At 46.4% G+C, this 71,939-nt stretch overlaps 4 protein-coding genes across 4 annotated transcripts; 2 read left to right on the top strand and 2 right to left on the bottom strand.

The window, feature by feature from the left end:
- The first annotated feature begins 50,835 nt into the window (after positions 1 to 50,835).
- LOC125543402 (triose phosphate/phosphate translocator TPT, chloroplastic-like) lies at positions 50,836 to 54,938 on the top strand. The gene is made up of 12 exons (XM_048706731.1): positions 50,836 to 51,213; positions 51,517 to 51,585; positions 51,702 to 51,767; positions 51,879 to 51,957; positions 52,509 to 52,629; positions 52,724 to 52,819; positions 53,087 to 53,199; positions 53,306 to 53,383; positions 53,468 to 53,584; positions 53,820 to 53,919; positions 54,035 to 54,135; positions 54,596 to 54,938. Exons 1-12 carry the CDS (start codon positions 50,960 to 50,962, stop codon positions 54,608 to 54,610), a joined length of 1,209 nt encoding a protein of 402 aa, XP_048562688.1. The 5' UTR covers positions 50,836 to 50,959; the 3' UTR covers positions 54,611 to 54,938.
- Positions 54,939 to 56,243: 1,305 nt separating this feature from the next.
- LOC125543403 (dnaJ homolog subfamily B member 4-like) lies at positions 56,244 to 60,055 on the bottom strand. Its single transcript, XM_048706733.1, has 3 exons — positions 59,637 to 60,055; positions 58,559 to 58,992; positions 56,244 to 57,019 (listed from the first exon to the last, which is right to left on the bottom strand). The coding sequence occupies exons 1-3, from the start codon at positions 59,799 to 59,801 to the stop codon at positions 56,581 to 56,583; spliced, it is 1,038 nt and encodes a 345-aa protein (XP_048562690.1). The 5' UTR covers positions 59,802 to 60,055; the 3' UTR covers positions 56,244 to 56,580.
- Positions 60,056 to 62,668: 2,613 nt separating this feature from the next.
- On the bottom strand, positions 62,669 to 63,542 carry LOC125548219 (signaling peptide TAXIMIN 2-like). The gene is made up of 2 exons (XM_048711881.1): positions 63,301 to 63,542; positions 62,669 to 63,146 (listed from the first exon to the last, which is right to left on the bottom strand). The coding sequence occupies exons 1-2, from the start codon at positions 63,429 to 63,431 to the stop codon at positions 63,023 to 63,025; spliced, it is 255 nt and encodes an 84-aa protein (XP_048567838.1). The 5' UTR covers positions 63,432 to 63,542; the 3' UTR covers positions 62,669 to 63,022.
- Positions 63,543 to 63,695: 153 nt separating this feature from the next.
- Positions 63,696 to 65,919, top strand: LOC125548218 (ERI1 exoribonuclease 2-like). The gene has a single exon (XM_048711880.1). The coding sequence runs from the start codon at positions 63,958 to 63,960 to the stop codon at positions 64,888 to 64,890; it is 933 nt and encodes a 310-aa protein (XP_048567837.1). The 5' UTR covers positions 63,696 to 63,957; the 3' UTR covers positions 64,891 to 65,919.
- Positions 65,920 to 71,939: the final 6,020 nt, after the last annotated feature.

Below are 71,939 nucleotides of genomic sequence, written 5' to 3'. Positions count from 1 at the left end.
GTTCGCCGGTGTTTGGCGCGGCCAGGACTGGGTTTGTTGCCAGTATGGCTTTTATTTCGTCGAGTCCGGCCGTGGCTGCGTCCGTCCATTTGAAGTGTTCGGTGCGCCGAAGGAGGCAGTAAAGGGGAAGGGCCTTTTCTCCCAAGCGGGAGATAAAGCGGCTTAGAGCCGCCACACACCCGGTTAACTTTTGTATTTGTTTGAGGTCCTTTGGGATATCCAGTTGCGACAGAGCTCGGATCTTGGCTGGATTTGCTTCAATTCCTCTACTAGATACAATGAAGCCTAAGAGCTTTCTGGCTGGAATGCCGAAGACGCATTTTTCCGGGTTGAGCTTGATGTCGTATGTTCAGAGATTATCAAATGTGAGCCTCAAGTCATCTACTAGAGATTCAACATGTCTTGTTTTGACGACCACATCATCTACGTATGCCTCCACTGTTTTACCGATCTGGTTTGCCAGACATGTCTGAATCATGCGCTGATATGTTGCGCCGGCGTTCTTGAGCCCGAAGGGCATCGTGTTGAAGCAGAATGGCCCGTATGGTGTGATAAATGCCATCGCGGCTTGGTCTGGTTCTGCCATCTTGATTTGATGGTAGCCCGAATATGCGTCGAGGAAACACAACGAATCGTGTCCTGCGGTGGCATTGATAATTTGATCGATGCGTGGGAAGGGGAAGGGATCCTTTGGGCAAGCCTTGTTAAGGTCTTTAAAATCAACACACAGGCGCCAGGATTTGTCCTTCTTTGGTACCATCACCAGGTTTGCTAGCCAGTCCGGATGTTTTATATCTCTGATGAATCCAGCCTCTAATAGCTTTGCTAGCTCCTCTCCCATAGCATGTCTCTTAGGTTCGGAAAAACGCCGAAGAGCCTGTTTGACAGGTTTGAATCCTGTTTGGATATTTAAGCTGTGCTCAGCCAGCCTGCGTGGGATTCCTGGCATGTCTGAAGGGTGCCAGGCGAAAATGTCCCAGTTCTCTAGTAGGAACTTTCGCAATGCACCGTCGACATCAGGGTTTAACTATGCCCCGACGGAAGCTGTTTTATTAGGGTCCGTTGGATGGACTTGGAATTTGACTATTTCGTCCGCTGGTTTAAAGGAGGTAGATTTGGATCTTTTGTCGAGTACCACATCGTCCCTATTCATGGTAGAGCGCAGCGCAGTCAGCTTCTCAGCCGCTAGGGCTTCGGATAGTGTCTCGATGGCCAGTGCGGCTGTCTTGTTTTTGGCGTGGAGTGCTATGTCCGGATCACTGGTGAGAGTGATGATCCCGTTAGGCCCGGGCATTTTGAGCTTCATGTACCCGTAATGGGGTATTGCTTGAAAGATTGTGAATGCTTCCCGCCCTAGCAAAGCGTGATAACCGCTGCTGAACGGGGCCACATGGAACGTGACCTCTTCGGACCTGTAATTGTCCGGCGTGCCGAACACCACATCTAGTGTGATTTTTCCTGTACAGCGTGCTTCCCGACTGGGGATTATTCCTCTAAAGGTTGTGCTGCTTCGCATGATGCGGTTCCAGTCTATATCCATTTTTTGAAGAGTTTCCTCATAGATGAGGTTCAAGCCGCTGCCGCCGTCCATGAGTACCTTGGTGAGACGAAAGCCGTCCACTATTGGACTAAGGACCAATGCAGCTGGTGCTCGGGCTGTTCGGAATTTAGGTTTGTCACTTGCGTTAAAGGTAATGGCCGTGTCACTCCATGGGTTTATTGCTGCTACTTGGTAGACTTCGGCGAGGCTGTGGAGTGTCCTTTTTCGCATATTATTTGATGCGAAGGTCTCGAAGACTGTTAATACCGCACTGGTGTCTCTGGGGTGGCTTTCTGTGGCCTCCGGGATTAGGAGGTTTTCGCCAATTTTGGCCACCTGCCGTAGTATCCAACATGCTCTAAGGTTGTGAGTTGGTGTGGCGTCCTCTGTACTATGAATTTTACAGGGTCCATTAAGCCATCCTTCCAGTACGGTTCCATGCCCTGTAGAGGGTTTTTGCCTTTTGGTGTTTGACCCGAGTGTCTGGCGATGATGCACCCTTTTATTTCGGACTGGGCTTGCCTTAAGGGCCGGATTGTCCCAAAATTTTGTTTCGGTTTTCCGGGTGCTTTCCATCGCACAGTACTTTCGTACTATGGACGCTAAGTCAGCGAAGCGTGTAATATCACGGTGACTTATGGCGTTGAGTATTCCCTTGTTTGTGCAATTATTGCAGAAGAATGCAATTGCGTCTTCCTCGCGGCAGCCCTTTATCCTGTTCATGACCAGGAGGAATCTGGCCCAGTAATGATGTACTATTTCTTTGGGCTCTTGCCTGATTTGGGATAGATCGCTAATGTTCGGGTGGGTGGGTGGAATTAAATCCGAAGCCCTACCCCTTCTGAGGCTCAGAGGCCGAGGAATTTCCGAACTCGAAAATTTGGATTCCTGGATGTCATCCAATGAATCCAGTCCGTCGCCTGATTCTAGCTTCAGGCCTTGAGTGATATCCTCCCCTCCGCGGACATCCGGCTTGGAGGGATCGGGAATCCGGATGTAGCGAGTCCTTAAGATAGATGAAGGGTCACCGCACTGTCCCTCTACCACGGCAATGTGATGGGTGGCTTGGGGAGAGTTAATCTCTCTCAGATCGGTTTTAGGCCCAATCTGGTCGTAATCCGTAGCGACTCCCAGGGCGGCGAAGCGATCCAAGAGCTCATTTATGGAGGAAAGCTCTATTGGATCTAACTGCTCGGCAAGTTCCGAGTTGACATGAGATTGTTTTCGATGGCTCGAGAGGTCATCATCGACGTAGAAGCTGAACAGGTGGTCATAAGAAAACCACCAAGCCGGAGGGTTTGGCCGACAGCCAAAGCTCCCTTAGCAACGGTGCCGTCTTTAAAGACGGGGCGAGGCATCCTTCCTGATGGCGACGACACAGAGGAACTCTCAATGAAAGCACCAATATCGGTGTCAAAACCGGCGGATCTCGGTAGGGGGTCCCGAATTGTGCGTCTAGGCCGGATGGTAACAGGAGGCAAGGGACACGAAGTTTTACCCAGGTTCGGGCCCTCTTGATGGAGGTAAAACCCTACGTCCTGCTTGATTAATATTGATGATATAGGTAGTACAAGAGTAGATCTACCACGAGATCAGAGAGGCTAAACCCTAGAAGCTAGCCTATGGTATGATTGTTGATGTGTATGTTGTCCTACGGACTAAAACCCTCCGGTTTATATAGACACCGGAGAGGGCTAGGGTTACATAAAGTCGGTTACAATGGTAGGAGATCTGAATGTATCGCCAAGCTTGCCTTCCACGCCAAGTAAAGTCCCTTCCGGACACGGGACGGAGTCTTCAATCTTGTATCTTCATAGTCCAGGAGTCCGGCTGAAGGTATAGTTTGGCTATCCGAACACCCCCTAATCCAGGACTCCCTCAATGTGCGTAACCGCAAGATGCGCGAAGAGCTGGCAATGAACAAGGTGAAAGATGTAGCAGAACTCTATGTTCTTGCTGACAGATGTGCCCGGGCTGAAGAGGGAAGGAAGTACCCCGGCGAGGACGCCGGCATGGAAACCGACTCCTCAGATGAAGATACTGCCGCCCCGGCGAAGAAGGGCCGGCGCCGCAACAGGAAGCGCAAAGGTAAAGCCGTGCTTGCCGTCGAGGGATCTGGTGACACCGGCTCCACCAAGAAAACCAAGGCAGACGACCCCGGCAAGGAAATTGCCGGATGTGTCGCCTGCCGGGCCTTGGCGGTTGCCGAGAAGCCAGGAAACTCCGACAAGCGATACTGCAAGATCCATCGCACCAAAGGCCATGCTCTCCAAGACTGCCGACAGGTTGAGCTCCTCGCTGAGAAGCAGAGGGCTGAATATGAGAGGCGGGACAAGGAGAAGGGCCGAGACGGTGCTGAGGGGTCCGGCAAGAAGCGTGACGGCTAGGTGGGCCGTCGCAGCAAGGATAAACAACAGGAGAGGCCCGCCCAGGGCCATGACAAAAAACCAGAAGACGATGATCACGAAGAGGACGATGAATCCGGCAATCAAGAGTTTCAGAAAGCTACAGAGGCCATGTGCATCGACGGCGGCGCCTCGCTGCATACTTCTCACCGCCAGCTTAAACAGTGGGCGCGAGAGATTACAGCGGCAGAGCCATCGTTTGATGCCCAAAGGCCGCTGAAGTGGTCCAGCACACCTATCATTTTTGACACTGAGGATCACCCTGATCGCACTACTGCGGTCGGGTGCTTGCCATTGTTGGTTTCACCAACAATACGCAACCTCAAGGTGACAAAGATGCTAGTCGATGGCGGGGCTGGTCTGAACTTGATCTCGCCTGCCGTGATCGAGAAACTACAGATTCCTGATGGAGACCTCGAAGAGACGGGCACGTTTCAGGGGGTCAACCCGGGAAGAAGCCAACCTAAGGGAAAGGTCACGCTGCCCGTGACTTTTGGAAGCAATCTGAACTACAGGATGGAGAGGATCGTGTTTGATGTTGCCAAGATCCCCTTGCCCTACAACGGGATCCTTGGCCGCCCAGCGCTGGCCAAGTTCATGGCGGCGTCACACTATGCCTACAACACCCTGAAGATGCCAGGACCTGTGACGATCATCACCATCCCCTCCGATAAGAAAGATGCGCTGATTTGCGCTGACCAACTATACCAGCAAGCAGTTGCAGCAACTGCCGCCACTAGGGCACTTGCTCCTGCCGCTGGGACCCCGGGAGGGAAGAAGAAGAAGAAGACCGGTGAGACCTCGGGCACCCACTCCGGCAAGCGCACCTCTTCGGAGTGTAGCGCTCCCGTCGAGGACGTGCCATAGAGCTCCACCAGCAGAAACAAGAAGCCCAGGGCCATACCGCCGGGAACCAAGAAGGTTTCTGTCAATGAGGACGACACGGGAGGGGCTTTCACCATAAGCTCCACCCTTGACAATAAATAGGAAGATGCGCTCGTCACCTTCCTATGGGCGAATGTCGATGTGTTTGCATGGCAAGCTTCCGACATCCCCGGCGTTCCCAGGGAGGTGATTGAGCACCACCTTGCTGTCTGTCCTCATGCGCGGCCCGTCAAGCAGAAGGTCAGAAAGCAAGCTTTGGAACGACAAGAGTTCATCACAGAGGAGATCCGGAAACTGGAAGCAGCGGGTTTGGTAAGAGGAGTGCTCCATCCAACGTGGTTGGCCAATCCGGTCGTAGTGCGCAAGGCTAATGGGAAGTGGAGGTTGTGTATTGATTACACAGATATCAATAAGGCTTGTCCTAAGGACCCCTTCCCGTTGCCGCGCATCGACCAGATTGTTGACTCCACAGCTGGGTGTGATCTATTGTCATTCCTTGATGCCTACTCCGGCTACCACCAGATCTTCATGACAAGAGAAAACAACATTCATCACCCCATGTGGTACGTATTGTTTCATGCGGATGCCTTACGGGCTGAAGAGTGCTGGTTCGACGTTTGCAAGGGCGGTCCAGATTGGTTTTGAACCCCAGCTCCATAGAAATATGGAAGCTTATATGGATGACATAGTGGTCAAAACCAAGGACAAGGCAACCCTCATACCGGATTTGCAAGAAACATTTGCAAACCTGCGCAAGATCAATCTCAAACCCTGAGAAGTGCGTCTTTGGCGTCCCGTCCGGCAAGCTTCTCGGGTTCTTTGTGTCACAGCGTGGGATAGAGGCCAATCCGGACAAGATCAAAGCTATAGAGCAGATTGAAGCACCCAAGCGAATCAAGGATGTGCGTCGGCTTGCTGGTTGCGTCGCTGCCATGGGTAGATTCATTTCCAAGTCTGCCGAGTGCGCCCTTCCCTTTTTCAAGATCCTGAAAAAGGCGGGCCCGATGGAGTGGACGCCAGAAACCGAAGCAGCATTGCAAGATTTGAAGAAGTACCTCTCCTCCGCGCCAATACTAGTTGCGCCTAGGCCACAGGAGCCATTGCTGCTATACCTGGCGGCAACGAACCAGGTGGTCAGTGCCGCACCAGTGGCGCAGAGAGAGGTTGACGACGAGGTAATGGCAGCGACAGAGCCCGACACCACCAATACAGAGACGACACAGCCAGTTGAAGTGCCGCCGAAGAAGAAAATGATGCAGCACCCGGTCTACTTTGTTAGTTCCCTCCTGCAGGGAGCTAGATCAAGGTACTCCGGCGTGTAGAAACTGCTCTTCATCCTACTTATGGCCTCGAGGAAGTTGCGTCACTACTTCCAGGCACACGAGATCACTATCGTCACTCGCCTCCCTCTGCAACGGATATTGCACAATCCAGATGCAACGGGAAGAATTATGGAATGGGCACTGGAGCTGTCCAGCTTTGGCCTCAAGTTTGAAAGTACTTCAACGATTCAGAGCCGAGTCCTGGCGGAGTTCATTGCAGAATGGACCGCAACACCTGATGAAGAAGCCCAAGAGACTGCTCTCCTCGGCAAGGAGGCAAGTTGCAGTTGGATCATGTACTTTGATGGAGCTTTCTCCTTACATGGCACCGGGGCTAGCGTACTGCTTGTTGCGCCCACCGGAGAGCACCTCAAGTATGTGATCCAGATGCACTTCCCCAGGGAGGTGTCAACAAACAATACGGTAGAGTACGAAGGGCTGCTTGCCGATCTTAGGATCGCGGCGGACCTCGGAATCAAGAAGCTCATCGTCAGGGGCGACTCACAGCTCGTCGTCAAGCAAGTCAACAAGGACTACCAGAGCCCGTTGATGAAGGCCTACGTCGATGAAGTGAGAAAGCTGGAAGAGCGTTTCGACGGTATACAGGCTGAATACGTTCCCCGAGCGGAGAACAATATCGCCGATTACCTGTCAAAACGCGCTGCCCTCAAGCTACCTATGGAACCAGGTACCTTTGTGCTCCAGCTAACTCAGCCATCCGTTGATCCATCAACAGAGCAGAACAAGAGGAGGAAATTAGGACCCGACAAGTACTTTCCCGCTGAGCTCCCCGGAGCCGCCGGCAAGGATGTTGCCGGGGACACTGAGCCTGCCACGAGACGGCTAGCTCCGGCGGAGCGTCAAGCTCTTGTCGTTGAGACAGCCGCTCCTATAGCGGAGGAAATGCCTTTAGTCCTCGCCGTCTAGCCCCAGGCTCCAGCGTGGGCACAGCATACCGTTCGATTCCTCCAAACAGGGGAACTTCCCGAAGAGCAGGAAGAAGCGGAAAAAGTAGCCCGTCGCTCTACCATGTACCAGTTCATCAATGATGTCCTGTACAGGAAGAGGCCGAACGGTGTGAAATTGAAATGTATCCCTCGGGAGGAAGGACTGGAGCTGTTAGCGGAGATACACAGAGGCATATGTGGATCCCACATCAGGTCAAGGGCCCTTGCCAGCAAGGCATTTTGGCAAGGATTCTTCTGGCCCACCGCCCTCCAGGATGCGACGACACTAGTCACCAGGTGTGAAGCGTGTCAGTTCCATTCAAAGAAGCTTCATCAGCTAGCTCAAGCCCTTCAAACCATTCCTCTCTCCTGGCCCTTCTCGGTCTGGGGGCTCCATATACTGGGCCCTTTCCCCCGGGTTGTCAGGGGCTTTGAGTACTTGTACGTTGCAATCGACAAGTTCACAAAGTGGCCGGAGGTGGAGGCAGTGAGGAAGGTCACAGCTCAGTCAGCCGTCAAGTTCTTCAAGGGACTAGTGTGCCGTTTTGGTGTACCCAACAGGGTCATCACCGACAATGGCACATAGTTCACAAGCCGCACCTTCATGCAATATATCCAAGACCTCGGCAGCAAAGTCTGTTTTGCTTCCATTGCTTACCCACGAAGCAATGGTCAAGCTGAGAGGGCAAACGCTAAAGTACTACGAGGCTTAAGGACCAAGACCTTTGACAGGCTACACAAGAGAGGAAGGCGCTGGATTGATGAGTTGCCGACGGTTCTTTGGTCGATCGGGACGACGCCAAATCGAGCCACCGATCAGACACCCTTTGCCCTAGTATACGGGGCAGAGGCAGTTCTCCCCACTGAACTCATATACGGGTCACCTCGAGTGCTCGCTTATGATGAGCTTGAGCAAGAGCAACTGCGGCAAGATGACGCAATGCTCCTTGAGGAAGATCGTCTTCGGGCGGCTGTGAGAGCAGCACGCTACCAGCAAGCCTTGTGCCGCTACCATAGCTGCAAGGTTCATGCACGAAGCCTTGAGGAAGGCGACCTTGTCCTTCGGCGCATTCAATCGGCCAAGAATTCCAACAAGTTGACGCCAAAGTGGGAAGGCCCTTATCGAGTAATACGAGTCACCAGGCCCGGCGTAGTCCTCCTGGAGACTGAAGATGCCGTTCCGGTGAGTAACTCCTGGAACATTGAGCATCTTCGCAAGTTTTACCCGTGAGGCGCGGCTTGTCGGACCCCCCAGCAAGCCACCTTTTGTACAAGCATTGCCGATGATGCATATAACCCTTTGTACAAAGCCAGGCGCAGACCCTGAGCACAAGTAAATGAAGTGTTGGCGCCCTAAGTTATAGCATGCATGCTAGGTCGAGTCTCGTCCTTGGTTAGGGTTGATAGTGCTTAGCGGCGACTAACCCCTAGCTTAGAGGTCGAGTGTGCGTCTCTTTGTCGTTCTTTCGTCTTCTTTGGTTCGCAGGACTCGCAGATATCCTTGTCGAATCACTTGAGGACGAAAAAGAGAAGAGGGACAGACCAGGATCTAGACCCCGGCAAGCCAGTATTGCCGGGGGCTGCATGAGCAAAGATTCACCCACGGCAAACCAGAGTTGCCGGGGGCTACAGCTTCAGATAAGTTCTTCATCCCTTATCATGCATTCCCTTATGGACTGAGGTATGTGAAACCTCGTTTTTTCCTAAAGCTACCATGCTCCCCTAACTCTAGGCCCTAGGGCTCGTCCCTGGGACCAGGTTTGGTCGTGGTCGCAGCAGTGAGAGGATGAAACGAGGAGCCTGAACAAACCTCATCCCTGCCTCCGCCAAAGGTGTGAGAAAGGTCGAGCGAAGTGGGGAGACGGCAAGGCCTGTTGCCGGGCAAGGAAATGTTTATCTTAAAAGATATCAAGGATTTACTCCTTGTCATGGGTTCTACCCACAAACAAATGACCCGACAAGCATCCCTTTTTCATTAAAAACATTCCACTCAGGTACAGTCCATAGGGAATGAAAAACATGAATGATGGGATTACAAGTTTTAAATTCAGCTAAGGCCTGAAGGCTTACAAACTAAAAAGAGATAAGGTGCCCGTAATCCCTTTCTTGTCCCTCTCCTCAGGAGGCAGGTCAAGGAGGCGAAAAGGGCAAAAGGGGCGCCTAGGCGAGCTACGGGTGGCAGAAGACACCAAGAGAACATCTCGGTGGCCGTCCGAAGGCTGGATGGTGATGGCGGCGCCGGAAGCAGAGCTCGAAGACGAGGCGGCAGGACGTCAGCACGCGTCGAAGGTGTCGGTGCCCGCGTACTCCAACTTGACGGCCTTGCCGCCCGCCCTCTTCCTCTTCCGCAGCCTCCCAATGCCAGCCGCCCAAGGATACGACCCCGAGAAGTTCAGGGAGCCGGCGACGCGGATGATGGGGTCACCGGTGCCGCACGGAGCGGCACCCGACACCTAATCGGACCCATCATCCTGCCGCCTACTACCCTCGTCGTCGCTACCGTTGTCCTCCTCGTCACTCCCGCCCGAGAAGGAGTCTTCACTATCAGAAGAGCTCTCCACGCAGCACCTTGCACGGGTCCCAAAGCACCTGAAGACCTTGACGGAGAGAAGGCCACCCTCCATCAGCTTAAAATGGAGAGTGAGCCCCTCCGTCAAGCGGTGGATATGGGAAAACGTCTTCCATCCCCGACAAAGATACATCACATGAGGGGCGGGGAAGTCGACGCGGACCCGCGTGCCGCTGATCCCACAACCCCTCATGTGCAGCCGCAACGACTCCAGCGGATCCAGCTCCATCTCTCGCGCGAATGGAGTCGGGAGACGAAGGCGATGGCGAGGCGGCCGGCGCAGCCTGACGAAGAACTCGCAAGGGTCATCCCCAACGTGGCCCTCCATGGGGGGAGGAACTGCTGGCGGAGGCGAGGCCGGCGCGCCGCCCCGTTCTCCTCCTACCCAAGCGCCTCGGCCTCGCCCCCTTCCCCTTCCCCTCGCGGCTGGCTCTGTCATCGCGGGTGCAGGAGAAGGAGGGATGCGTTGTCGAGCGGCGACCCTCGCCGCCATCGTTGAAGGGCCAGGATTCCCTCTCTCCATGGCGGATGGAAGGGGGAGCAGAAGCTGAAGGAAGGAGGAGATGAAAGAATGCGGGATGCCATCCCCCCCTCCCGCTCTTTATAAAGGAACGGGGTGGGGGCTTGGCCGCCCCGCTTAGCCAATCAGGACGCAGAAGGCGCAGGGAACTGGGACCGACCAGCCGCCGCAGCCCGCGGTGGCCCGGTTTCCCGCCTCCACCGTTCGCCACCCTAAGCGCATGAGAGCCACGTGACGGGCGTGCAGGACCGAGGCGACGGGAGAGGCGACCTCTCCCCACCCTATGATCATGGGGAGTGGACGCCTTGAAGACCACGCCTTGGCCCCGTTCAGTAAATGGGCCACGCCTCCATGCCTCCCTCCGTTTGTGGGGAAGGCGCGAACCGCCCCCTTTACTACGACATGACGCATGCATGCAGAGCTCAGCCCCACGCATGCCGCCCACGTCACACACGCCTCCCCACACCACGCCACGCGTGGGAAGCATGGGAAGCGCGGCGCGCGAAGAGACTTACCGCGGTAAAAACCGCCCCGCCTGCCCGCGCACCATTTTTGGGCCTAGCCCAACGACGCAATTGCGCTTACGTGTGGCCCAGGCCCGGGGGCTCCTGTCGGTGTACAAAAAGAGGGGTACACTTTTTGTACCCCTATAACTGTGCACGGGCGGTCTGAGCCACGGGCACCACCACACTGAGCAAGGCAAGGGAGGTGAGCCAAGGTAAGGCCGAAGCTTAGGAGAAGCAGAACGACGCCAAGACCAAGACCACAAAGAGCAAAGGGGATGAAGCGGACCCCCCCCCCCCCCGGCAAGATCCTTGCCGGGAGGCGGTTTTAGCAAACCCGGCAAGACCCTTGCCGTGGCAGCTCGCCCCACACCTACAGAGTGAGTCACCCTTGAGTCCACTGCCCCCATGGGGCAAGGATTCGGGAGACATCCCCGTGGTGGCATGCAGATCTTTGTGAAGGCATTCAAGATCAGATAGACCCTTTAGAAGATGATGATCCTTGGCGGGATCCCAGCCAAGGAGGACCACAAGGCCCCCGGCAAGAGCCTTGCCGGGGATGATAGCAGGCGCCACGACAAGACCCTTGCCGGGGCCCCGGCAAGGCCCTTGCCAAGAACACCCGTGGGGCCACCATTAGGCCCACGCCAGTCAAACCTCCAACGCCGTTCGCATGCAGCTGCCGACCCAACCAGCTGGGCAGGCACCTGCGTGGCGGCATGCGGATCTTCGTGGAGACCCGCCACTGCGCCACCTCAGCTGCCTGCCTGTCTACATGGCACCGCGGGCACCGCTGGCCAGGGCGCATGTCGACACGAGAGGGAGCGGCGACGGACGAGACAGGGCTCTCCCCCGTCCCCGATAAAGCAAGGACACCTGGGCAAGACGCATTAAATGCGCCTTGTCATGTAATGCGAGGGATAACCTCGCATCACTGTACCCTTTCCACCTCCTGTGTGCCACTGTGGCAACCCCTTTCCTATAAAAGGAGGCCCGAGGCGACCAGGAGGAGGATTTGGCTTTTTGGAGCTCCTCACGCCCCATAGCTAGCTCAAGAACACAGATATACAATCCACCAAAGTAGGAGTAGGGTTTTACGCATCCTCGCGGCCCGAACCTGGATAAACGAACCGTGTGCTATCTGTTTGATCCGCTCTTCTCATGACCCCGCGCCCCGCAACCGTAGTAGGGATTCTTGTGATCCCATAGGTGTCGTTCCCACTGACACTTGGCTTCTTGCCGCCTTGGTTGTTGCTTCCCGTAATCTGTCCGGCAATCGTACTGCCAGAAAGGGCTTCCAGGAGGTTAGGTCCTGAAAGAGAAAAGAAGTAATAAAGGTATACAGCCCCTAGTGCAGTTAAGCCGCATTGTGGGACGTGCCTTAATTGTGCCCCCATCTATATCCATGGTATTTTTAGTGCGTAGTTATGTACGCGCGGCACGAATTTCGTCGCTTGACTGGGACTGGGACGGGGGCCGAATTGCTAGGCGAGCTCTGAACGTGTCAGACGATCCTGTTGCAGCTTATTCTGGACTCACTTAAAGGTGTCCGGGGGCTGTGACGCCGAATTAGTGGTTTGCCTTAAAAGGCTGCTTTGTGCTTCTGCCGCAAGGGCCGCAGTGCGCTCTTCCGTGCGGAGTGAGCGTTCTGTGTTTCCATTTACTGTTATGACCCCCCCTAGGTCCTGGCATCTTGAGCTTGAGGTATGCGTAATGCGGCACTGCATTAAATTTTGCAAATGCAGTTCATCCGAGGAGTGCATGATAGCCACTGCAAAACGGGATGATGTCGAAAATTAACTCCTTGCTTCGGAAGTTGTCCGGTGATCTGAAGACCACTTCCAGTGTGATTGAGCCTGTGCAATGGGCCTCTACACCTGGTAAGACGCCTTTAAAGGTGGTTTTGCTGGGTTTGATCCTCGAGGGATCGATACCCATTTTTCGCACTGTATCCTGATAGAGCAGGTTCAGGCTGCTGCCGCCGTCCATAAGGACTCGAGTGAGATGAAATCCGTTGATGATGGGGTCAAGGACCAGTGCGGCGGATCCGCCATGACGATGCTAGTGGGGTGATCCCTGCGATCAAAGGTGATCGGGCAAGCAGACCATGGGTTGAACTTTGGGGCGACGGGCTCCATCGCATAGACGTCCCTTAGTGCACGCTTCCGCTCCCTGTTAGGAATGTGGGTTGCGTATATCATGTTCACCTCTTCACTTGTGGGTGGAACCCTTTCTGTCCTCCCGTGTTCGGTGGCCGGGGCTCTTCCTCGTCATCACTATGCAGCCCCTTGTCCTTGTTTTCGGCATTTAACTTGATGGCCTGCTTGAACACCCAGCATTCTCTGTTGGTGTGAATGGTTAGCTTGTCGGGGGTGCCGTGGATTTGACACGAGCGATCCAGTATGTTATCCAAACTGGACGGAGCCGGAGTACTTCTTTTAAATGGCTTTTTCCGCTGATCGGATCTAGAGCCTCTGAATCTGGCATTGACTATCGTATCCTCAGTGTTATCGCCATTATTGCGGCGCTTTGGTCTGTTACGACATTGTCTGCCGTTGGCATCTTTGGTATCTGAAGTGCCCGGATTCCTCGATGTGTTATTGCTGCGAGCCAGCCAGCTATCCTCGCCCACACAGAAGCGGGTCATGAGTGTCATGAGGGCTGCCATAGACTTCGGCCTTTCTTGGCCGAGGTGTCGGGCAAGCCACTCGTCACGGATGTTATGCTTGAATGCCGCTAAGGCCTCTGCATCCGGACAATCGACAATTTGGTTTTTCTTAGTCAGGAATCGTGTCCAGAATTGTATGGCCGATTCCCCTGGCTGCTGAGTTATATGGCTCAAGTCATCAGCATCCGGTGGTCGCACATAAGTGCCCTGGAAGTTGTCAAGGAATGTGTCTTCCAGATCCTCCCAACTGTTGATGGAGTCTGTTGGCAAGCTATTCAGCCAATGCCGAGCTGGTCCTTTGAGTTTTAGTGGGAGGTATTTGATGGCATGTAGATCATCACCGCGAGCCATGTGGATGTGAAGGAGGAAATCCTCAATCCATACAGCGGGATCTGTTGTACCATCATATGATTCGATATTTGCGGGTTTGAAACCCTCCAGGAATTCATGATCCATAACTTCATCATTGAAGCATAGGGGGTGTGCGGCGCCTCTGTGTCGGGCTATATCCTGACGCAGTTCATGTGAGTCTTGTCTGCTATGTTCGGCCCGGCCGGATTTGCTTTTGGTGTATCCGGCGTGATGATCATCGTCCCGTGTTGGCGCGCGTGCACGTGACCCGTATATTGACCTTGCAAGTTTTGCCTTACTGTCCAATACATCTCGCAGGTCCCGTGTGTTGCCCCGGGCCTTGGTATTTTTGAATGAGTGGCGGCGGGGTGCAGGCTGAACTTTAGGCTGAAACGCCTCTCTGGCTCGGCCACGCAGTGGCCGGTCAGCCGCATCGTACACTGGTGAATGAGGTTTCAATGCTTCCTCCTCGAGGTGAGGTAGCAACCTGCGTTTTGGGTAACTCTTGGAGGGGCGCTTGAGTTAGTATTCCTCAGCCGCAAGGACTTCGGTCCATCTGTCTGCTAGCAAGTCTTGATCAGCTAGAAGCTGTTGTTGCTTTTTCTTCAGGCTATTTGTTGTGGCCATAAGCCGGCGCTTGAAGCGCTCCTGCTCGACGGGGTCCTCAGGCACGATAAATTCTTCGTAGTCGAGGCTCGCCTCATCTTCGGAGAGAGGCATGAAGTTGTCCTCCTCCGGTTCTCCATTTGTTGCCTGCTCTGGAGGGCTGGCTTGTTCATCCTCCGGCTCTACATCGTGCTGGAGGGGGTTGTGGTTATCCTCGGCACTATCCGGAGTGTTATTATCTCATGTGCTGGTATCACTACTTTTGCTGTGGCGGGACTTAGAGTGGCGCCGCTGACGTCGGTGCTTGGGTTGCTTCTTGGAGGGGTCATCCTCCGCTGTCTCGTCACCATTGCCTTCTTTAGGGGTGTCCACCATATATATGTCGTATGATGAGGTAGCGGTCCAGTGCCCTGTGGGCGGTGGTTCCTTCTCGTCTCCTGCATCGTCATCCATACTGTCGATGTCTTCAGAGTCGAAATCGAGCATGTCGGTTAAATCTTCGATAATGGCTACTAAGTGGGTCGTGGGTGGGCAGCGAATTTCTTCGTCGTCTGCATCCCATTCTAGCCGGACATAGTTCGGCCAAGGTTCTCCTGACAGGGAGAGGGACCTCAATGAATTTAGCACATCGCCGAAGGGCGAGTGCTGAAAGATATCCGCGGAGATGAACTCCATGATCGGCGCCCAGCCGGATTCGACGGGCATGGATGTAAGCGGCTCAGAGTTCGTGGCAGGAGGTGAATCCAGTGGTTTGGCGACACGGCTCTCGTAAGGGGTGAAGTCAGTATCTGGCTCCATCGCCACTGAGAGTGCGGTCTCCATGGCAGGGTCTATCCCTCCGCTCTCGGATGGCACGATTTGCTCCGGATTGACGGTCGGAGTAGTTGCAGATGCGATCTCCCGAACACTGTCCGACGCCAGAGTTACGTCGTGCTCGTCGTGACTGTGCGGCGCACCTAACAGAGGCTCGAATCCGTCGAAGATCAAGTCTCCACGGACGTCGGCAGTGTAGTTTAAGTTTCCGAATCTGACCTGATGGCCAGGGGTGTAGCTCTCGATCTGCTCCGGATGGCCAAGCGAATTGGCCCACAGTGCGAAGCCACCGAATACAAAGATCTGTCCAGGGAGGAAAACCTCACCCTGGACCACATCGCTACCGATGATCGAAGGAGCCATCAAGCCTTGTGGTGACGACACAGTGGAACTCTCAATGAAAGCACCAATGTCGGTGTCAAAACCGGCGGATCTCGGGTAGGGGGTCCCGAACTGTGTGTCTAAGGTGGATGGTAACAGGAGGCAGGGGACACGATGTTTACCCAGGTTCGGGCCCTCTTAATGGAGGTAATACCCTACGTCCTGCTTGATTGTTCTTGATGATATGAGTATTACAAGAGTTGATCTACCACGAGATCATAGAGGCTAAAGCCTAGAAGCTAGCCTATGGTATGATTGTATATTGTCCTACGGACTAAACCCTCCGGTTTATATAGACACCGGAGGGGGCTAGGGTTACACAAGGTCGGTTACAAGGGAGGAGATCTACATATCCGTATTGCCTAGCTTGCCTTCCACGCCAAGGAGAGTCCCATCCGGACACGGGACGAAGTCTTCAATCTTGTATCTTCATAGTCCAACAGTCCGGCCAAAGGATATAGTCTGGCTGTCCGGAGACCCCCTAATCCAGGACTCCCTCAGTTGTCTTGTCCTGGTCCTTAACTGCCATCTTGATCTGATGATAACTAGAATAAGCATCCAAAAAACTCAGGCGCTCACAACCGCCGTAGCATCAATAATTTAATCTATACGAGGGAGAGCAAAGGGATCAGCCGGACAAGCCTTGTTTAAATCTGTGTAATCCACACACAAACGCTAAGTGCCATTCTTCTTAAGTGCAAGCACTGGGTTAGCCAACCACTCAGGATGAAAAACTTCAACAATTAACCTAGCCTCCAAAAGCCGAGCCACTTCTTCACCAATGGCCTTACGCCTCTCTTCATTAAAGCGACGAAGGAATTGCTTGACCAGTTTAAATTTTGGATCAATATTAAGAGTGTGCTCAGCGAGTTCCCTCGGTACATCTGGCATATCAGAAGGTCTCCATGCAAAGATGTCCCAGTTCTCACGGATGAACTCGATGAGCGCGCTTTCCTATTTTGGATCCAGATTAGCACTGATGCTGAACTGCTGGGACGAATTGCCAGGAACAAAGTCAACTAACTTAGTGTCATCTGTCGAGTTAAACTTTTAACAAGGGGTCATGCTCTGTGGTTGGCTTCTTCAGAGATGTCATATCTACCAGGTCAACATTATCCTTGTAAAATTTCAATTCCTCTGTTGCACAAATAGACTCAACATAAGCAACATCGCCTTCTTCACACTCCAAGGCTATCTTGCGACTTCCACGCACCATGATAGTGCCCTTGTGACCCAGCATCTTAAGATGCAAATAAACATAACGCAGCCTCGCCATAAATTTTGCATAAGCCGATCGTCCAAATAGAGCATGATACGGGCTCTGGATTTTAACAACTTCAAATGTTAAAGTCTCCGCTCTAGAATCATACTCATCTCCAAAGGCTATTTCCAAAGCGATCTTGCCCACCGGGTACGCTGACTTACCAGGCACCACTCCATGGAAAACAGTATTGGATGGTTTAAGATTTTTCTCAGTTAATCCCATGCGAAGGAAAGTATCGTGGTAAAGGATATTGATGGTGCTACCTCCATCCATGAGTACCTTAGTAAATTTGTACCCTCCGACCTGAGGTGCCACCACCAGCACCAAGTGACCTAGATTATCAACCCGGGGTGGGTGATCCTCACGACTCCACACAATGGGCTGCTCATACCATCGCAAGTAACAGGAAACCGTCGGCTCAATGGCGTTCACTGCCCTTTTATGGAGCTTCTGATCCCTCTTGCACAAACTCGTGGTGAAAACGTGATACTGCCCACTATTCAACTGCTTCGGGTTGCTCTGATAACCAGACTGTTGCTGCTGATTCCCCTGACCGGACTGTTGATTAAAGCCACCTTGACCCTGGAAACCGGAATTAGAACGGCCGCCGCCGTAACCCGGACCGTGAGAGTCGGAACCTGAGCCGCCGCCCGGCCCATGATTGTTTTGAAAAAGATTGGAATTTTTGTACTCCTTCATAATGAAGCAATCCTTCCAGAGGTGAGCGAATTGCCTTTCTTGTGTGCTATGCTTTGGGCAGGGCTGATTCAGCAGCTGCTCAAGATTGAAACTTGGCCCTCCAAACCGAGGAGGCAGCTTTCCCTTACGACGCTGACCATTATTCTGCATATTGGTGTTAGACACAAAATCCAAACTATTATCAGCCTTACGCTTGTTGTTGCCTCCCTGACTTGCCGGGTTATACTGCCGCCCTTTGGTGTTGCTACTCTTCTTTCCCTTTCCTGGCTTTTCATCATCAGACTCGGGGTCCTTGGTACCATCAGATTCAACATACTTAACCAGAGACGCCATCAGCTCCCCCATGTCACTGTAGTGGCACTTGAGCCGCCCTAGCTTTTTCTTAAGGGGCATGAAACGACAATTCTTTTCTAACATCAAAACTGCTGAGCCGGCATTGATACAATCCGATGAGTGCCGGATAGTTGAGACCCGGCGCACCCAATGGGTTGTTGACTTGCCCTCTTCTTGGACACAGGAGTCCAAATCTACAATCGACATAGGTTGCTTGCATGTATCTTTAAAATTCTGTAAAACCGGACTTTTAACTTGGCCCATGATCCAATGGAGTTGACAGGCAGACCTTTCAACCAAGTACGGGTCGTTCCATCCAGCATCATGGTAAAATATTTAGCACACTCATCATCTCTAACATCCAACAGCTCCATGGCCATCTCATAACTCTCAACCCACGCTTCAGGGGGCAAGTCAGTTGTGTAGTTAGGCACCTTATGAGGACCCTTGAAATCTTTGGGCAAACGCTCGTTCCGCAGTGTTGGCACTAAACATGGTACACCCAAGGTTTTGGAGGTTACGCCTGCCTCTACTGAAGTCATTGGATAAGCCGGAGAATGTTGATGAGCCGTGCACTAAGCGCCAGCTCAGCCTCCCGACGCGCTCGACCTTGATCCACCAAAGTCTGAGCATTAGCACCGCCGTGTGCCGGGTCATGTCCATGGGGTAGGTTAAGGCACCGTTCACTGCTTGAGACCGATGGGGAGTCAATGTGTCTGTTATAACTACGGCTTGGACGAGGAGTTGAATGAACTCGCTCGCGACTGTAAGAATAAGCTGCTTGATGCTCCAACCCCATGTAAAGAAGCTCTCTAGCCCTCCGCGTCTCTATTGTCGTTGGGGACGCACCATCAACTAGTAGAGCCACCAGTCGTGTTGCCGCAGCAATCATATTATCCAACGGGTTAGAATAATGACCCAGAGGTGTCGGAACATACTGAGGTGGATTATTATTCAAACGTGGCGGGTCTGCCGCCCGTGGCTGAACCGACGCTCCAGTACCAGGTGCTTCGGCCGCCCAGCTCACCACCGGAGGGTTGCTCGCCCCTGCTCCAGACGTGTTGAAGAGGTTTCTCGCCTCATAAATCGAAGGTAGACGAGTCTGATGCCTCCTCCTCATGACTTCATTTGAAGCATTCTGAACCAACATGAGCCGAAAGGACTCTCCCTGAATTCGTTGTGCCTAAACATCCAGAGCAGCCCGCTCCGCAGTCATCCTAGCGTTCTCAGCCGCCAGAACTTCCTTGGCTTGAGCTATCTCATCTCGTAGCTTTGCAACTTCCATGTTATGCTGAGCCTGATTTGCCGGGTTAACCTCTGCTGTTAACAACGTTGTCAGAGTGTCCAACAAGCCGAACAAGACCTGAGCCGGCGGGCGCATAGGGCCTCCTACCCCGGCCGCCGTTGTCGTTGCTGATCCGGAAATCATCGCTGTTGCAGTCATAGAATTTTGCCCTGGCTGTGTACCGGCCATGAAAATCGCGACCCGGTTCAACGGCTCATAGGGGTCCGGAATACTATCGCCATCAGAACATCCCCCAAGCCGGTTGTCTTGCACCTCATACGTTGAGTTAGTCTCGCTTGTGGACGATTCACCGTCGGAGTAGATGGCCGTCTCACCGCCAGACACAGATCCTTCAAATTCTGCCTCATGGATAAATCCAATGAAGGCGCGCTTCACGGCGGGTTGAACCAAGGTGGGTCGTGCACGATGAGCCATCTCGATGATGTCGGTGCAGATGTCCGGCTCAGGGCCTGGTTCGCCGATCTTGCCGATGAAGACGTGGATTTTGTCAAAGGGGACCCGGTACCCGTACTCGATTGAGCCGGCCTCGGGACCCCAGCCTGCATCGTCGATGTAGAGCTTGCCGCAATGACTCTTGGTCATCCGGCCCACAACGTATCCCTTGATCCCTTCGAAGCTGCCCTGTAAGAACTCGAAACCACCATGCGCTGGCCCCACGGTGGGCGCCAACTGTCATGGAATTGTCATGGCAGATGTCCTAGCGAAAGGACTTAGTCGAGCCATCACAACTAGGTTAGCTTAAAGGGGTTAAACGGGACAAAGGACACAAGAGTTTATACTGGTTCGGCCCCTTGCTATGAAGGTAAAAGCCTACTCCAGTTGAGGTGGTATTGCTTGGGTTTCGATTACAAGGGAGCGAATACGCTTAACCTGGCTTATGATCTCTCTTGTTTCTTGCCCTAAACCACCGCCAGGTCATCCCTTTATATACACAGGTTGACGCCCCGCGGCTCACGGAGTCCCGGCCGGCTCATACACAACGTGTCCCGCTCGGTGACTAACTACGCCTGCCTTACAATACAAGTCATACACATATGGCGGTTTATACCTATGGTCCTTAAGCCGCCTTTGGGCTTTAGGTCCTTAGTAAGCCTACTATCTGAACCACCATATTCAACATCTTCACGGGCCTTGTCTTGATGAACCGTCATTAGTATAACCCGGCCCTTCCTGGGAGGGTCATACCCAATAGTCATATCCCCAACAAAACCCAAATATCGGAGAATAAATACGAGGCTATAAGCAATCATTCATAAAAGAGATCAAAGAAACTCAAATACTTTCATGGATATAAAAATAGATAGATTCGATCATAAACTCAAAGTTCATCGGATCCCAACAAACACACCGCAAAAGAGTTACATCATATGGATCTCCAAGAGACCATTGTATTGAGAATCAAGAGAGAGAGAGAGAGAGAGAGAGAGGAAGCCATCTAGCTACTAACTACGGACCCAAAGGTCTACAAAGAACTACTCACGCATCATCGCAGAGGCACCAATGGAGGTGGTGAACCCCATCTGAGATGGTGTCTAGGTTGGATCTGGTGGTTCTGGACTCTGCGGCGGCTGGATCAATATTTTGTCGACTCCCCTAGGGTTTTGGGAATATTGTGGTATTTATAGAGCAAAGAGGCGGTCCAGGCGGCACCCGAGGTGGGCACAACCCACCAGGGTGCGCCTGGGCCTCCTGGTGTGCCCTGGTGGGTTGTGCTCCCCTTGGGGCACCCCTAGGCACAGCCAGGGCCCATTATGTTCCTTCTGGTCCATAAAAATCTCCGTAAAGTTTCATGGCATTTGGACTCCATTTGATATTGATTTTCTACGATGTAAAAAACATGGAAAAATAGCAACTGGCACTTGGCACTATGTCAATAGGTTAGTACCAAAAAATGATATAAAATGATTATAAAACATCCAGGATTGATAATATAGCAGCATGGAGCAATCAAAAATTATAGATACGTTGGAGACGTATCAGCATCCCCAAGCTTAACTCCTACTCGTCCTCGAGTAGGGAAGTGATAAAAACAGAATTTTTGATGTGGAATGCTGCCTAACATGTCATATCATATTCTTTTATTTATAGCATGGACATTTGGACTTTTATATTGTTCAAAGTAATAGTCTAGTTTTGACATGATAATTTAAATACTAAAGCATATCAACAAGCAACCATGTATTTAAAAATATCAACGCTAAAATAAGTTATCCCTAGCCCATCATGCTCAACCATTGATCCATTCGTTAAACACACTCGCATATTAGCTACACCCAATACTCAAGTACGATCATGTTGCCTCCTAGTTGGTGCTTTTATAAGAGAAGATGGAGACTCAAGTTCAAAAATAAAAATTGAATAAAGTAAAAGAAAGGCCCTTCGTGGAGGGAAGTAGTGATTTGTAGACGTGCCGAAGCTCAAAGCGAAAAACTTAGAGATAAAAACATTTTGGGAGGTGTATCCATCCCACCAACGAAAACGACTTAGAGTTCCCAATACTTTCCATGCTTAGATATATCATAGGCGGTTCCCAAACAGAATATAAAGTTTATTTCTTTTTCCACCATACTTTCACTTTCCATGGCTAGCCGTATCCACGGTTGCCCTCCATACTAACACTTTCCAAGGAATTTATTATTTGACAACATAAAGTAAATTCATTTTTTTCATTTCAGGATTGGGCATCCCTAATACCTTTGCCTTACTCTCGTGCAATGACAAGTGAATAAACACTCATCGTGAGAATAACACATCTAGCATGGAAAATATTAGCCACCCCTCACTGCTCCGTGAGCGAAACGAACACACAAAAGAGACGTTTATTTTGAAAATTAGAGATGGCACGTGAAAATTTGCTTAGAACGGCAAAAGAATACCGCATATAGGTAGATATAGTGGACTCATGTGGCAAAACTGGTTAAAGGTTTTTGGATGCACAAGTAGAGATCATACTTAGTGCAAAATGAAGGCTAGCAAAAGATTGAGAAGCGACCAACCAAGAAACGAATAATCTCATAAGCGAGCATTAAGCATAACTAACACCGAATAATGCACCACAAGTAGGATATAATTTCATTGCATGACTATTGACTTCCGTGCTTGCATAGGGAATCACAAACCTTAACACCAATATTCTTACTAAAGCATAATTACTCATCAAGAAGACTCACATATCACATCATCATATCTCAAAACTACTACTAAGAATCAAGTTTATTTTGTCCAATGATCTTCATGAAAGTTTTTATTATATCCTTCTTGGATATCTATCACTTTGGGACTAATTTTCATGTGTTGCTTTTCTTAAGCTCAAACAAATATAAGTGAAGATCATGAGCATAATATTTCTTTCTCTCAAATTAATTTAAGTGAAGCAAGAGAGAATTTCTTGAAAAATTTACTAACTCTCAAATAAATCTAAGTGAAGCAAGAGAGCATTTCTTCAAAAATACTAAAGCACACTGTGCTCAAAAAGATATGAGTGAAGCACTAGAACAAGTCCATAGCTCATAAAGGATTTAAGTTAAGCAAAGATAGCAATTCTAACAAGTCATGACATGATTTTGGCTCTCTCAAATAGGTGTGTCCAGCAAGGGATAAAGACTTAAAACACAAAATAAAACAAGCAAAGACTCATATCATACAAGACGCTCCAAGTAAAACACATAGTATGTGACGAATAAAAATATAGCTTCGAGTAAAATACCAATGGTCGTTAAAAGAAAGAGGGGATGACACTCGGGGGCATCCCCAAGCTTAGTTGGTTGATCATTTTTGGATAATAGCTTGGGATGCCGGGGCATCCCCAAGCTTAGGCTCTTCTACTCCTTATTCCTTCATCCATCGTAAGATAACCCAAAACTTGAAAACTTCAATCACACAAAACTCAACAAAACCTTCGTGAGATCCGTTAGTATAAGAAAATAATAAATCACTACTATAAGTGATGTATCAAACCAATTCATATTTTGTTCTTGCATTATATATACTATATTCCAACTTTTCTATGGAAAAAACTCATCAAAGAAAACCATAGAGCCATCAAAATAAGCACACAACACAAAGAAAACAGAATCTGTCAAAATAGAACAGTCTATAGCAATCTGACTATTTAGAATACTTCTATAACTCCAAAAATTCTGAAAAATTAGGACGACCTGAGCAATTTGTATATTGATCTATTTCAAGTGGAATGGGTATTTTATCGCCCTCTGGTAAAAAAATGACAATTATTTTCGTGACCGTAAAAGTTTCTATTTTTTCAACAAGATCAAACAACTATCACCCAAGAAGATCCTAAAGGCTTTACTTGGCATAAACACTAATTAAAACATAAAAACACAATCATAACAGTAGCATAATTGTGCTAACACTCCAAAACAGGAAGAAAAAAGCAAAAATAAATTTTATTCATTGGGTTGCCTCCCAACAAGCGCTATACTTTTACGCACTTAGCTAGGCATAAAGCAAGGATCTAAGTTTTGTCATCTTTGGTTCGAGATCCATAAGATGCCCTAATGATTGATTCATATGGTGGCCTAATTCTTGTTCTAGGGAAGTGTTCCATACCCTTACTCAAAGGAAATTGGAACTTAATATTGCCTTCTTTCATATCAATCACGGCACCAATAGTGCGTAAAAACGGTCTACCAAGAATAATTTGACAAGATGGATTGCAATCAATATCAAGAACAATAAAATCTATGGGCACATAATTCCTATTTACAAGAATAAGAACATCATTAATTCTTCACATATGATTTTCAATAGTGGAATCCGCCAAGTGGAAATTCAAAGAAAACGATTCAATATCGGTAAGACCAAGTACATCACATAAAGATTTCGGAATAGTAGAAACACTAGCACCCAAGTCACACAAAGCAAAACACTCATAATTTTTAATCTTGACTTTTATAGTAGGTTCCCATTCATCATGCAATTTTCTAGGAATTGAAACTTCAAATTCCAACTTTTCTTCTAAAGATTTCATCATAGCATCAACAATATGTTTAGTAAAAGCTTTATTTTGTTCATAAGCATGGGGTGAATTTATCATGGATTGCAACAAGGAAATACAATCAATCAAAGAGCAACTATCATAATTAAAGTCTTTGTAATCCAAAAGAGTGAGCACATCACTAGCTAAAGTTTTGACCTCTCCAAACCCACTTTATCAATTTTCTCAACAAGATTTTCACCCTCCAAAATATTGGGACGCCTTCTAGCTAAAGTTGACTCTTCTCCAGTCCCTTTATCATCAATATTAACTTTACTAAACAAGGAATCAATAGAAGAAACACCAATCGTTTTAAGATCTTCATCACTTTTGCGAAAGAAATCACTATAAAACGCTTTTTCTAAAAATTCTCTTTTAGCTCTAAGCATAGCGGTTCTTTTATTACTTTCATCCATAGAAACATAAAGAGCTTTAATTGCTTCATCAACCTTAGGCACAAAAAATTTCATCTTGAGAGTTTCCACATCATGAGCAATTCTATCAACACTTCTAGACAAATCATCAATCTTACTCAAGTTTTCTTCTATGGAAGTGTTGAAAACTTTTTGCGTATTGATAAATTATTTAATATTATTCTCAAGATCAGAGGTGTTCCTATTATTATTATAAGATTTATTTCCATAGGAATTACCATAATTATTAGAGGAATTAGTAGGAAAAGGCCTAGGATTAAAATTACCTCTATAAGCATTGTTGTTGAAATTATTTCGAGAGATAAAATTCACGTCTATGGCATCACTATTTTGTTCAATCAAAGTAGACAAAGGCATATCATTAAAATTAATAGGAGCACTTCCACTAGCAATCAATTTCACAAGAGCATCAACTTTTTCACTCAAAGAAGAAATTTCTTCAACTGAATTAACTTTTTTACTAGTAGGATCTCTTTCAATATGACATTGCGAATAATTTGCCATAATATTATCAAGCAATTTGGTGGCTTCACCCAAAGTAATTTCCATAAAAGTACCACCCGCGGCGGAATCTAAAAGATTACGAGAAACAAAATTCAACCCCGCATAAAAAAATTGTATGATCATCCAAACATTTAACCCATGAGTTGGGCAATTCCTTAGCATCATTTTCATCCTTTCCCAAGATTGTGCAACATGCTCATGTTCAAGTTGCTTGAAATTCATGATCTGGGTTCTAAGGGAACTAATTTTCGTGGGCAGAAAATACTTAGTGATAAAAGCATCTTTGCACTTATTCCAAGAATTGATACTATTGTGAGGCAAAGAAGAGAACCAAATTTTTGCAGAATCACGCAAAGAAAACAGAAATAATTTCATCTTCACCACATCATTATCCACATCCTTTTTCTTTTGCATATCACATAATTCCATGAAGGTATTAAGATGGGACGCGACATCCTCATTAGGAGTACCGGAAAATTGATCTTTCATAACAAGATTCAACAAAGCAGTATTAATATCACAAGTCTCTGCACTAGTGGCGGGAGGAGCAAGCGGAGTGCCAATAAAATCATTGTTGTTGGTATTTGAGAAATCACACAACTTGCTGCTCTCTTGAGTCATGATGACCACACAAAAAGATTGCACTCAAAAACAGATCCGGCGAGAAAACGGTGAACGGAAAAGAGGGGCGAATAAAACGGCAAATTTTTGTGAAGTGGAGGAGAGAGAAAACAAGAGGCAAATGGCAAATAATGTAAATTGCAAGGAGATGAGATTTGTGATTAGGAACTTGGTATATGTTGAAGATCCTCCCGGAAACGGCGCCAGAAATTCCTTTTGATGTCGCTTGAAGCTACGTCGGTATTTCCCCAAAGAGGAAGGGATGATGCAGCACAGCGGCGGTAGGTATTTCCCTCATATGTGAAACCAAGGTTATCGAACCAGTAGGAGAACCAAGCAACACAACGTAAACAGCACCTGCACACAAATAATAACTTCTTGCAACCCGACGTGTTAAAGGGGTTGTCAATCCCTTCCGGGGTACGGCGCCTCAAGATAGGCAAACGGACGTGAGGTAAATTTGTAGTAGATTGATAGATCGAACGCTAAATAAAATAAATAAGAATAAATTGCAGCAAGGTATTTTTTGGGTTTTTGGTTTAGTAGATCTGAAAATAAACGCAAAGGAAAAGTAGATCGCAAAGGCAAATAATATGAGAAAGAGACCCGGGGGCCGTAGGTTTCACTAGTGGCTTCTCTTGAGAAAAATAACAAACAGTGGGTGAACAAATTACTGTTGGGCAACTGATAGAACTTCAAATACTCATGACGATATCCAAGCAATGATCATTACATAGGCATCACGTCCAAGATTAGTAGACCGACTCCTGCCTGCATCCACTACTATTACTCCACACATCGACCGATATCCAACATGCATCTAGTGTATTGAGTTCATGGAGAAACGGATTAATGCAATAAGAACGATGACATGATGTAGACAAGATCTATATATGTAGAGATAGACGCCATCGTTTTATCCTTAGTAGCAACAATACATACGTGTCGGTTCCCCTTCTGTCACTGGGATCAAGCACCGTAGGATCGAACCCACTACAAAGCACCTCTTCCCATTACAAGATAAATAGATCAAGTTGTCCAAACAAAACCCAAATATCAGAGAATAAATACGAGGTTATAAGAAATCATGCATAAAAGAGATCAAAGAAACTCAAATACTTTCATGGATATAAAAAGAGATAGATCTGATCATAAACTCAAAGTTCATCGGATCCCAACAAACACACGCAAAAGAGTTACATCATATGGTTCTCCAAGAGACCATTGTATTGAGAATCAAGAGAGAGAGAGAGGAAGCCATCTAGCTACTAACTATGGACCCGAAGGTCTACAAAGAACTACTTGCGCATCATCAGAGAGGCACCAATGGAGGTGGTGAACCCCATCCGAGATGGTTTCTAGATTGAATCTGGTGGCTCTGGACTCTGCGGCGGCTGGATCAATATTTCGTTGACTCCCCTATGGTTTTGGAAATATTAGGGTATTTATAGAGCAAAGAGGCGGTTCGGGGGCACCTGAGGTGGGCACAACCCACCAGGGCGCGCCTAGGCCTCCTGGAGCGCCCTGGTGGGTTATGCTCCCCTCGGGGCACCCCCCAGGCGCAGCCAGGGCCCATTATGTTCCTTCTAGTCCATAAAAATCTCCGTAAAGTTTCGTGGCATTTGGAATCCGTTTGATATTAATTTTCTGCGATGTAAAAAACATGGAAAAACAGCAACTGGCAGTTGGCACTATGTCAATAGGTTAGTACCAAAAAATGATATAAAATGATTATAAAACATCCAAGATTGATAATATAACAGCATGGAACAATCAAAAATTATGGATACGTTGGAGACGTATCATGTATTACCGAGAGGGCCCAGAGATACCTCTCTGATACTCAGAGTGACAAATCCTAATCTCGATCTATGCCAACCGAACAAACACCTTCGGAGATACCTGTAGAGCATACTTATAATCACCTAGTTACTTGTGACGTTTGATAGCACACAAGGTATTCCTCCGGTATCCGGGAGTTGCACAATCTCATAGTAAAAGGAATATGTATATGACATGAAGAAAGCAATAGCAATAAAACTGAACGAGCAATATGCTAAGCTAACAAATGGGTCTTGTCCATCACATCGTTCTCCTAATGATGTGATCTCATTATCAAATGACAACTCGTGTCCATGGTTAGGAAACTTAACCATCTTTGATTAACGAGCTAGTCTAGTAGAGGCTTACTAGGGACAAGTTGTTTTGTCTATGTATCCACACATGTATCAAGTTTCCAGTTAATAAAATTCTAGCATGAATAATAAACATTTATCATGATATAAAGAAATATAAAATAACAACTTTATTATTGCCTCTAGGGCATATTTCCTTCAGTCTCCCACTTGCACTAGAGTCAATAATCTAGTTCACATCGCCATGTGAATAACACCTATATTTAACATCGCCATGTGATTAACACCTATAGTTCACATAGCCATGTGACCAACACCCAAAGGGTTTACTAGAGTCAATAATCTAGTTCACATTCTCATGTGATTAACACCCAAAGAGTAATAAGGTGTGATCATGTTTTTCTTGTGAGAGAAGTTTAGTCAACGGGTCTGCCACATTCAGATCTGTATATGTATTTTGCAAATTTCTATGTCTACAATGCTCTGCATGGAGCTACTCTAGCTAATTGCTGCCACTTTCAATATTTATCCAGATCGGGACTCAGAGTCATCCAGATCGATGTCAAATCTTGCATCGACGTAACTCTTTACGAAGAACTCTTTATCACCTCCATAACCGAGAAACATTTCCTTAGTCCTCTTATGTAACTAAGGATAATTTTGACTGATGTCCAGTGATCTACTCCTGGATCACTATTGTACCCCCTTGACAAACTCATGTCAAGTTACACAATAGGTTTGGTACATGGCATGGCATACTTTATAGAACCTATGGCTGAGGCATAGGGAATGACTTTCATTCTCTCCCTATCTTCTGCCGTGGTCGGGCTTTGAGTCTTACTCAATTTCACACCTTACAATACAGGCAAGAACTCCTTATTTGACTGATCCATTTTGAACTTCAAAATCTTGTCAAGGTATGTGCTTTTTGAAAGTCCTATTAAGCATCTCGATCTATCCCTATAGATCTTGATGCCCAATATATAAGTAGCTTCACCGAGGTATTTCATTGAAAAAATCTTTATTCGAGTAGACTTTTATGCTATCCAGAAATTCTATATCATTTCCAATCAATAATATGTCATCCACATATAATATCACAAATGCTACATAGCTCCCACTCACTTTCTTGTAAATACAGGCTTCACCATAAGTCTGTATAAAACCATATGCTTTGACCACCTTATCAAAGCATACATTCTAACTCCGAGATGCTTGCACCAGTCCATAGATGGAACGCTGGAGCTCGCACACTTTGTTAGCACCTTTAGGATTGACAAAACCATGTGGTTGCATCATATACAACTCTTCTTTAATATCCATTAAGGAATGCAGTTTTTGACATCCATTTGCCAGATTTCATAATCATAAAATGTGGCAATTGCTAATATGATTCGGACAGACTTAAGCATTGCTACGGGTGAGAAATTCTCATCGTAGTCAACTCCTTGAACTTTATCAAAAACCTTTTGCAACAAGTCGAGCTTTTAGATAGTAACACTACCATCAGCGTCCGTCTTCCTCTTGAAGATCCATTTATTCTCAATGGCTTGCCGATCATTGGGCAAGTTCACCAAAGTCCACACTTTGTTCTCATACCTAGATCCTATCTCAGATTTCATGGCCTCAAGCCATTTGTCGGAATCTGGGCTCATCATAGCTTCTTCATAATTCGTAGGTTCGCCATGGTCTAGTAACATGACTTCGGAACAGGATTACCGTACCACTCTGGTGCGGAACGTGCTATGGTTGGCCTACGAGGTTCGGTAGTAACTTGATTTGAAGTTTCATGACCATTATCATTAGCTTCCTCTCTAGTTGGTGTAGGCATCACGGGAACGGATTTCACTGATGTGCTACTTTCCAATTCGAGAGAAGGTACAATTACCTCATCAAGTTCTACTTTCCTCCCACTCACTTCTTTCGAGAAAAACTCCTTCTCTAGTAAAGATCCATTCTTAGCAACAAATATCTTGCCTTCGGATATGTGGTAGAAGGTGTACCCCACAATTTCTTTTGGGTATCCTATGAAGACACACTTCTCCGATTTGGGTTCGAGCTTATCAGGCTGAAACTTTTCACATAATCATCGCAACCCCAAACTTTAAGAAATGATGGCTTAGGTTTCTTGCCAAACCACAGTTCATACGGTGTCATCTCAACAGGTTTAGACGGTGCCCTATTTAACGTGAATGCAGCTGTCTCTAATGCATACCCTCAAAACGATAGTGGTAAATCGATAAGAGACATCATAGATCGCACCATATCTAATAAAGTATGGTTATGACGCACGGGCACACCATTACGCTGTGGTGCTCCGGGTGGCGTGAGTTGTGAAACTATTCCACATTGTTTTAAATGAAGGCCAAACTTGTAACTCAAATATTCTCCTCCATGATCAGATCATAGAAACTTTATTTTCTTGTTACGATGGTTCTCCACTTCACTCTGAAATTCTTTGAACTTTTCAAATGTTTCAGACTTTGTGTTTCATTAAGTAGATATACCTATATCTGCTCAAATCATCTATGAATATCAGAAAATAACAATACCCGCCGCGTGCTTCAACACTCATCGGACCGCATACATCGGTATGTATTATTTCCAATAAGTCATTGGCTCGCTCCATTGTTCCGGAGAACGGAGTTTTAATCATCTTGCCCATGAGGCATGGTTCGCAAGTATCAAATGATTCATAATCAAGTGATTCCAAAAGCCCATCTCCATGGAGTTTCTTCATGCGCTTTACACCAATATGACCTAAACGCTAGTGCCACAAGTATGTTGCACTATCATTATCAACTTTGCATCTTTTGGCATCAATATTATGAATATGTGTATCACTACAATCGAGATTCAATAAACTATTTATATTGAGTGTATGACCATAGAAGGTTTTATTCATGTTAACCGAATAACAATTATTCTTTGACTTAAATGAATAATTGTGTTGCAATAAACATGATCCAATCATATTCATGCTCAATGCAAACACCGAACAACATTTATTTTAGGTTCAACACTAATTCCGAAGGTAAATGGAGTGTGCGATGGAGATCTTATCAACCTTGGAATCACTTCCAACACACATCGTCACCTCGCCCTTAGCTAGTATCTTGTTCATTTTGCAACTCCTATTTCGAGTTACAAATCTTAGCAAATGAACTGGTATCAAATACCCAGAGGCTACTATGAACACTAGTAAAGTACACATCAATAACATGTATATCAAATATACCTTTGTTTACTTTGCCATCCTTCTTATCCGCCAAGTTTTTGGGGTAGTTCTGCTTCCAGTGACCATTCCCTTTGTAGTAGAAGCACTCAGTTTCAGGCTTAGGTCTAGCTTTGGGCTTCTTCGCGAGAGTGGAAACTTGCTTGCCATTCTTCTTGAAGTTCCCTTTCTTTCCCTTGCCTTTTTTATTGAAACTAGTGGTCTTGTTAACCATCAACACTTGATGCTATTTCTTGATTTCTACCTTCGCCGATTTCAGCATCGCGAAGTTCTTGGGAATCGTTTTCGTCACCCCTTGCATATTATAGTTCATCACGAAGTCCTAGTAACTTGGTGATACTGACTAGAGAACTCTATTAGTCACTATCTGGAAGATTAACTCCCACTTGATTCAAACAGTTGTAGTATCCAGACATTCTGAGCACATGGTCACTGCCTGAGCTATTCTCCTCCATCTTGTAGGCAAAGTACTTGTCAGAGGTCTCATACCTCTCGACACGGGCATGAGTCTGAAATACCAATTTCAGCTCTTGGAACATCTCATATGCTCTGTTGCGTTTCAAAACGTTTTTGAAGTCCCGGTTCTAAGCCGTTAAGCATGGCGCACTAAACTATCAAGTAGTCATCATACCGAGCTTGTCAAACGTTCATAACGTCTGCTTCTCATACCTCTCGACATGGGAATGAGTCTGAAATACCAATTTTAGCTCTTGGAACGTCCCATATGCTCTATGGCATTTCAAAACATTTTTGAAGTCCCGGTTCTAAGACGTTAAGCATGGTGCACTAAATTATCAAGTAGTCATCATACCGAGCTTGTCAAACGTTCATAACTTCTGCTTCTACTCCTGCAATAGATCCGTCACCTAGCAGTGCATCAAGGACGTAATTCTTCTGTGCAGCAATGAGGATAATCCTCAGATCATGAACCCAGTCTGCATCATTGCTACTATCATATTTCAACATTTCTCTAGGAACATATCAAAAATATACGAGCTATATCGCAAGCTACTGATCTACAACATAGATATGCAAATACTATCACGACTAAGTTCATGATAAATTAAGTTCAGTTAATCAAATTACTTAAGAACTCCCACTGTGATAGACATCCCTCAAGTCATCTAAATGATACGTGATCCAAATCAACTAAACCATGTCTAATCATCACGTGAGATGGAGTAGTCATCAATGGTGAACATCTCTATGTTGATCATATCTACTATATGTTTTCACGTTCTATCTTTCGGTCTCCAGTGTTCCAAGGCCTTGTCTATATATGCCAGGCTCGTCAAGTTTAACCCGAGTATTTCGCATGTGCAAAACTGTCTTGCACCCATTGTATGCAAACGTAGAGTCTATCACACCCGATCATCACATGGTGTCTCAAAACGAAGAACTGTAGCAACTATGCATACTCAGGGAGAACACTTATACCTTGAAAATTTAGTTAAGGGATCATCTTATAATGCTACCACCGTACTAAGCAAAATAAGATGCATAAAAGATAAACATCACATGCAATCAAAATATGTGACATGATATGGCCATCATGATCGTGTGCTTTTGATCTCCCTCTCCAAAGCATCGTCACGATCTCCATCGTCACTGGCTTGACACTATGATCTCCATCGTAGTGTCGTGGTCGTCTCGCCAACTATTTCTTCTACAACTATCGCTAATGCATAGTGATAAAGTAAAGAAATTACATGGCGTTTGCATTTCATACAATAAAGAGACAACCATAAGGCTCCTCTGGTTGCCAGTAACTTTTACAAAACATGATCATCTCATACAATAACATGTATCACATCATATCTTGACCATATCACATCACAACATGCCCTGCAAAAACAAGTTAGACGTCCTCTACTTTGTTGTTCCAAGCTTTACGTGGCTGCTACGGGCTTCTAGCAAGAACCGTTCTTACCTACGCATCAAAACCACAACGGTGATTCATCAAGTTTGCTGTTTTAACCTTCAACAAGGACCGGCCGCAGTCAAATTCGATTCAACTAAAGTTGGAGAATAGACACCCACCATCCACCTTTATGCAAAACTAGTTGCATGTCTGTCGATGGAACCGGTCTCATGAACGTGGTCATGTAAGGTTGGTCCGTGCTGCTTCATCCAACAATACCGCTGAATCAAAATAAGACATTGGTGATAAGCAGTATGACTATCACCGCCCACAAATCTTTGTGTTCTACTCCTGCATATCATCTACGCATAGACCTGGCTCGGATGCCACCGTTGGGAAATGTAGCAAGCAATTCCAGAAAAACTACGGTCACGCAAGATCTATCTAGGAGATGCATAGCAACGAGAGGGGGAGAGTATGTCTACGTACCCTCGTAGACCGAAAGCGGAAGTGTTTGACAACACAGTTGATGTAGTCGAACTTCTTCTCATTCCGACCGATCAAGCACGGAACGTACGGCACCTCCGAGTTCTGCACACGTTCAGCTCGATGACGTCCCTCGAACTCTTGATGTAGTAGAGTGCCGAGGAAGTAGATGAGTTCCATCAACACAATGGCGTGGTGCCGGTGAGGGTGAAGTGATCTGCGCAGGGCTTCGCCTAAGCACCACGAGAATATGACCGAGGGTGTAATCTGTGGAGGGGGGGCGCCGCACACGGCTAGGCAATTATCTGTTGTGTGCTGGGCACACCCCTCCTCATATATATAGGTGGGAGGGAGGAGGAGCCATAGGAGGCACCCAAGTAGGAGGAATCCTACTTGGAGTCCCTCCCAAGTTGCGCGCCCCCCTGCCATATGTTACCGAGGTGGAAGGAAAGACAGGGGGAGAGGGAAGGAAGTAGGAATCCTAATCCACACTTTCCTTGCCCTCCCCTCTTTCCATATCCTCCTCATAGGGCTAGCCTCTATAGGGGTGCACCAGGGCCGGTGTGTTCCCTCACTTGGCCCATAAGGCCCATATCTTTGCTGGGGGTGCCCGAAACTCCGTTCCGGTGACCCGATAAGTACGCGGTACCCTCCAGAACACTTCCGGTGTCCAATACCATCGTCCCATATATCAATATTTACCTCTCGACCATTTTGAGACTCCTCGTCGTGTCTGTGATCTCATCCGGGACTCCGAACAACATTCGGTCACCAAATCACATAACTCATATAATACTAAATCGTCATCGAACGTTAAGCGCGCGGACCCTACGGGTTCGAGAACTATGTAGACATGACCAAGACACCTCTCCGGTGAATAACCGATAGCTAAACTTGGATGCTCATATTAGCTCCTACATATTCTACGAAGATCTTTATCGGTCGAACCGTTATGACAACATACGTAATTCCCTTTGTCAATCGGTATGTTACTTGCCCGAGATTCGATCGTCGGTATCTTCATACCTAGTTCAATCTCGTTACTGGAAAGTCTCTTTACTCATTCTGTAATACATCACCTTATGACTAACTCCTTAGTCGTTTGTTTGCAAGCTTATGATGTGTATTACCGAGAGGGCCCAGAGATACCTCTCCGATACTCGGAGTGACAAATCCTAATCTCGATCTATGCCAACCCAACAAACACCTTCAGAGATACCTGTAGAGCATCTTTATAATCACCTAGTTACTTGTGATGTTTGATAGCACACAAGGTATTCCTCCGGTATCCGGGAGTTGCATAATCTCATAGTCAACGGAATATGTATATGACATGATTGTTGGGGAACGTAGCATAAATTCAAAATTTTCCTACGTGTCTCCAAGATCTATCTATGGAGTCATCTAGCAACGAGGGAGGAGTGGATCTACATACCCTTGTAGATCGCGCGCGGAAGCGTTCAAGAGAACGGGATTGATGGAGTCGTACTCGTCGTGATCCAAATCACCGATGATCCTAGCGCCGAACGGACGGCACCTCCGTGTTCAACACACGTACGGAGCAGCGATGTCTCCTCCTTCTTGATCCAGCAAGGGGAAGGAGAGGTTGAGCAAGATGGCTCCAGCAGCAGCACGACGGCGTGGTGGTGGTGGAGCTGCAGTACTCCGGCAGGGCTTCGCCAAGCTCTATGGAGGAGGAGGATGTGTTGGAGAGGAAGAGGGAGGCACCAAAGGCGTAGGTTGAGAGGCCCTCCTTCCCCCACTATATATAGGGAGCCTAGGGGGGGCGCCAGCCCTAGGATATCCAATCTCCTAGGGGGGCGGCGGCCAAGGGAGGAATCCCTCCTCCCCAAGGCACCTAGGAGGTGCCTTCCCCCTTTGGGACTCTTCCCTTCCTTATCTCTTGGCGCATGGGCCTTTTGGGGCTGGTGCCCTTGGCCCATATAGGCCAAGGCGCACCCCTACAGACCATGTGGCCCCCCAGGGCAGGTGGCCCCACCCGGTGGACCCCCGGGACCCTTCCGGTGGTCCCGGTACAATACCGGTGACCCCGAAACTTGTCCCGATGGCCGAAATAGCACTTCCTATATATAATTCTATACCTCCGGACCATTCCGGAACTCCTCGTGACGTCCGGGATCTCATCCGAGACTCCAAACAACATTCGGGTTACTGCATATACATATCCCTACAACCCTAGCGTCACCGAACCTTAAGTGTGTAGACCCTACGGGTTCGGGAGACATGTAGACATGACCGAGATCGCTCTCCGGTCAATAACCAACAGCAGGATCTGGATACCCATGTTGGCTCCCACATGCTCCTCGATGATCTCATCGGATGAACCACGATGTCAAGGACTTAATCAATCCCGTATACAATTCCCTTTGTCTAGCGGTACGATACTTGCCCGAGATTCGATCGTCGGTATCCCGATACCTTGTTCAATCTCGTTACCGGCAAGTCTCTTTTACTCGTTCCGTAAGACATCATCCCGTGATCAACTCCTTGATCACATTGTGCACATTATGATGATGTCCTACCGAGTGGGCCCAGAGACACCTCTCCGTTTACACGGAGTGACAAATCCCAGTCTCGATTCGTGCCAACCCAACAGACACTTTCGGAGATACCCGTAGTGCACCTTTATAGTCACCCAGTTATGTTGTGACGTTTGGTACACCCAAAGCACTCCTACGGTATCCGGGAGTTGCACAATCTCATGGTCTAAGGAAATGATACTTGACATTAGAAAAGCTTTAGCATACGAACTACACGATCTTGTGCTATGCTTAGGATTGGGTCTTGTCCATCACATCATTCTCCTAATGATGTGATCCTGTTATCAATGACATCCAATGTCCATGGTCAGGAAACCGTAACCATCTATTGATCAACGAGCTAGTCAACTAGAGGCTTACTAGGGACATGGTGTTGTCTATGTATCCACACATGTATCTGAGTTTCCTATCAATACAATTCTAGCATGGATAATAAACGATTATCATGAACAAGGAAATATAATAATAACTAATTTATTATTGCCTCTAGGGCATATTTCCAACAGTCTCCCACTTGCACTAGAGTCAATAATCTAGTTCACATCGTCATGTGATTAACACTCACAGGTCACATCGCCATGTGACCAACATCCAAAGAGTTTACTAGTGGCACTAAACTAGTTCACATCATCATGTGATTAAGACTCAATGAGTTCTGGGTTTGATCATGTTATGCTTGTGAGAGATGTTATAGTCAACGAGTCTGAATCTTTCAGATCCGTATGTACTTCGCAAATCTCTATGTCATCTTGTAGATGCAGCTACTACTCTATATTTGGAGCCATATCAAATAACTGTTCTACATGGAGCTATTCTAAATTGTTGCTCCATTATACGTATCCGATATCTCTACTCAGAGCTATCCGGATAGGTGTTAAGCTTGCATCGACGTAACTCTTTACGTCAAACTCTTTTACCACCTCCATAATCGAGAAAATTCCTTAGTCCACTAGTTACTAAGGATAATTTTGACCGCTGTCTTGTGATCCATTCTTGGATCACTCTTGTACCCCTTGACTGACTCATGGCAAGGCACATTTCAGGTGCGGTACTCAGCATGGCATACCGTATAGAGCCTATGACAAAAGCATAGGGGACGACCTTCGTCCTTCCTCTTTCTTCTGCCGTGGTCGAGCTTTAAGTCTTAACTTCATACCTTATAGCTCAGGCAAGAACTCCTTCTTTGACTGATCCATCTTGAACACCTTCAAGATCATGTCAAGGTATGTGCTCATTTGAAAGTACCATTAAGCGTTTTGATCTATCCTTATAGATCTTGATGATCAATGTTCAAGTAGCTTAATCCAGGCTTTCCATTGAAAAACACTTTCCAAATAACCCTATATGCTTTCCAGAAATTCTACATCATTTCTGATCCATAATATGTCAACAACATATACTCATCAGAAATTCTATAGTGCTCCCACTCACTTCTTTGGAAATACAAGTTTCTCATAAACTTTGTATACACCCAAAACTTTGATCATCTTATCAAAGCATACATTCCAACTCCGAGATGCTTACTCCAGTCCCTAGAAGGATTGCTGGAGCTTTGCATACTTATTAGCATCTTTCAGGATTGACAAAACCTTCCGGTTTGTATCACATACAACCTTTCCCCAAAAAACGTCGAGGAAACAATGTTTTGACATCCTATCTGCAAGATTTCATAAATAATGCAGTAATCGCTAATATAATTCCAACAGACTCTTAGCATCGCTACGAGTGAGAAAGTCTCATCGTAGTCAACTCCTTGAACTTGTCGGAAAACATCTTAACGACAAGTCGAGCTTTCTTAATGGTGACATTTACCATCATTGTCTGTCTTCCTTTTAAAATCCATCTGTACTCAATAGCCTTACAACCATCGAGCTGTTCTGCCAAAGTCTACACTTTGTTTTCATACATGGATCCTCTCTCGGATTTTATGGCCTCGAGCCATTTATCGGAATCCGGGCCCACCATCGCTTATCCATAGCTCGTAGGTTCATTGTTGTCTAGCAACATGACTTCCAAGACAGGATTACGTACCACTCTGAAGTAGTATGCATCCTTGTCATCCCACGAGGTTTGGTAGTGACTTGATCTGAAGTTTCATGATCACTATCATAAGCTTCCACTTCAATTGGTGTAGGTGCCACAGGAACAACTCCCTATGCTCTGCCACACACTAGTTGAAGAGACAGTTCAATAACCTCATCAAGTCTCCACCATCCTCCCACTCAATTCTTTCGAGAGAAACTTTTCCTCGAGAAAGGACCCGATTCTAGAAACAATCCCTTATTGCTTTCGAATCTGAGACAGGAGGTATACCCAACTGTTTTGGGTGTCCTATGAAGATGCATTTATCCGCTTTGGGTTCGAGCTTATCAGCCTGAAACCTTTTCACATAAGCGTCGCAGCCCCAAACTTTCAAGAAATGACAGCTTAGGTTTCTCTAAACCATAGTTCATACGGTGTCATCTCATCGGAATTACGTGGTGCCCTATTTAAAGTGAATGTGGTTGTCTCTAATGCCTAACCCATAAACTACCGTGGTAATTCGATAAGAGACATCATGGTATGCATCATATCCAATAGGGTGCAGTTATGATGTTCGGACACACCATCACACTACGGTGTTCCAGGCTGTATTAGTTGTGAAACAATTTCCACAATGTCTTAATTCTGTGCCAAACTCGTAATTCAGATATTCATCTCTATGATCATATCATAGATCTTTTATCCTTTTGTCACGACGATCTTTCAACTTCACCCTGAAATTACTTGAACCTTTCAATAATTCAGACTCGTGATTCATCAAGTAAATATACTCAACATCTACTCAAATCATCTGTGAAGTAAGAACATAACGATATCCACTACATGCCTCAGCACTCATTGGATTGCACACATCAAAATGTATTACTTCCAACAAGTTGCTTTCTAGTTCCATTTTACTGAAAACGAGGCTTTCAGTCATCTTGCCCATGTGGTATGATTTGCATGTCTCAAGTGATTCAAAATCAAGTGAGTCCAAACGGTCCATTTGCATAGAGTTTCTTCATGCATATACACCAATAGACATGGTTCGCATGCCTCAAATTTTTCAAAAACAAGTGAGCCCAAAGATCCATCAACATGGAGCTTCTTCATGCGTTTTATACCGATATGACTTACGTGGCAGTGCCACAAGTAGGTGGTACTATCATTACTATCTTTTGGCATGAACATGTGTATCACTACGATCGAGATTCAATAAACCATTCATTTCAGGTGCAAGACCATTGAAGGTATTATTCAAATAAACAGAGTAACCGTTATTCTCCTTAAATGAATAACCGTATTGCGATAGACATAATCCAATCATGTCTATGCTCAACGCAAACACCAAATAACAATTATTTAGGTTTTAATACCAATCTCGATGGTAGAGGGAGCGTGCGATGCTTGATCATATCAACCTTGGAAACACTTCCACCACATATCGTCAGCTCACCTTTAGCTAGTCTCCGTTTATTCCGTAGCTTTTATTTTGAGTTACTAACACTTAGCAACCGAACCGGTATCTAATACCCTGGTGCTACTAGGAGTACTAGTAAAGTACACATCAACACAATGTATATCCAATATACTTCTATCGACCTTGCCAGCCTTCTCATCTACCAAGTATCTAGGGTAATTCTGCTCCAGTGGTTGTTCCCCTTATTACAGAAGCACTTAGTCTCGGGTTTGGGTTCAACCTTGGGTTTCTTCACTACAGCAGCAGCTGAATTACCGTTTCATGAAGTATCCCTTCGTGCCCTTGCCCTTCTTGAAACTAGTGGTTTCACAAACCATCAACAATTGATGCTCCTTTTGATTTCTACTTTTGTGGTGTCAAACATCGCGAATATCTCAAGGATCATCATATATGTCCCCGATACATTATAGTTCATCACGAAGCTCTAGCAGCTTGGTGGTAATGACTTCGGAGAAACATCACTATCTCATTTGGAAGATCAACTCCCACTTGATTCAAATGATTGTTGTACTCAGACAATCTGAGCACAAGCTCAACAATTGAGCTTTTCTCCTTAGTTTGCAGGTTAAGAAAATCATCGGAGGTCTTATACCTCTTGACGTGGGCACAAGCCTGAAATCCCAATTTCAGCCCTCGAAACATCTCATATGTTTCGCGACGTTTCAAAACGTCTTCGGTGCCTCAACTCTAAACCGTTTAACTGAACTATCACGTAGTTATCAAAATGTGTATGTCTGATGTTCGCAACATCCACAGACGACGTTCGAGGTTTAGCACACTGAACGGTGCATTAAGGACATAAGCCTTCTATGAAGCAATGAGGAAAATCCTCAGTTTACGGACCTAGTCCGCATAATTGCTACTATCAACTTTCAACTAAATTTTCTCTAGGAACATATCTAAACAGTAGAACTGAAGCGCGAGCTACGACATAATTTGCGAAGACCTTTTGACTATGTTCAGGATAATTAAGTTCATCTTATGAACTCCCACTCAGATAGACATCCCTCTAGTCATCTAAGTGATTACATGATCCGAGTCAACTAGGCCGTGTCCGATCATCACGTGAGACGGACTAGTCATCATCGGTGAACATCTTCATGTTGATCGTATCTGCCATACGACTCATGCTCGACCTTTCGGTCTTTTGTGTTCCGAGGCCATGTCTGTACACATGCTAGGCTCATCAAGTCAACCTAAGTGTTTCGCGTGTGTAAATCTGTCTTACACCCGTTGTATGTGAACGTTAGAATCTATCACACCTGATCATCACGTGGTGCTTCGAAACAACGAACTGTCGCAACGGTGCACAATTAGGGGGAACACTTTCTTGAAATTATTATGAGGGATCATCTTATTTACTACCGTCGTTCTAAGCAAACAAGATGCAAAAACATGATAAACATCACATGCAATCAAATAGTGACATGATATGGCCAATATCATATAGCTCCTTTGATCTCCATCTTGGGGCTCCATGATCATCTTGTCACCGGCATGACACCATGATCTCCATCATCATGATCTCCATCATCGTGTCTCCATGAAGTTGTCTCGCCAACTTATTACTTCTACTACTATGGCTACCGGTTAGCAATAAAGTAAAGTAATTACAAGGCGTTGTTCATTGACACGCAGGTCATATAATAAATAAAGACAACTCCTATGGCTCCTGCCGGTTGTCATACTCATCGACATGCAAGTCGTGATTCCTATTACAAGAACATGATCAATCTCATACATCACATATCATTCATCACATTCTTCTTGGCCATATCACATCACATAGCATACCCTGCAAAAACAAGTTAGACGTCCTCTAATTGTTGTTTGCATGTTTTACGTGGCTGCTGTGGGTTTCTAGCAAGAACGTTTCTTACCTACGCAAAAACCACAACGTGATATGCCAATTGCTATTTACCCTTCATAAGGACCCTTTTCATCGAATCCGATCCGACTAAAGTGGGAGAGACAGACACCCGCTAGCCACCTTATGCAACTAGTGCATGTCAGTCGGTGGAACCAGTCTCACGTAAGAGTACGTGTAAGGTCGGTCCGGGCCGCTTCATCCCACAATGCCACCGAATCAAGATTGGACTAGTAACGGTAAGCATATTGAACAAAATCAACGCCCACAACTACTTTGTGTTCTACTCGTGCATAGAAACTACGCATAGACCTAGCTCATGATGCCACTGTTGGGGAACGTAGCATAAATTCAAAATTTTCCTACGTGTCACCAAGATCTATCTATGGAGTCATCTAGCAACGAGGGAGGAGTGGATCTACATACCCTTGTAGATCGCGCGCGGAAGCATTCAAGAGAACGGGGTTGATGGAGTCGTACTCGTCGTGATCCAAATCACCGATGATCCTAGCGCCGAACGGACGGCACCTCCGTGTTCAACACACGTACGGAGCAGCGACGTCTCCTCCTTCTTGATCCAGCAAGGGGAAGGAGAGTTTGAGGAAGATGGCTCCAGCAGCAGCACGACGGCGTGGTGGTGGTGGAGCTGCAGTACTCCGGCAAGGCTTCACCAAGCTCTATGGAGGAGGAGGATGTGTTGGAGAGGAAGAGGGAGGCACCAAAGGCGTAGGTTGAGAGGCCCTCCTTCCCCCACTATATATAGGGAGCCTAGGGGGGCCCGGCCCTAGGAGATCCAATCTCCTAGGGGGGCGGCGGCCAAGGGAGGAATCCCTCCTCCCCAAGGCACCTAGGAGGTGCCTTCCCCCTTTGGGACTCTTCCCTTCCTTATCTCTTGGCGCATGGGCCTTTTGGGGCTGGTGCCCTTGGCCCATATAGGACAAGGCGCACCCCCTACAGCCCATGTGGCCCCCCAGGGCAGGTGGCCCCACCCGGTGGACCCCCGAGACCCTTCCGGTGGTCCCGGTACAATACCGGTGACCCCGAAACTTGTCCCGATGGCCGAAATAGCACTTCCTATATATAATTCTTTACCTCCGGACCATTCCGGAACTCCTCGTGACGTCCGGGATCTCATCCGGGACTCCGAACAACATTCGGGTTACTGCATATACATATCCCTACAACCCTAGCGTCACCGAACCTTAAGTGTGTAGACCCTACGGGTTCGGGAGACATGTAGACATGACCGAGATCGCTCTCCGGTCAATAACCAACAGCGGGATCTGGATACCCATGTTGGCTCCCACATGCTCCTCGATGATCTCATCGGATGAACCACGATGTCAAGGACTTAATCAATCCCGTATACAATTCCCTTTGTCTAGCGGTACGATACTTGCCCGAGATTCGATCGTCGGTATCCCGATACCTTGTTCAATCTCGTTACCGGCAAGTCTCTTTTACTCGTTCCATAACACATCATCCCGTGATCAACTCCTTGATCACATTGTGCACATTATGATGATGTCCTACCGAGTGGGCCCAGAGACACCTCTCCGTTTACACGGAGTGACAAATCCCAGTCTCGATTCGTGCCAACCCAACAGACACTTTCGGAGATACCCGTAGTGCACCTTTATAGTCACCCAGTTATGTTGTGACGTTTGGTACACCCAAAGCACTCCTACGGTATCCGGGAGTTGCACAATCTCATGGTCTAAGGAAATGATACTTGACATTAGAAAAGCTTTAGCATACGAACTACACGATCTTGTGCTATGCTTAGGATTGGGTCTTGTCCATCACATCATTCTCCTAATGATGTGATCCTGTTATCAATGACATCCAATGTCCATGGTCAGGAAACCGTAACCATCTATTGATCAACGAGCTAGTCAACTAGAGGCTTACTAGGGACATGGTGTTGTCTATGTATCCACACATGTATCTGAGTTTCCTATCAATACAATTCTAGCATGGATAATAAACGATTATCATGAACAAGGAAATATAATAATAACTAATTTATTATTGCCTCTAGGGCATATTTCCAACTGAAAGCAATGGCAATAAAACTGAACAATCAATATGCTAAGCTAATGGATGGGTCTTGTCCATCACATCATTCTCCTAATGATGTGATCTCGTTATCAAATGACAACTCATGTCCATGGTTAGGAAACTTAACCATCTTTGATTAACGAGCTAGTCTAGTAGAGGCTTACTAGGGACACGTTGTTTTGTCTATGTATCCACACATGTATGAAGTTTCCGGTTAATACAATTCCTTCAGTTTCTTCTTTTAGAAACTGAAGGAAATATGCCCTAAAGTCTTTACTAGGAAATATAAAATAACAACTTTATTATTGCCTCTAGGGCATATTTCCTTTAGTTTCTTCTTTTAGAATGCTGACAGAATATTGGAGAAGAGTGCCTTATTAAGCAATGGTAAATGAAGTAATGGAGATAAGGTTCAGGATAGTGAGACATCCTTGTTGGTCTCCAACAAAGCTGATGAAACAGCTAAGGAAAACTATCTTGAAGATAGTGAGACAACCCCAAAGTCATGTCTTGGTGTAGTGTTCGAGTTACTGGCCACTACCGCTGGCACAAGCTATTCAAACTCACTGTCTGGATCAGTTCGGTTTCTTGAGTCTCAACTACAAGCTGAAAGACATTGATCAGTTGTATTTGATGACCCGACCATAACGGACCATTAATAGGTCATATTTGATGACGCTATGAAAACAGCCCAACGGGTTAACGGGCCATAAACAGGCCAACTGTAACCACTGGCTGAATTTAGCCCACAAGCGGAACAGGCCAGTAATGGACCGTAAGTAACCGAATTCTGAAAATGAGCCCAAGAATAAATGGGCCCTTAAAAGGCCAGAAGTTAACATGGGCTGGAAACAGTCGACGGAATAATGGGCCGTTAATGGGTATAAAGCAATACACTGTTCATTACAGGCCAGTTTCACCACAGGTCGTTAATGGGCTAAGAGTTACAAAGGGCTTCATATGGGCCGAAAGACGTCATGGGCCATACATGGGCCAGAAGTTACAACGGGCTGGAATCATATTGGACGGCCCAAATGACGCTATTGGGCCTAATTCAGATAGGCCATAATGGGTCGCGAGTTAGCGGGCTGTAAATGGGCTAGATGCGAACAAGCCGTTAACAGGCTTTCCGTGGGCCGACCCGCTACCTTTTGACTAAGTAAAATGGGCCGGCCTTTTCATCGGAATGGGTCTCTCTAGGGTTGTGTCATGTGTCGACGTATCATAGGCGCCTCTTGTCCAATGACTGGATGACATCTGTCCCAGCGCTGAGCCGACATGTGGTTATCGGATCCAAACCGAAACCCGATAGCTTAACGGCGATCCGTTACGGTGGATGCCATGTGTCGGTTACCCTTGACGAAAACACTTCTATGATGCGCCATTTATCATCATGGAAGTGGACACTTCCGTGATGATAATTTTGGTATTGTCATGGAACATTTCTACGACAACACAGGTATGACTATCTTGATTCTGTCATAAAATCGTCATGGATGTACATGCATGACAGAAAACGTGACCTACTATGATAGACACGTATCATTACGGAAGTGTATTTTTTTGTAGTGGTGATTTTTTTGCTAAGTTCTTACAACTCTCATTCTTGAACTGTTAGCTTTTGAGTTGTAACACTTAAAACTTGATGGTCGTCTGCCACTTTTTCTGCTACCGTTTGATGTGATGATAAATCCCGCGTGAAGTCATTATGTAGACGCCCATTTCTCATTGTGCATTTCATTATCTTCATTACATTTGTATATGCATGATGAATTGTCTTCATGTGTTGAAGAGGATCTCCATAAAGCAAAACCTGCCATGTGCATTTGCATTTAAAGGCAAAAAAAAATTATATGCACATCTTCAGGGGGAGCCTCTTCTAACCTATGCAGCCAATGCCCATGTATTTTAACTTTCACATACTTTTATCCCCGTTGAAAACTTCAACCAGTTTGTCATCAATCGCCAAAAGGGGGGAGATTGTAAGTGCATCTAGTGCCACCCCTAGTTGGTTTTGGAGTATTGATGACAAACATGGTTGAGGGACTAATGTGTTTGTGAGAATTGCAGGATAACATAGGTAGAAGTCCCTCATTGATTTGATTTTCCTACCAGAGATGACCCCTAAAAATGTATGAAGACATTGAAGACAATGGTGGTTCGTGAAGACATTCACATTGAAGATAATGACGTGTGAAGACATTCACTTGAAGACTATGGAGTGCGTAGACATAGTTTCTTTCGTAGTTTCCTTTTCTTCTTTATTGAGTCATAGGAACCATTGAACTGTTAAGTGGGGTCCAAGTGAACAAAGTCGGATGACTCATGTGATGCTTAACCAAAATCCTATGTCTTCGAGCGAAGACAATGAGAGCAAGTCTTATCCAGAGTTGGATGAGTCAGCTTTGCTTGTAGCCCAAGCCCCGCGTCTGTTTGAAATCTGACGGTTGGACACGTGTCGGTTCCTTAGTGGCCCAGGGTCATTTCATACATATCATGTCGGGTTGCCTCCTGGCTATAAATAGCCCACCCCCTACACCATAAATTGGTGGTTGCTCAGAGTTAGTGCACGGCTTTTGTCGTTTGAGAGCAACCCACCTCTGAAGCCCTTTGAGAGAGAGATCCTTGCGAGGACAAAGCCCCAAACACCCAGAGTCGAAGAGTGTTAGGCATCACTGAAGTCTTTATGTCCGTGTGACCTCAAGACTTGTTACACTTGAGGACTGTGCATCCTCCAGTCGGTTAGGCGTCACGTTCTGAGGATTCAAGAGTCATTGTGTATCGCCGGTGAACGAAGTCTGTGAAGGTTTGGAAGTCTACCTTGAAGACTTATCAGAGTGATTGGGCGAGGACGGGGTGTCCTTAGCTCAAGGGGAATAAGGTGAAGACATAGTCTTCTGAGTTCAATCTCAGCCTCCCTAACCAGACATACAGTTGTCACAGCAACTGGAAATGGTCTACCAAATCCTTGTCTTCACCAAGCTACTGGTTCTATCCCCTACCTTCTTTACATTTCAGTTTGTCTTCGTGAAGTCATTGCTTGCTTGCCTGATCTGTTTGACTTCACTGTGCGAAGACTATTACATGTGTGGCTTCATACTGTCTTCCATTCTGATCTGTTCTACCTAGCTGCCATTTGTCTTCGTGCTTTCTCTATATTGCTTACTTGACTATGGTCTGTCTAGGGTATTTTATCTTCCACTTCATACCATGTTACTTCAACTTGATTGATTGTCTTCAAATACCTCGTGTTTTGAAAACTTTCATAAAAATCGCCTATTCACCCCCCCCCCCTCTAGTTGATAACTAGCATTTTCATTTTTATTCCATTACTTCTTTTAGATATTTCCTCTTAACCACTTCCTCCACGAACTGGCCTAAACGTTACCTGTCTGGAATATGGTTTAGTGCCATGCATTGATATGATATTATGCACATCAAATATGTTGCCTTAGTACAAATGGCTGAACATATTCCTTTGATCGTAAATTAACACCAAATATCTCGTATGCACGTACATTCAGGTCTCTTTCTAAAAGCAAAGTACTCATGTAAATGTAAAATTATTTGATAGACATAATTGGACCAGTTCCATATTTGCTTCATTTTGCCACACACACACACACACACCACACACACACACACACACATATATATATATATATATATATATATATATATATATATTGATGCGTACACATGGGACTGACAATATTTAAGTGCTATTTTCTGAAGTTATTGTTCATGCTCACCACTATATAAAAGAAGAAAGTATGATTTTGTTCAGTTATTATTTAAATGGTGTGCCTATTAGGATCGCTAGCATGCCCACAATTTAAACATGTCTAGTAGTATGATCTACCATCTCTTAGGTCATGCATATAGCATATGAAAGTATCAATTTAATTATGTCAATGATAAGCACACCGATTTAAATTTGTTGCAAATCTATAACGCAACGCAATGTATCTAAAAAGGGAAATAGGAATACTCTATGTTGTTTGATAAGAGGTGTTTTAATTTGGGCCTGAGCATAATCGGCAAGTTTATTTTCCCAAAGAAAAAAATATATACATAAGAACTTGAACCCCCATACTTGACCGCGCACCAAATAGGATTGCGCTTTCAGCTGGCCCAGTGACCTGTTTATATGGGTCTATGTCCATAGCTTTCTTCTTTCTTTTACTTTTTTTATATTCTCTATTTGATTTTTTTTCTTTTGTCCTGTCTGATATTATTTATCTATTTATTACTAGTATTTCACTTTTTGTGACCATGTTATTCTATTTAAATAACGTATCGTTACTTTTATATTTTGATTTGATTTTGTGCGTGTTCAATACATGCATATTTCACGCTAATACAAACTCATTTCTCTGGAAGTCATGAACATATTTTTAAAATACACGAATATTTATTTTGAAATATATGAGTATTTGTTTTGAAACACATTACTATTTTTATTTTAACAATTTATTATTAAAATAATTGAATAGTTAGAATATATAAATATTTTATATACTACACAATTTTCATGTGTCTACAAAAACATTGTCCTAGAATAGCAACGAAACATTATGTAAAAGACATGGAAATGTTATTTCTCCATATATATACGAATATATTTAACATCTCAAATGTATTTGTTTGAGCCATGGAGATGTTTTAATGATACTTTGAAATATAAAAATATTTTTAGAATATTGAGTTGCTCACTGGTAAATCCTATTTGGCGCTCGATGCAACAGATTGTCGATGGAACGCGCACCATGTGCCTTTCTGGTCTTGGCCCATTCTGTTTTCATCCTTTTTTGGTTCCTTTTTCTAAAAGAAACTTTCATTTTCTGTTCTTTTTTTATTACAATTTTTCTGGCTTTTTTGTTTTCATTTTCATTGACTTATGATTGTTTTCATTTTGTTTGGACGTGAGCGTTATTTCCACAATATATGAACATACATTCACATTTATGATTTATTTTTTAAAAGATATGACTTTCTTTGAAAGATGCATGAATATTTCTTTGTGCATTTTTGTAAAAAAAATGAGCATGTATATCTACTTACGTGGACACTTTTTAAAAGTTTCCATAACATAAATTTTTATTAAAAAATACTTTTCCTAAAATTGTTGAATGTAAAACCAATTTTTTTTTTGAACAGCAACAAGCTAAAAGTGTCACGTGATGGGCGTCCCATTTAGGAGGCATCATGCAATCACCCAGCAGTCCCTTCACACACCGGACAAGACCCGCGAGTCCAAATGGGACAGATTTTAATGTATGACATATGCGCATTATGCGTGGGTTTTCTGCTAGAATTTTTCACACCCTTTGTATGTATATTTTCATGAATTTGAAGATGCTACATTACTGTTGCACCCATGGAGCTTTTTTTAGTGTCAAGGGGGCGGGGCGGGGAGGCGCCTCCCATGAATATTTTTATTTTATAAAAATGCTAACCTTGTGGCTTGGGAAAGAGTTTGTAGGGGTTTAGCGAGAGGAAAGTTGGTCGCGTTATATATATGGGGGTTCAAGTTCTTATATATATGGGGGTCAAATCGTTATACATAAGAACCTGTCTGGCCCCTAAGTTCGGAAGATCTCAAGCGATTTGACCAAAACTTGAGATCGTCCCTAATATTTAGACATGCTATTGGGGTGGGTACATTTTGCTACCTAGACACCTTTGCATTTCTAGCATCCCATATTTTCCACATAGTGATGAGCAGAACGAAGGTGGCGATTGCCTGGAAAACCATGTGCTGGATCTACTGTCTAGATGTTGTCGAAGGGGCTGGCCGAGGGGACGATGTTGATAGCGTGTCAAACATTCCTTGCAGTGGTGCAAGTGAAGAAGAAATGAACTTATGTACTTAATCATGGTATTGCATGTAGGGCAGTCCATGGATCATGGAAGCAATGATTTTCTTTTTCTTTGTGCAGGTTTTGGCGTGTGTTCAGTCGATCGAGGTAAAGGAGCCAACCAAAAATCTTAACCTTTGAAGAAACTTTGGAAGCCTAGATGGCCTCTTGCTTGGGGTTTGTAATCCGTTGCATGATAGATTTGTAAGCTCACTTGATGGTGAAGTTGGAGCCATCAAGCAACATTCTCCTATCGCTAATTTGTTGCCACCGGGATTAGCAGATTACGCAAGGCAAGTTCGCTGCCATCATGTAGCATGATACTATCTAGCCTAGCATGTTGGTTGGTGTGGTGATTGAATAGAGCTGGAACGTAGTTGCCAGTGGTTCACGCAGAAGTCAATTCTCAAACTACTCCAAACCAAATATGTTTAACTTTGAGGTTTCTTGCAGATGGACTTATGAAAAAAGAAGAAAAACATTGTTGGTAGAGTTTTTTTGTTTTGACAGAGACTTGTTGCTTCAATCGGGTGCGAGCTTAAAAGCGTAAATACAAAATCATTGTGTCAAATCAGACGATGACTGAGCTCGACCTTTTTAAATAAGAGAAATCAAAGCATCCTCTTTCCACCAACTTTAGTTTTGTTTATTTTACAATTTTTGACTAGTGCACGCATATTTACTTTTATAAGACGTTTCCAGTGACCTAATACATCTTACTCCCTCCTTCCATTTATATAGGGCCTAATGCTTTTTTCAAGACCGTCTTTGACTATTGACAAGATTAATAGTACATGACATGCATAATATAAAAATTATATCATTGAAAGCTTCTTTTACATACGAATTTGACGATGTGCTTTGTGTAAATTACATGTTAGATATTATTGCTTTAACATTTGGTAAAAGTTAGCCTCAAAAAATGCATTAGACCTTATATAGATGAAAGGAGGGAGTACAAAAGTTTACAGAGGGAATATCACAGTGGGAACTGGGAAGGAATAAAGCGGCCAAAATGATATGTCGGCTCAGTCTTTCGGAGATGCTCATAGGATAAAGTGTGCGTGTGTGCGTTCATAGGGGTGAGTGTATGCGCGTGTATATGAGCGCTTGTGTCTGTACTGATGCTAAAAAAATACATCTTACTCCAAAAGTTTACAGAGGGAATATCACAGTGGGGAGGAATAAAGCGGCCAAAATGCTATATTCCGCCAAGTAAACGAAAATGAAGGGAGTTATAAGCGGCAAAATGTGCCATAGCTTTCGAGCAGGAGGCCGATTCCCGTGCCACGAGCTAACAATAATAGGCATAAAATGGTTACATTTCCCATCGGGAAATAGTAGCTTTTGGATCTTCCCCGGCATTGTGTGGACGCCGGCCACTACTTTCCAAGCCCGGCCTCACGAGCATCACCGCGTCGACGTCCGATTCCCGTCCCGGTCCAAAACCTTCTCCCATTTCGCGCAGCGGGGCCGCGCCCGGACGGCGACGTCCGCCCCGCCCCGCCCCGCCCGACCCGACCCCGTCCCGTCCTCTCCTCTCGTCTCCTTCCCCAAACTCTATCGGCAATCGGTGCGGCCTATCCTCCCCCGCGCGCGTCTCCGCCACCCAAATCCCTCCGCTCCCACCCATAAACTTATCCAAAACCGGCCGCCCCACCCCGCTCCAGCCCAGCCCCGCGCCCAACGCGATCGCCCCAGGCCTCCCCGCGCTGCTGCAGCAATGCCGGCCCTCGGGACGCTCTCCGCCGGCGGCGCCGCCGCCGGCGTCGCAGGCCTGCTCCGCCTCCGCCGCGGCCCCGCCCTCGCCTCGCCCCTGCCGGCCGCCGCCCGCGCTGGCGCCGTCCACGACGGCGCCCAGCTCGTCTGGGGCCGCCAGCTCCGCCCGGCCCTCGTCCTCCCCGCCGGCCTGCTCCCGCTCCAGGCCTCCAAGAGGCTCACGCTCCGCCCGCCCGCCGCCTCCGCCGAGCCCGCCGGGTGAGTGATCGTTCTCTACCGCCACGTCTGCACGCTGGAAGCTTCTGGAAACGCCTCTGGCCGGCCGTTTTGTTTAGTTGCACACAGTTTGGTTTCCTCGCTCCCACGCGCCGCGCGGAAAAAAAAATTCACCCACATTTGCGCCGCTGCACATGCGAGCGGCACGACTTCAAATATTCTGGTCCCACCTGCAGCCACACTGATCGCTGATCGGTGGGGCTCACAGCCACAAAATCCGTGCTCTGTGCGTGGGAGTGCGCTTTTAACAATTTTATTACTTTCTGATGACTGTGGTTGCAACAGGGAGGCCAAGTCGCCAGGGTTGCTGGAGAAGTACCCTGCAATCACCACCGGCTTCTTCTTCTTCATGTGGTACGTTCTCGCTGCCTCACTCAACAGCAACACGGCCACCCTTTGGCTTTCGTGGATCGATCTTGCAGTGATTTTATTCAGCTAATTTGTGCATTCTGGCGCAAGTGATCCTGCAGGTACTTCCTGAACGTCATATTCAACATCCTCAACAAGAAGATCTACAACTACTTCCCCTACCCATAGTAAGTGTGTCATATGCTGATATGCATCCTTGCCTTTGTTTTGAAACGATGAAGATCAGCGACTGTGACTGGGTTGCAACTTACACTGGAAAATGGCACTGCTGATTGCAGCTTTGTTTCGGTGATCCATCTACTTGTGGGAGTTGTGTACTGCCTCCTCAGCTGGGCCGTTGGTCTCCCGAAGCGTGCGGTAATTCGAACCATCTTGCTGTAGCATTGTGTTTTCTTTGAGAATTCACACAGTGGTCAGAATGGTCCTCAGTTGATGGGTCTCCTGTAAATTCATAAAAGTTCAGCGGCCTCACTGAGACTGTAGGAACAAAGATTTCATAAAAGTTTCATATTGTTCAACTGATAGGCTTCCTGTAAATTTCATTATAATGTTGCACTCATGGATCATATGCCACTGCCATGTTTAAGCCTCTGCATAAAATGTAGGAAATCTTACAATTTCTGGTTTTAAAAAAGAATTGCAGTTGTTAAGTAAATTGTAGAGACTCTTTATTTGAACCGTAAAGCAAATCTGTTGTTCTTTGTGTGGTCAATGAGCTTAAACTAAACTTGATCCACCCTTCATCTTTTCATACATTAGAAAAGTATGCGTTCATTAGAATAGCATGCCTCTATATTGACAACATATTAGAAGAATTTATCATATCAATAGCTGCTTCTGATCAAGGCCATGTTTCTTATCTTGAAATTTGCATAAAAATTAACACAAATTACCGCTATCTTCCGTAGCCTATCAATGCAACGCTCCTGAAGCTGCTCTTTCCGGTGGCATTGTGCCATGCTCTTGGTCATGTCACAAGCAACGTGTCCTTTGCTACTGTTGCAGTCTCGTTTGCCCACACTATTAAAGGTGCCTCTTTCATGTGCAGATTTCAGTTTGGAGTTCTCTTGTCCCTTTTCTGTTTTATATGCTAATTCTTCTGTGTTACATAATTGCTATGCAGCTTTGGAGCCCTTCTTCAATGCAGCTGCTACCCAGTTTGTCCTTGGACAGACAGTTCCCTTGTCTCTGTGGTTGTCTCTTGCCCCTGTTGTGCTTGGTAATTTCTCAATTAAGCCTTCTGTTACCAGTTTGCTAGTAAAGCTGTAGAAATTAATTTTTAGTATAAGAAACCAGTTAAAATTATTGGATACAGTGATTAAAAGACCGATAATACCTTGATCAGACAAGTTTCTCTAGTGGCACAATTCCTTTCCTGTCATTGTTATCATTTTTCACTTGATAGCATGTGCTAAATAGTACTAGTAACTTCTTTGGTCCATGCCTTTTTCTTCTTCAACCTATTTAACTACTTGAACATGACCAGGTGTTTCAATGGCATCCCTCACTGAACTGTCATTTAGCTGGAAGGGTTTCATCAATGCTATGATCTCTAACATCTCGTTCACTTACCGGAGTATTTATTCCAAGAAAGCCATGGTTTGTGCCTGTTTTCTTCTTGTCGCTTGACTCCTCATCTTTTGTTGCCTTTTGGGCTGTTGCTGTTCAATTCCTTTGTTTTTACTAACCATTTTTGTCGTTGCAGACTGACATGGATAGCACCAACGTGTATGCTTACATCTCAATAATTGCTCTAGTTGTCTGCATACCACCTGCACTTATTGTAAGTGTGATAAATATAGCCCAAACAAAAAAGGTTTCTTGTGTTATGCTTCACGTTTCTTATTTTGAATGACCAACCTTGCAGATTGAAGGACCACAGCTAATGCAGTATGGATTAAACGATGCAATTGCAAAAGTAGGAATGACAAAATTTGTATCAGATCTTTTCCTGGTGGGATTGTTCTACCATCTCTATAATCAGGTAACCAGTTGCATAGGCTCTTGTTGGAATAATTAGGTGTGGCATTTGAGCTTTCTCATGGCATTACACCATACCATTTGTAATAACATGAGCCATACAATGACTTTACCGGCATCTGTTTCTTATGCAATGTAGAGATCAACATTTAGCAGCAGTTGATCGTGATGTTGCCAGACTAGCACATTCCATTTTTGATGGTTTCATCTGTTATAATCCGTTACATGGCTCATGGCAGATTGCTACAAACACTTTGGAACGGGTGGCCCCTCTGACACATGCTGTTGGCAATGTGTTAAAAAGGGTTTTCGTCATTGGTTTCTCGATCATCATTTTTGGTAAATAAAATGTCCCATTATTTATTATGACTAAATATTATTTGCCCAATTGTCCTTTTTTCTGTGGCATGGGTTTATGCCTAGTTTTAACCCTTGCTAAATCTTGTGTGAGCAGGCAACAAAATTACCACACAGACTGGAATCGGGACTTGCGTTGCAATAGCTGGTGTTGCCCTCTACTCGTACATCAAAGCTAAGATCGAGGAGGAGAAAAGGGTAAGCTTCCCCTCAATTATTCCAGTATCTCCTAATCTGAATACATGTAAAGAGGAACCAATATGAGCTGTTTCTAACTGGAATATGATTATACAGCTTTGGCAACACTGAACGACCAAATAAATTGAAAGTTTTCTTGATTAATCCAAGCAACATAACATATTTTTCTGTTCTTGGTTACCCCAGGAAAGGTAATTTACTAAAAATAATTCTTCCTCTTGGTTACCCCAAGAACATATCGCATATTTTTCTAATCAACCAAGACCCTCAAAAGGTCAAAATCAGCTAGTCAAAGAGTATAAATAACAAGATGAAAACCTTTCAACAATTGGATTGGTATGGTCAATGCTAACCATGGTTGTAGAGAAGACAAATATGGAGTTATAAACATTTTTTCCTTGTATGATCCAAGAGCCATGTTAATGCCGCAATCTTATTTATCTTGCTCAAATCTTTGCAGGCGAAGGCCGCCTGATGAGGTGACTGCTGTGAATATGGTCTGATGGTTTCCGGCGCTCGAGTTGCATTGCCTCGGAGACGACATGGACGGATCTCTTCTTCGTTATTTGTTTTTTGTTTTTCAGTTATCTGCTAAAGTGTTCCCTTGTGAGGTCGAACAGCTACATTGCAGATGGTAAGACTGGTTGTTTCCATCAGATGAGAGAGCTCAGATGTGCAGTAATAAACGCTCGTATTTGTAAAGGCTTTTCGTTTTGTGTGTGAGAACCGAGTTATCTTCTTTGTACCCTTCCTTTCGTTAGTTCTTCTGCTATGCAATGTTGGACTCAGACCATCAAGTCTTCTGTGCTGTGTCTCTAGCTCTCTTTTTTTTTTTACTTTCTGACACGCCTCGTCAGTTAGACCATATACACTCATCCTCCATACACACGTTTGATATGCAAGTTTAGCAGAGAATGGTGTTAGGGCATCTCGACCCTCAAAATGGTCACAGGTATTTGCCTGGGGCCTCTCCAGACTCGTCCGTAGACATGAATACAGAAGCCGACCATCCAATGATGTCCCTTAAATGCCCATCTTTGTTTTTTTCCCCAAGTCCGCAATACTCAAGATAATAATAGAAAATGGCATATTTCATCAATAAATAACATGTAAGTATCCCCTAGTACAACAATAGTTTAAATATAAATATTACATCTGAGATAACTGGATGTTCAACAAGTTTTTCAAATTCATCGATTTTAAATTCAACAATACTTGAGTCAACCGCATATGTCGTCTCATGCATTGTGCCCCATAAGTTTCATCAAACAATGTATGAATGTAAATTGCCAGCCCTTAGTTCTGTGGTAGTGCATGACAGCGCGTCTAAGCTATACAAGGGGGTGATTATCGAGTTGCAACATTTAGTGAATGCATGACCAACATGTAGAGCAGCAGAAAGCAAAAACTTACAATCTCCATGGTTGAAGAGCCTCGTGGGCACTTTCTCTCCACTTGTGTAATCTACTGCGACCATTGATGGCCTAGCAACTTCACATTGCGTTCATGGATCACGTGCTAAGTCGTAAGGCGTGAAATGACTTTGCTCATGAAATGAAGCATGCATGTTTTTCCAAAAGGTTGAGCCCCCTTGCCTCATGCCTACAAAGTCCGCAGACATCCAACAATGCCCGGGTGGCGGCCAAAGAGATAGAAGAGGATGCGGATGCTGAGCAAGGGAGAAACAGGGACGGAGTGAAAGAAAAATGGCCCAACATATTGGACACTTTCGGACGTATGTGGGCATCCACAGGAGGATGCGGATTCTGAGCAAGGAAGAAACATGGACGGAGTGAAAGAAAAATGGCCCAACGTATTGGAATTCAGACACGTTCAGGTGGAGGGGCTCGTCCATGGATTTTCCTTTCTTTTGCTACAATTTCACTCAAAGGGGAGAATGTGGGCGTTTTGAGAGTCAACGTTGGAAACGCCCTTACTTTAAAAATCCAGACTTCCCTGTGCTCTATATAATAGAGATGGTCTAGCTGACGAAGCTCATGTATAGCATAAATTGGTTCTGAGAATGCATCAGACTTCCCGTGTCATTTGTACACTAAATTGGTACTGAGAATGCACCATAGTTCCTATGTCATTTGTACACAGGACCATAGCTAGTTCAAATATATATAACACAGCGGAATTATCCTGACACAACAGGGAACAAAATCTGTATAACGTTTCTGGACTCAAACCTTCCTGCAATCCCGAGGAAGAACAGATTAAAACATTGACAACAACCAGCCTGGTCACATGTGAAAAAGCCTCTACCAAGTTATGGGGAAAAACAACACATAGAATGACAACATCATTTCTACAGGTATGTAAACGGAATAACCAAGACCAATTCCGCTCATTGTCCAAACCGGACAGATAGAAATCTACCTAGCCACATGCTGGAGATATTCACAGTCGCTTTCATCAGTCTATAGAAAATGGCACACAGGGCTAAGAACCCAACAGCCTTTTGATCCCAGCTTTCTGGTCAGATGTCAGCCTGGAAGGGAACTTGATGCTGAACTTAACGCGCAGATTTCCCTTCTTACCGGGCTCCTTGGGTATTGGCATCCCCTCTCCAGGGATCACCTCTTCATAGCTAGGGTGGATTACCGAGTTAACTTGTCTAGACAAGCTCCGCCCGTCGAGCGTTGTGAGTTGCACGGTATAGCCAGTCAGTGCTTCCACCAAGGAGATCTTCTGTGTCATGACAAGATCGTTTCCTTCCCTGGTGAAAACATCATGGGGCTTCTCTTCAATGATGAAGACAATATCAGCAGGCATCATGCTTGGAGATTCATTTCCCTTTTCAGGGAAGGTGATCTTTGTCCCCTTCTTCCAACCGGGCTTCACATCTATCGTCAGAATTTCTTCTACCTGTGAAACTCTCCTGAAAATGTAAGTAAAATTAGCAAGCGGGCACCAATAAAAGCATGGTCCTGAAACAATACATTGATATCTTTATGTCAAAGCATAACACAAGGTATTCACAAGAACATAGCCACACAGCTAAATATATTTAAACACCATCCATAAAAATGTTGCCTAACATAAGCAAACATCAACACAATGCACACACCCTTAGGGTGGAAATGACAACCATGAAGACATAACAATTTCAGAAGTGTCTCTTAAAGACACATCAAAGCTAGACCACCTGATGCCTATGCAGCCTGCGCTGTAGAATGACCTATGCAGGGCTTCACTACCACATGAAAAAATGGTTAACAAGAATACCCACCTGGGCACTGACTACAGAAAATTAGGCAACAATTAATATGCATATACATGAACCTAGCCCTTTTTCGAATGTTCTCTACGTGTTAGCAAAGCAGACCAACTGGAAAAAGATCAGAAGGCATTCACAAGGGAAAGATGAAAAGCTATCCTAAAAGGAAACATGTAACGACCATCTCTTCAGAGAAAACGTGTCAGAAAACAGGTGTTCTTTGGCATGTCCAGATTTTTTAACAAACTGTACAGCAGAATCCGAGTCGGATTCTGACACTCACGTCCGCATCCAAGTACGCCCATGCAGAACATACTATAACAACAGCACTTGCATTTTTTTTGGCAAGTTAATCTGTTGTTACATAATTTACAACATACATAAGTGTTAACTATTGTCACCACTAGCACTAAAATTAGATTAGTTATCCGTTTTCCCAACTATTGTTACATAATTTACAACATACATAAGTGTTAACTATTGTCACCACTTGCACTAAAATTAGATTAGTTATCCGTTTTCCCCACCTATGTGAAGAATAAAAAGTCAATCCAAAAAAATTCCCAACTTGGATAGCCGAATCCGAGTCGGATTCCGACTTGTATCAGTGTACAAGTAAAACTCATGAAAAACATGCTATTCATACTGCATAGCTGTAAGATTGAATAGAAAGAGTGAGCAATGAAGAGACTGGTTTCTTGTGCTCAGCAAGGAAATAAGAAAATCAAAAGGACTGCTGCAGTTATTAATAGCTATCATAGGTATCATCCCTGTGCTACAAAAACTATACAAATACCAGATAATCTATGGCTCAAAACAAATTCTCAATTCTATCCAGAAAGTATAAAGCCAGCCGCTAAACAACAAAATGCAACTTAGCTTCACAAGGCCATCTTGATAAGTTGACTACTATGAAAAAATTACACTGCTATTTCTAATAGTTGAGTGGAAACTAAATTAATTTGTCACAACAATAGTGGACACGCACAGGCCATAGAAACTAAATTAATTTGTCACAACAACAGTGGACATACACAGCCCATTGAAGAACAATATGCTTGCTCCAAATAAAAGTTTCTAATGCAATTAATTCACCACCGATAATCCGTTGAATCCCTATAGCCTATAGGAGGTTACATACCGCGATTTCTCACATCGACGTGCTTAGATGAAAAGTTCAGGAAATTCAAGGAAGCTTACCCACTGGTCTCTATGACCTCTCTTGAGATTTTCATCTTTTTGGCCACACCCTTATACAAATCCGCAAGGGTCACTGAAAGCTGATTCTCAATGGGTGCTGGTTTGTGTGATGGGCGCGGCATATTGCCGGCAGAACCCTCTGCAAATCGCTTAGCGAGATACTCGTTGCTAAACACGCCCCCACCATAAGATCTTGGTTCCCCTCTCATGCTGCCACCCGGCATGCCACCCAGGAAGGAAGGCCCAGAAAATCCAAAAAACTCAGCAAATATATCATCCGCACTCCTCGGATTGAAGTGAAATGAGGTTGACTGGCCACCACCAGGGTAGAAAGAAGATGCACCAGGACCTCCTGCCCCTGGAGGCGGCTGTCCCTTGAGCCCTTCTTCCCCTAGCTGGTCATATATTGTGCGTTTCTGGGAGTCGCTAAGGACCTGAAAGGTCATAAGGCAACACATAGCATCAATGCACATTTATAGTAAATGGCTGGAAGTAGAGTCTTAACTAATTATTGGAAGTTAAACTTGCTAAAAAATGGCAGGATCCGGTCCAAAATATCGTTTCTAAACTGCACAACAGAAAATACCAACCAATGAACAATGTAGTAATTGCCAATTTAACCATGACAGATGCTTGCGCTAAAAGATGCCAAAGGAGTGGATTAATGTTTGCATCAACAGATAAGTGTCTTTGAACTTGCAACAGTTGTTTAGGGTCCCTACTTAACATTATTTCTAAATCCCGGATTCTAAACAAAGATGCAATGCAATTCTACCTATCTCCAGCGTACACAATTAAAAGTTTAAAGGATAGCAGATCATATCGCTGGGTGCAGTAAGACCTACAGCAACAACAAAGGGCATACACCATTATGTCCAAACTTGCACTTGAAGGAAATCTTTCCATCAGACAGACCTACCGCAAGGACTGTCGATCTGAATTGATCGCATACACAGATACACAAGGATCAAAACGTGAACTTTCATGATTGGCGATGAACAGATTTCGCTAACTGTTCAAGAGCGGAAGAAAAAGGAAATCTAATCTTGGCAGGAGGAGATCAAAAAAGAAAAGCAACCTCGTACGCCTCGGAGATCTGCTTGAACTTGGCCTCCGCCTCCTTCTTGGTGGTGGGGTTCTTGTCTGGGTGCCACCGCATGGCGAGCTTGCGGTAGGCCTTCTTGAGGTCGTCGTCGCTGGCGCCGCGGTCGACGCCGAGGACCTTGTAGTAGTCGACCCCCATCTCTTTGGGCGCCGGAGCTGCCGGCTCCGTCCGCCGGCGGCCGCCCCGCGTGGACGACGACTCTGCTGCCTTCCGCTTGGTTCCGCCGGCCCCTCGAATCTTGCCGGCCTTGTCGTCCCCGTCCCCTCACCGGAGAGGTTCGCTCGCTCCCTCGGTCGGTCTCCCTTATCGCACGCCGCTGCGCCGAGCCGTGGGTGGCCTCGGTGCCCGGTTCCGTCTCGTGCTCGTGACGGGAAAGGCGGCTCGCACCGGGTTGCGAGGAAATTAGTAAGGGGTGGAAGCTTCCAGAAGCATGCCATACGTGTACAGGTAGATAGAATTCGGTCGCGGTTGGGCTCTGCGGCGCGGGCCGTCCGGTGGGACCTGTCAGCCCATCTATCTTTTGATGCGCTTGTGGTTAAGAATGTGCCCAGCAAAAAAAGCCCGAATGATCATCAAAATAAAGAGCAAAAAACCCCAACTGACCCTTAACAAAAAAAGCCCGACTCAGGGCTCCTTTGGTTTGATTTGTATAAGTTGAAGATACTCTTTTTTTTTAGGAAATGCCATTATGGCGGTTTATATTTCATGTGAGAATAAAGATACATCGTTTGATAAAACGTCTACTAAAAACTTCGAAGGCTCCGACTTCTAGAGAATTATTCGAGAAGTCTTCGAGTTCCTAGAAAATATATCCGCCGCCATATTAGCCTCCCTAGGACCGTGATGAAAATATATCGAAAAAAAATTGCGAGCTAAAAAGAGCATTCTTCATAGATTGCCGCCGCTGGGCCAAGGGAATTGCCGCCATTCTGCATGATCTCAATTACCTCCATACAATCCACCTCCACGTAGATTTTGTTGCAGCCCATATCATTAGCCAGAAGAAGCCCATCCCTAAGACCCCGAGCTTCTGATGTCCCGACATCTTCCATGAACGGAATATCAACACAAGATGCAACCAAGAAAAAAGTTGTGTCATCACGTAAACTTGCACCCGTACTCCCAGTACCCTCTGTCTTGATCAAATGTAACATCAACATTGAGTTTAACTAGACCATCCAGCGGCTTGTTCCATCCATGTCTCTTGATTCTCATATTTTTGAATTGTGCCTGTGTGAAGTTTTTTGCCAAAGCTAAAATTGCTTGTGCTGATCTCGTTGGCTCAAAAAGGAGCTCACCATGAGTGAACTGGCGACGCTCCCACCACACATACTAGACACCTATGGCCAGTAGATCATTGCGGTTAACATCAGCCACCAATGACTGAATTTGATTCCTGGACAGTAGCATATCCGCCGGCACAGACCCCCTTCCCTTTCAGATGTACATACCTCATTGATCAAGGGTCTCAGACCAAGAGTTCGCCATATTTCTTGCACTCTTGGGCACAGAAACAAAGCGTGCCTAATTCTCTCATAGTCGGATGTACAAAGCAGGCATTGGGAACTACTCCCTCCTTTCCGGTTTATAGGCTCAATTCAAAAATCTCACCAACTAAGATAGATGGTGAGTGATGGAATACTTTTTGTAATTTGCAAAAGCACCCAATTAATGCTCTTGTTTTTTTCAAAAAATTATGTTTACCAATGTATTAATTGCAATGCATGCATGCATAAAGTACACGCATTGGTCAATTTTCTCTTAATACTTGCATGCAACGATTTAATGCACCTTGGAATCTGAACTTGTGATGAGGAACAACCAAATTGAGCCTTATAAAATGAAAAAACTAAGATTTTGAGATAAGCCATATAAACCGAAAAGGAGGAAGTTGTTATCATATGCCTATTCGCAAGGACTCCATAACAGGGAATTGCTCCAAGCAAAGCTCTCCACACATGGATTTTTATTTTTGCCGGCACACGCAATTTCCAAATGGTTCGCCAGACTGGACTAGTACTTGAGGCTTGAACTGAGTTTGTCATTCTCAACTTTCGTGGTAAGCCATTCTTCATGATAAGCCGGTCTAACAAAAAAATCCCACTTCTGTTAAAGTGCCATGAGACAAAATCATCCATCATACCCATTGCCAAAGGGATGTTCATAATTCGTTGCACATCAATAGGCCAAAATATATCATTTAATAACTGTTCATCCCACGTCCTTTTTTCGGCATCAATGAGTTCAGAAACTCTTGTAATCAAAATTTTACCTCTCGGTGTCATAACTTTCTGTGTAGGACTGCTCAGTATCCATGGATTTTCCCAGATCTTAATTTGAGAACCATCGCCTACTCTCCAAGTAATTTCATAAGCACCGCCTCGTCAAGGTGGACCTCCTGAGGCCGACCCAAAGCTTGTAAGAGCATATATAATCAGGACTGACTAATTTTGATCCCCAAACATCCGTGGATGTGCTCGGTCAGTGACCGGGCGTGTCCGTTTTGAGTCTTCACTTGTGCATGCATGTAATCATGTCCCCTACATTCTCCCAAATTGCCCAGTCAAATGCATCTGATTGATGGGCATGAAGAAAGAGAAAAGGTGGTCCGAGGTAGGCCGCATCCTACATAGAGGGCTGCCCGAACATCCTCATATCTTTCCCACATATGAATTGAATATAGAAATTTGTGGACTTACCGGACACGTCGGGACAAAGTGAGGGTTGTGCTTGGGCGACTCCTTTCCTCCCCTCATCTGTCCGGACAATGTTCAAGTTGTCTGATTAGACGTTTGAGAGGTCAGATTGTACACGTCCGGAGTAGATGCTAAGAATGCAAAATGGGTTGCACCCTAAAAAACCGGAGCTCATGTTAACTTTTACTTTCTCCGTTTCAAATTACTCGTCGCAGAAATGGATGTATTTAGAACTAAAATACATCTAGATACATCCATACCTGCGACAAATAATTCCGAACGAAGAGAGTACAATCGTTCGTTTTCCGTTTCAACCATCCAGATTCATATAAGAGATACATATGAAGTTGTGTCAGGGTCGTGAAAAGCATCGTCCTAAAATGTCTCGAGAAAGAACATGTTTTGCCTCTACGCGGCGTCGTTTATTTAGGTGAGACGTGGGAAGGAAACACGACCAAATCATATCTCCGGCCTCTCGTTCAGCAAGCATGCATACTACTCCCTCTGTCCTAAAATACTTATAATAAAAATGTATGTATCTAGACGCATTTTAATTTTAGATACATCTACTTTTATTTATTTCTATGACAAGTAATTTCAGACGAAGGGAGTACAACTGAAAACAAGATGACAACATTTACTCCAGAAGTACAATTGAGCAGCCTAGCAGGGGATCTGCCTGATGAACCAGCGGATGACCTTGACGGGCATCTGGACGAGGCCCACCGCCAGGTTCGCCGCCGCCGCGCAGCACACGCAGCACGGGCACACGCAGCTCAGCGCCGACCTACCAAGAGAAAACGAGTTCAGACACACACTCACGTTATGCTAACAAGCCGTAGCAGAGAAACCAAAGTTTAAGCCAATGTCGCAAGCACCCAGAAGATGGGGCTGGCATGCATGAGGGTCGAGGGAGCAGCCAGGAAGAGACGCGCACGCACCCGAGGATCCAGACGACGGCGCCGGCGAGCGAGAGCACTAACGCGAGGGCGGCGAACGGCAGGCCGATCAGGAGCCCCAGCGGCCGGCACTGCCAGCCGTCGTCGTCGCGACGACCATCGTCCGCCCCCATCGATCGATCTCCGGCTCCTCCAGCCGGTTGTTCTTCCGCAGCGTCCTACGTAGGTGCGTGTGCGAACTGGGAGGTTGGAACTATGCCCGAAACCGAGAAACCAAACGGTTGGTAAAGAACGCTGTGAATTGAACTCGAACTGCCAGCACCGAGTACGTGCGGTGCGGGGCGGGGGAACTCCACTCCGGAGAGTGGCGCAAAACCGAACGGGCAGCGTGCGTGGCAGTCCTTTCTTTTTCCCGCCAATCACAGCCTTTGGTATGTTTTGGTTAACTGTTCTTACCAAAGCTTAGAAGCTCGTCATGAGGTCGGTTGCCAGGTCCGCCTGGGATCCGGATGCGCCTGCGCGAACGACCACGAAAATGAATCCGATTTCGCCTCGTACAGTGTTTGCTCCGGTGCCGCGGCTTTAAGAGGGGGATATCGCCGCCCTGGTTTTCGCTTGCTCACACTGATTCAATCCCGAGTTTACCCGGTACTGAGTTTGCGAGGCGATCCGCTCCTGCTCAGAGCGCGGGTGAACAGCATGGAGCCGATCATGGCGGCGGGCAGAGTGCCGTGCGCACAGGGGCAGGGCCATGAGCTGCAGCAAGATTTCGACTACTTCTTGGTAGTGGACTTCGAGGCGACGTGCGAGAAGGACGCGCGGATCTACCCGCAGGAGATCATCGAGTTCCCCGCCGTCCTCGTCGACGCCGCCACCGGCCGCCTCGAGTCCGCGTTTCGCCGCTACATCCGCCCGAAACACCACCCCGTGCTCACCCAGTTCTGCAGGGACCTCACCGGCATCCGGCAGGAGGACGTCGACGGCGGCGTCGACCTCGGCCAGGCGCTCCGGCTGCACGACGCTTGGCTGAGCGCGGCGACGACGGGGGCAGGGGCCAAGAGATGCGGCGGCCGATTGGCCGTCGTCACGTGGGGAGACTGGGATTGCCGCACCATGCTCGAGTTCGAGTGCCGCTTCAAGGGCATCGAGAAGCCCTCCTACTTCGATCAGTGGATCAACCTGAGGGTTCCCTTCCAGGCGGCGCTCGGCGGCGGAGGGCGGTTCACCCTGCAGGAGGCGGTCCGCGCGGCGGGACTGGACTGGGAGGGACGCCTGCACTGCGGGCTGGACGACGCGCGCAACACGGCGTGGCTTCTTGTCGAGCTCATGCTGCGCGGGGTCAAGATGAGCATTACCGGCTCGCTGGCGCCGCCACGACCGATCCAGCAGCAGCCGCCTCACACAAGCCCTTGCCGTGGCTCCTCAGCACTGGCGCCGCCGCCCATCCAGCAGCAGCAGCAGCCGCAGCCTCACGTAAGCACCTGCAGTGGCTCGTCTGTGACGTGCTTCTCCTACTGCGGCCAGCGGGTGGCGACCAGAGGAGGTGTGGTGTCGGTGCCGGGATCGATGCAGGGGAAGTGCTTCTTTGCGTGCGTCAATGGGTGCCGTGTGTTGTTCGTGTGTAGCAACTGAACGAGCCACGACATGAGTCTAGTATATGGAGTAGCATAATACGGTGCGTTGCCAACGATGTTTGACGAAACAAAGATGTACAGACTCTTCCAATAATAATTTATATATTTTCTTTATTATTTTACTATATGTAGAATAGGGCACTCTAGAATCAGACATACTCTACATGAGTCGCATGTTTTCCATAGAGTCCTTCAAAAGTGTTAGATGAACGATGAAGTCACTAAACAAGTGAAAATAAATAATGCAGAAGAGTGATAATTATGAACGAGAATATTTCTTAGTTCAACATCAACAGGCATTTATAATTTATTCTTTATTAATTTTGTCTGGACGAGAGCTAGTCGAGCTTATTTTTCTGGCTTTCACAGGCGGCACGGTGTTATACCATATACAAAAACATATATTTCATCACAGAGGGGTTCCATCGTGGTAGCATGCCACCAAGACGTAACATGTGTCATGTCAGAGTCTCTTCAAGCCTGGGCTTCTTTATTGGAGGCTCTTTGATTAGTTCAGCACGCTCGGCAGTTTATCAGAAACATCGCCCAACTATATTAATATCAACCAAAAAAATGTAATAATGCATGCCAAAGAAATATGCATGGTCATCATGTGAGGATGCACATTGTATAGCACATGTTGTAAGTCATAGTTAACTTGGACATGGAACTGCAGATGGTAAATATATTTAGAGTCAAAAGAAGATTGCCACCCTGGCGCGGCGGGCTTGCTCGCCAACACGCACAAGCATCGATGGGACAATGCACGCGGCACCGTCGAGCTTGCCTTATCACGCCAACTCAGTGCGGCGTCCAACAGGCTGCGAGGCAACTAGGCTGGGGAGTTGTTGTCGTGATACGGTGCATCGACGGTGGTAACATGGTTGCGACATAAGTCTGCTTATCCGGGTGAAATTCGATATGAATGTCCACAGGCTCCTCAAGCACCCTCCCATGATAACGTGTGAGGGAGTCCTGTATTAGGGGTCTCCGAACAGCCGAACTATAACCTTTGACCGGACTGTTAGACTATGAAGATACTAAATTGAAGACTTTGTCTCGTGTCCGGATGGAACTCTACTTGGCGTGGAAGGCAAGTTAGGCAATACGGATATGCATATCTCTTCCTTTGTAACCGACCTTGTGTAACCCTATCCCTCTCCGGTGTCTATATAAACCGGAGGGTTTTAGTCCGTAGGACAACAATAACATACAATCATACCATAGGCTAGCTTCTAGGGTTTAGCCTATCTGATCTCGTGGTAAATTACTCTTGTATTACCCATATCATCAATATTAATCAAGCAGGACGTAGGGTTTTACCTCCATCAAGAGGGCCCGAACCTGGGTAAAACTTTGTGTCCCCTGCCTTTTGTTACCATCCGCCTAGACGCACAGTTCGGGACCCTCTACCCGAGATCCGCCGGTTTTGACACCGACATTGGTGCTTCCATTGAGAGTTCCTCTGTGTCGTCGCCGTTAGGCTTGATGGCTCCTTCTATCATCGTTAGCGATGCAGTCCAAGGTGAGACTTTTCTCCCCGGACAGATTTTTGTATTCGGCGGCTTTGCAGTGCGGGCCAATTCGCTTGGCCATCTGAAGCAGATTGAAAGCTACGCCCCTGGCCGTCAGGTCAGGTTTGGAAGCTTAAGCTACACGACCGATATCCGCGGAGACTTTATCTTCGACGGATTCGAGCCTCTGCTTTGTGCGTCACGCGGTCATGATAAGTACGATTTAGCTCTACCATTCGACAGTGTTCAGGAGATCGCACCGGCAGCCGCTCCGACCCACAATTCGGGCCAGTTGCGTCGTCCATGGACGGGTGGATGGACCCCGCCATGGAGGCCTTACCCCCATTGGCGATCGAGCCGAACATCGACCTTACTCTGCACGTGAGCCGTGTTGACAAACTGCCGGATCTCTCTCCGGCCACGGACTCCGAACCGCCTGCGCCCGTTCCTAACGAATCCAATTGGACGCCGATCATGGAGTTTACCTCCGCGGATATTTTTCAGCACTCGCCCCTTGGCGACATACTGAACTCATTAAGGTCTCTCTCCTTGTCAGGAGAATCCTGGCCGAACTATATCCGGCTGGATTGGGATGCGGATGGCGTCAAAATTCACCGCCCACCCACCACCCACTTAGTAGCCACTGTCGATGACCTAACCGACATGCTCGACTTCGACTCCGAAAACATCGACGGTATGGACAACGATGCAGGAGACGAATAGGAACCACTGCCCACATGGCACTGGACGCCCACTCCCTCACATGACGTATACATGATGGACACACCAAAAGAAAACGACCACGAGGAACATAAGGACGCAATAAAGGGTTGTCCCCTCGAGAAGCAGTCAAAGCGAGGGCGTAAGCGCCGCTCCAAATCCCGCCTCGGCAGAAACAACAATCATATAGACTCAGCGTTAGAGAAGGGTGAACCATCGCCGGACCACGGCAACACGGAGAATCTAACCGAACAACCGATTCTGTCAAAGATAACAGTCCGGATGACATCACACCGGACAGACACCCGGAGCAACAGAATGCCCGTCAAAGACTCGTTGCCACCGCGAGGAGTCTAAAAAAGCAGAAGCAAAAGCTCAAGGCTGCGCAAGACACACTTAAAATCAGATGGAGTAAAGTACTCAATACAGCAGCGAAGTACGGCGGTAATTGCCCCACCAAGAGCTACCCGAAGCGGAAGTTGCTACCTGAATTCGATGAGGAGGTCTTAGATCCCCCGCAACCAAAAATTAAAACGGCCACCTGGCCGGATAGACAACCTCGCGGCCAACATAGTGCGGCAAACAACGCTGCACATAAGCCAATACGCGATCCACGCGAGGGCTCGCATCAAAAGGACGGTGCAACCAGATCCATCTATGGACCACGCAAACGCGCTCCAGCATACGATGCAACACAACAAACATCCGAACAACACGGTAAACCCAAATACAGGGGTGCCGCACACCTCCTATGTTTCACCGATAAGGTGCTGGACCATGAATTCCCAGAGGGATTCAAACCCGAAAACATAGAGGCATACGACGGAACAACAGACCCTGGGGTCTGGATTGATGACTATATCCTTCATATCCATATGGCTCGTGGAGATGACCTCCACGCCATCAAGTACTTACCCCTCAAGCTCAAATGGCCAGCTCGGCACTGGCTTAAAAGCCTCCCCGAAAACTCCATTGAAAGCTGGGAAGAGCTCGAAGATGCTTTTCGGGCAAATTTTCAAGGGACTTATGTCCGACCTCCGGATGCGGATGATTTGAGTCATATAACTCAACAGCCCGGAGAGTCAGCCCGAAAGCTTTGGAACATGTTTCTTACTAAAAAACCAAATAGTCGACTGCCCGGACGCTGAAGCCTTGGCAGCTTTTAAGTATAGCGTCCGCGACGAATGGCTTGCCAGACACCTCGGCCAAGAAAACCCGATAACAATGGCAGCATTAACAAGCCTCATGACCCGCTTTTTGCGGGTGAGGACAGCTGGCTAGCCAGATGCAGCACCAGCGACCCAAGTACATCCGTAGTTAGAGATGAAAACAGGAAATCACGACACAACAAAAATAATAAGCGCCGGAATAAAGAAGAAAGCCCGAAGAGTATGGAAGTAAACGCCAGATTCAGAAGCTCTCGGCCAGGTCAGCAAAAGCCGCCCCCTAAAGGCGTCAGAGATGAACTGTCCAGCCTGAACAAAATTCTGAACCAAATATGTCAGATCCATAGCACCCCTGGTAAACCCGCTAATCATACCCATAGAGAATGTTGGGTTTTCAAGCAGTCCGGCAAGCTGAACGCGGTACACAAGGGGGAGGATACACCAAGCGAAGACGAGGATGAGCCTCTCAAGCAAGACACTGGGGAACAAAAGAAATTTTCACCAGAAGTCAAAACGATAAATGTGTTACACGTGATCAAGGGAAGAAATAAAGCGGCACTCCCAGAGAAATATGCCCAAGGGCCTATCACCGTGGAGTCCTGCCACTGGTCGGCTCAACCGATCATTTTCGACCATCGGGATTACTCAGCAAATATCCGGCATGCAGGATGGGCTGCCTTGGTATTAGACCCAATAATTGACGGATACCATTTCACACGAGTTCTGATGGACGGCGGCAGCAGTCTAAACCTGATATATCAGGACACAATCAGCAAAATGGGGATAGACCCAACAAAAATTTGCCACAACAATACTACCTTTAAAGGAGTAACGCCAGGCCCAGGGGCTCACTTCACGGGCTCCCTGCTACTAGAAGTTATATTCGGCTTCCCCGATAACTTCCGTAGCAAAAATTTAACCTTCCACATTGCTCCTTTCCAAAGTGGCTATCAAGCACTACTTGGACGCGAAGCTTTCGCCCGCTTTAATGCAATACCGCATTACGCTTCCCTCACGCTTAAGATGCCCGGTCCACTTGGCATTATTACAGTAAATGGAAATATGGAGCGATCCTTGCGCGCCGAAGAGAATGCGGCTGCCTGGGCAGCCGCACACTAAAACGGCCTCACCAACTAAAGTATTCGATAGGTCGTCAAGACCACGGACACGGTTAGACGAGTCCGGCGTAGTTGTATATAATTTGTACATGTTTGATGGCCACACCCCTATCACAAATACAAGGGGCTCAACGCGCGCAGACAAGTGGCAATTTTTACTCATCTTAATTTATACATGGTTTTTTCAAAAAACCTACCTTTTTGCACGACAACTTTTCACCTAAGTTCCTCTCTTTTACAGATGACTACCGTGCTACACCCGTCCAGGATACGGCACAACGGAGACACAGGCGTAGACGTGCAGCAGGGACCCGTTTCAAGGATTCTTTTTAGATTAAGACCCTGTGTCAACCTTTTTTACTGTCTCTTGTTGATACACACCCCTCGGATTCTCAGTACAATTGAGAAGGATGCTGGCGTCTTGGCATGTGGCCACGTTAGAATAATGCACGTACCTGAACACTAGGGGCTTCTTACAAAGGGCACTGATTAGGCCTGGTTCATACCATAAAGACCGAATACTTTAGGGAGTGTTCGGCGTCGTGAGTTTGGCCCTATATGTATCAGCTCCGAATCATGTCTTTGGTCAAATATTGGGTTTGCCCGGCTCATATGTTTTGGTACCTTACGTTCCGCTCTATCGGCTAAGGTAGCACTAGGAGAACTACTGCGATTGTGCTCCGGGTCATCTGGACGAGCACCTCAGTAGAGAAAGCCGAAAACTGACTGTCATGATATAGCGTGAGACTGGTCAAGCACTCGATGACCTATCAGAATGTTAGAATTCCTCCGCCTTAACGAAGGGCCGTTTCCCAGCCAGGCATGTACGCACCCCGGATTCGGGAGAGTGCGGAGCCACCAGGGGCTATATAGTAACCCCACCGTCAAACTCCTATGACTAAGTGAAAGTGTTAAAGCATCATAGTCCGGTTGCCTCGTTCGCTGTGCTATCACCTCCTTAATAGGACCAAGACGTTGGGTTAAGTGTGAACACGCGTCTTCTGCGAACACCTTTGCATTATATGTGTGGGGGCTGAAGCCGACGACTGCAATCTTTCAGGTTATACACATGTATACATAAACGGCCGCACAGGAGGCATCATATTACTTTCAGGCAAAAGTATAAACACAACCTTAATGAATTTCATAAAAACATTATGTTTACAATAGGAATACATGTCACTCAAACATAATATTCTTCGAGCATTGGGCCTCTATCAAACGAGCACCCTCGAGAACCTCTTCGAAATAGTGCTCGGCAGCCACTCGGCCTATGGCCGAACCCTACGCCGCAACAGTGGTAGCATCCATCTCCGCCAGTATGATTTAACACGGGCAAGGGCCATCCGCGAGCCTTCTATGCACGCCGACCTCTTCATCGCATTGATGCGCGGCACCGCACCAAGGAACTGCTGCACTAAGCTGAAATAGCTGTTCGGCTTCGGCTTTTCTGACCACAACTGATCCACGACAGACCTCATGGCGAGTCCAGACAACCTATTGAGTTCGGCCCATTCGGCTAGCTGATCAGTCAACGGAAGCGGACGCTCTGGAACGTTAAATTGTGACTAGAACAGCTTGTCCACTTCACGATCTATTTGATCTCAAAGTATTTGGCTGCATTGACAGCGCTCGCCGCCAAGTCCATATATGCGTCTGCCGAACTCCACAGCCGATCCAGAGGGGCATACCGCGGATCTCCGAACTTCCTCCGCAGTATAAAGGGCTTCCCAGCCGCAATATCCCCGGATTCACGCAGCTCCTCCTTCTTCGCTCTCATAGCAGAGTGGGTGTCTTTGTTCGCCATCGTGGCCTTTTCAAGGTCCGTTGCCTTCGCTCAGTTTTCTTTTTCAAGGAACTAGCAATGGTCGGCAGTGTCTTTTAACTTTACGACTATCTTGGCCATCTTCTCTTTGCTCTCGCAATGTGCGGCCTTCTCGGCTGTCAACTCTTTGGCCACCTTCAAAGCAGCCGCATTACTAATCCTTACTTGTTCTTTGGCTCGGGCAAGTTCCGCCCGCAGGGTTTCCACGATGGCAGCTCCATCTGCAGTCACAACATATTAAAGATACTGGCATCATGCTGCTCTTACTACGTGACATTCACCAGAAAATACCACTTACCCTGTGCCTCGTCAAGCCTCTTGTTAACAAGCTCGATGTCGGCATCCGCCGCATCCAGTTGCCGCTTCAGTTCGGCAAAGTCATGAGTCCGGCTAGCCACCGGAGCTCCCACTACCTGCACATTAAAGCGGTATGGTTATTGCCTGGGACTACGATCCTCTGATTGCCGCCGTTCTCGGTGACAACCAGAGTCTCAGGGGCTACTATCTACACAGGGCACACCTAAAAATGTGCGGTACCATCACAAATGTACATCATTTTTACATACCTCAAAGCCCGTCAGTAGACTCATAAAGGCATCATGCAACCCGCTTTCGGCGGATGAAATCCTTTCCATCACAGTACCCATCAAGGTACGGTGTTCTTCTGAGATGGCCGCTCGCTCCAACAGCTCTCTCAGTACGTC

Source organism: Triticum urartu, chromosome 3 (assembly GCF_003073215.2).
Source record: "Triticum urartu cultivar G1812 chromosome 3, Tu2.1, whole genome shotgun sequence".
NCBI classification, from domain to species: Eukaryota; Viridiplantae; Streptophyta; class Magnoliopsida; order Poales; family Poaceae; genus Triticum; species Triticum urartu.
This window is presented reverse-complemented; position numbering and strand designations above follow the sequence as displayed.

Excerpts from the sequence above, each read along its gene's own strand:
- LOC125543402 (XM_048706731.1), top strand. The coding sequence starts at position 50,960 with ATGCCGGCCCTCGGGACGCTCTCCGCCGGCGGCGCCGCCGCCGGCGTC. Across the intron at positions 52,820-53,086 it reads TCTTGCCCCTGTTGTGCTTG|GTGTTTCAATGGCATCCCTC; the intron begins GTAATTTCTCAA and ends GAACATGACCAG. Across the intron at positions 53,920-54,034 it reads TTTCTCGATCATCATTTTTG|GCAACAAAATTACCACACAG; the intron begins GTAAATAAAATG and ends TTGTGTGAGCAG.
- LOC125543403 (XM_048706733.1), bottom strand. The coding sequence starts at position 59,801 with ATGGGGGTCGACTACTACAAGGTCCTCGGCGTCGACCGCGGCGCCAGC. Across the intron at positions 58,993-59,636 it reads AGATCTCCGAGGCGTACGAG|GTCCTTAGCGACTCCCAGAA; the intron begins GTTGCTTTTCTT and ends ATGACCTTTCAG. Across the intron at positions 57,020-58,558 it reads GAGGTCATAGAGACCAGTGG|GAGAGTTTCACAGGTAGAAG; the intron begins GTAAGCTTCCTT and ends TTACATTTTCAG.
- LOC125548219 (XM_048711881.1), bottom strand. The coding sequence starts at position 63,431 with ATGGGGGCGGACGATGGTCGTCGCGACGACGACGGCTGGCAGTGCCGG. Across the intron at positions 63,147-63,300 it reads GCCGTCGTCTGGATCCTCGG|GTCGGCGCTGAGCTGCGTGT; the intron begins GTGCGTGCGCGT and ends TTCTCTTGGTAG.
- LOC125548218 (XM_048711880.1), top strand. The coding sequence starts at position 63,958 with ATGGAGCCGATCATGGCGGCGGGCAGAGTGCCGTGCGCACAGGGGCAG.